Genomic DNA, 72,089 nt, shown 5'->3' with positions numbered 1-72,089 from the left:
ACATAGAGAGGTGGAGATATAGTTCCTCTCTCATAATAATTGCAAGTAGGAGCAGCAAGCACATGCATATTATATTTATCAAAATCATCATGTGCAATGGTAAAAGGCAACCCATCAATATAATCCTTAATAAGTGCAAACTTCTCTGATATAGTGTAGTCGGGAGAATTCAAAAAGATAATAGGACTATCATGCGTGGGTGCAATAGCAACAATTTCATGTTTAAAATAAGGAACTATAGCAAGTTCATCTCCATAAGCATAATTCATATTGGCATCTTGGCCACAAGCATAGCAAGCATCATCAAAAAGGGATATTTCAAAAGAATCAAAGGGATCATAATAGTCATCATAGCAATCATCCTTCGGTAAGCACGAAGGGGAATTAAACAATGTATGAGTTGAAGAGTTACTCTCATTAGAAGGTGGGCACGGGTGATCAATCCGCTCTTCCTCCTTTTGTTCTTCGCTCTCCTCCTCATCTTTTTCATCCAATGAGCTCACAGTTTCATCAACTTCTTCTTCCATAGATTCCTGCAAAATATTAGTCTCTTCTTGGACAGCGAAGACTTTCTCAATAAGTGCATTAATATCGGAATGGTATTCATAATTCTCATAGAAATATTTGAGGATAGCTAAATTTTCAGATCTATAAACAGCATCATCAAAATCTTCAAACTCTTTACACATAGATTCAATTTCATAAGCACCCATAAAAGCAACAAATTCTTCTATTTGTTTCACATCATAGTAATCATATATACCATTAGCATAAGAAGCTAAGGTTTTATTATCATTAAATTTGCATGAAAAGGGAAGGTGTGGAGCCTTCATCCTAGAGCAACAAGTATAATCATAACTCACGCATAGTTGCCAAGCATACCACTTCAATATATGAATTTGATCCCATAATAGTTTCCCTTTTTATGTCAAGCGATAATCCCTAAAGTATTCACGTTGATCCAATGTTACTCCCATTACATAATTGAATGGGGTTTTCTCAGGATTATTAAAGTAGTACATAATATCTTTCACATAACCAGCATCGAGGGTTTTAGGAGGTTCCCCATCTCCATGAGCAGCAAGTACACCTTATTTTTTTGGTATTTCGTGTTCCATATCCATAACTAAAGATAAAGAACAACTAAGAACAGCAAACAAAAATTACTTAGTGATAAAGCAAACAAACACACACGAGAATATTCACCCCACGCTATTGCTCCCCGGCAACGACGCCAGAAAAAGGTCTTGATAACCCACAAGTATAGGGGGTCGTAACAGTTTTCGATAAGTAAGAGTGTCGAATGCAATGAGGAGCTAAAGGTAGAACAAATATTCCCTAAAGTTCTATCGACCACCGATACAACTCTATGCATGCTTGATGTTTACTTTACCTAGAACAAGTATGAAACTAGAAGTACTTTGTAGGTGTTTTCGGATAGGTTTGCAAGAAAATAAAGAGTGAACGAGAATAAAAACTAGGGCTGTTAAAGTAAAGACACAATAAAGTAAATATAGCGAGTGTGGAAAAGTGGTGGTAGGAGTTGCGAAATTGTCCCTTAAGCAATTGACTACTTTACTAGACCGATAGCAAGTTTTCTGTGGGAGAGCCCACTGCTAGCATGTCATCCCTTACTTGGAATTCTATGCACTTATGATTGGAACTATTAGCAAGCATCCGCAACTACTAACGTTCATTAAGGTAAAACCCAACCATGGCATTAAGATATATTGGTCCCCCTTCAATCCCGTATGCATCAATTTCTATGCTAGGTTCAAGCTTCTGTCACTCTTGCCCTCCAATACATAGTCCTATCAACATACAACTAACCCTAAGGTGTGATCCACGCGCGCGCTCATATGATGGGCACCAAAGGACAGCAACATAACCATAAGCAAATTAAATCAATCATAGCAATTCATCAACCACCAATAGGACAACGAAAATCTACTCATACATCATAGGATGGCAACACATCATTGTATAATAATATGAAGCATAAAGCACCATGTTCAAGTAGAGGGTACAGCGGGTTGCGGGAGAGTGGACCGCTGTAGATAGAGGGGGGAAGGTGATGGAGATGTTGGTGAAGATGGTGGTGGTGTTGGTGAAGATTGCGGTGATGATGATGGCCCCCGGCGGCGTTCCGGCGCCACCGGAAGCGAGGGGGAGAGATCCCCCCTCCTTCTTCTTCTTCCTTGACCTTCTCCCTAGATGGGAGAAGGGTTTCCCCTCTGTTCCATGGTCTCCATGGCGTGGGAGGAGCGAGAGCCCCTCCGGGATTGGATCTATCTCTCTGTTTCTTTCTGGTTCTGCGTTCTGTTCTGCTGCCCTTTCACCGTTTTGGGTATATATGGAGATCCGTAACTCCGATTGGACTGAAACCTTCACCATGATTTTTTTCCAAAAATTAGCTTTCTTGCGGCCGAAGAAGGGCGTCAACCGCCTTATAGGTGGGTCACGAGGGTCAGGGGCACTGTCGGTGTCAAAACCGGTGGATCTCGGGTAGGAGGTCCCGAACTGTGCGTCTAGGCGGATGGTAACAGGAGACAAGGGACACGATGTTTTTACCCAAGTTCGGGACCTCTCGATGGAGGTAAAACCCTACTCCTGCTTGATTAATATTGATGATATGGGTAGCACAAGAGTGGATCTACCACGAGATCAGGAAGGCTAAACCCTAGAGGCTAGCCTATGGCATGATTGTTGTTGTTGTTGTGTCCTACGGACTAAACCCTCCGGTTTATATAGACACCAGAGGGGGCTAGGGTTACACAGAGTCGGTTACAATGGGAGGAGATCTACATATCCGTATTACCAAGCTTGCCTTCCATGCCAAGGAAAGTCCCATCCGGACACGGGACGAAGTCTTCAATCTTGTATCTTCATAGTCCAACAGTCCGGCCAAAGGTTATAGTCCGGCTTCCCGGACACCCCCTAATCTAGGACTCCCTCGGTAGCCCCTGAACCAGGCTTCAATGACGACGAGTCCAGCACGCAGATTGTCTTCGGCATTGCAAGGCGGGTTCCTCCTCTAAATACTTCATAGAAGATTTTGAGCATGAGGATCGTGTCCGGCTCTGCAAAATAAGTTCCACATACCATCGTAGAGAGAGAGAGAGTATTTTCACAAATCTAATCCGCTGACGTATTCTATAGCGTGACATCACACCACAGCCAAGCCTTCATTCAAATCGTTTTTACTGTCCCACCTCTGCGCGTTTTGCGAGGCGGTTTCCTTGGCACGTCTTGTCGAAGCAGAGATCGTGTCCCCTTATCACGGGATTCTCATCAATACGGGCGTGGGTAACCCAACCGTGCCATTGATTACGGTGCTTGGGGGATAAGCGAGTTTTACCAGGCTGGTGGGGACGCATAGTTTCATTCGCCCATATAAGGGGATAAGGATTCGCCTTTTCATCCACACCTTCTTCCTCCTTTACTCATCCATTTTCGCACACTCGAGCTCCAGTGCCCAAGTCCGCATTTCCCACCTCAACCTTCTCCAACCATGTCCGGAGCGGGAGGCAGGTGGATGGTCTCCTCCGTCACGGAGGGACACATCAAGAAGCTGAGGAGAGCCGGATACCTGCCCGACGACATCGCGCACCGGCTCCCAGATGAGGGGCATCTCATCCCCACCCCCAGGCCCCATGAGAGGGTAGTGTTCCTCACCCATTTCCTCTACGGACTGGGCTTCCCTCTCCACCCGTTCGTCCGAGGGCTCATGTTCTACTACGGCCTGGACTTCCACGATCTGGCCCCGAACTTCATCCTCAACATCTCGGCGTTTATCGTCGTGTGCGAGGCCTTCCTTCGCATCAAACCCCACTTCGGCTTATGGATGAAGACTTTCAATGTCAAGCCGAAGGTAGTGAGCGGCCGCCAGGCGGAGTGCGGAGGCGCCATGGTGGGCAAGATGCCCAACGTCACATGGCTCGAGGGCTCCTTCGTGGAGATCATAAAGGGGTGGCAATTGGGGTGGTTCTACATCACCAAGCCGCGTGACCCTAAATGGGCAGCGGCCCTCGAGTTCCGATCTGGCATCCCCACGCGGCTCACCTCCTGGCAAGAGAAGGGCCTGTCCTGGGGTAGTTCGGGAGAGCTGACCGGACTCCAAACATGTATTCAAAACATGGTGAGTAAGAAGCTCAAACCCGTCAACGTAGTCCAGGTCATGCTCGTCCGCCGGATCCTCCCATGTCAACGACGGGCTTTCAATTTCTGGGAGTTCGACCCGGCCCAGCACCAAACTCTGAACAGGCTCTTCGACACAATGCACGAGGATGCCTGGAAGGTGCTATTCAAGGGCATCGAGGTTCCTCCCCCCCCTTACCGAGGATCGCGGATTCAGCGCGAAGCGCCAAGCCAGCGCGGTAAGCTGTTTTACCTCTTACAGGATACTTGTTTTTCATAGTTTGACTCTATGCGGGATCTAAGCTCCCGTGCCTTTGACAGGACTGGCAGGAGATGTCCGGACAGATCGACTGTCCGGACAGATCGACTACATCATCCCCGTTCTTTGAACGCTTCCGCTCGCCATCTACAAGGTACGTAGATGCATCTAATCACTCGTTGCTAGATGAACTCCTAGATGGATCTTGGTGAAACCGTAGGAAAAATTTTTGTTTTCTGCAACGTTCCCCAACAGTGGCATCATGAGCTAGGTCTATGCGTAGTTCTCTTGCACGAGTAGAACACAAAGTAGTTGTGGGTGTTGATTTTGGTTCAATATGCTTGCCGTTACTAGTCTTATCTTGATTCGGCGGCATCGTGGGATGAAGCGGCCCGGACCGACCTTACACGTACTCTTACGTGAGACTGGTTCCACCGACTGACATGCACTAGTTGCATAAGGTGGCTAGCGGGTGCCTGTCTCTCCTACTTTAGTCGGATCGGATTCGATGAAAAGGGTCCTTATGAAGGGTAAATAGCAATTGGCATATCACGTTGTGGTCTTTGCGTAGGTAAGAAACGTTCTTGCTAGAAACCCATAGCAGCCACGTAAAACATGCAAACAACAATTAGAGGACGTCTAACTTGTTTTTGCAGGGTATGCTATGTGATGTGATATGGCCAAAAGGATGTGATGAATGATATATGTGATGTATGAGATTGATCATGTTCTTGTAATAGGAATCACGACTTACATGTCGATGAGTATGACGGTGACAGGATGATCATGGAGCCCCAAGATGGAGATCAAAGGAGCTATATGATATTGGCCATATCATGTCACTATTATTATTTGATTGCATGTGATGTTTATCATGTTTTGCATCTTGTTTACTTAGAACGACGGTAGTGAATAAGATGATCCCTTACAACAATTTCAAGAAGTGTTCTCCCCTAACTGTGCACCGTTGCTACAGTTCGTCGTTTCGAAGCATCACGTGTTAATCGGGTGTGATAGATCCTTACGTTCACATACAACGGGTGTAAGACAGTTTTACACAGCAAAAACACTTAGGGTTAACTTGACGAGCCTAGCATGTGAAGACATGGCCTCGGAACACAGAGACCGAAAGGTCGAACACGAGTCGTATGGAAGATACGATCAACATGAAGATGTTCACCGACGATGACTAGTCCGTCTCACGTGTTAATCGGACACGGCTTAGTCGACTTGGATCGTGTAACACTTAGATGACTAGAGGGATGTCTAATATGAGTGGGAGTTCATTAATAATTTGATTAGATGAACTTAATTATCATGAACTTAGTCTGAAATCTTTACAATATGTCCTGTAGATCAAATGGCCAATGTTGTATTCAATTTCAACGCGTTCCTAGAGAAAACCAAGCTGAAAGACGATGGCAGCAACTATACGGACTGGGTCCGGAACCTGAGGATCATCCTCATAGCTGCCAAGAAAGATTATGTCCTACAAGCACCGTTAGGTGATCCACCCGTCCCACAGAACCAAGACGCTATGAACGCTTGGCAGACACGTACTGATGACTACTCCCTCGTTCAGTGCGACATGCTTTACAGCTTAGAGCCGGGGCTCCAAAAGCGTTTTGAGAGACATGGAGCATATGAGATGTTCGAAGAGCTGAAAATGGTTTTTCAAGCTCATGCCCGGATCGAGAGATATGAAGTCTCCGATAAGTTCTTCAGCTGTAAGATGGAGGAAAATAGTTCTGTCAGTGAGCACATACTCACTATGTCTGGGTTACATAACCGCTTGACTCAGCTAGGAGTTAATCTCCCGGATGACGCGGTCATTGACAGAATCCTCCAGTCGCTTCCACCAAGCTACAAGAGCTTTGTGATGAACTTCAATATGCAGGGGATGGTAAAGACCATTCCTGAAGTATTTGCTATGCTGAAATCAGTAGAGGTAGAAGTCAAGAAGGAACATCAAGTGTTGATGATGAATAAAACCACTAAGTTCAAAAAGGGCAAGGGTAAAAAGAACTTCAAGAAGGACGGCAAGGAAGTTGCTGCGCCCGGCAAGCAAGCTGTTGGGAAGAAGTCAAAGAATGGACCCAATCCTGAGACAGAGTGCTTTTATTGCAAAGGGAAGGGTCACTGGAAGCGGAACTGCCCCAAATACTTAGCGGACAAGAAGGCCGGCAACACCAAAGGTATATTTGATATACATGTAATTGATGTGTACATTACCAGTACTCGTAGTAACTCCTGGGTATTTGATACCGGTGCCGTTACTCATATTTGTAACTCACCGCAGGAGCTGCGGAATAAACGGAAACTGGCGAAGGACGAGGTGACGATGCGCGTCGGGAATGGTTCCAAGGTCGATGTGATCGCCGTCGGCACGCTACCTCTATATTTACCTACGGGATTAGTTATAAACCTTAATAATTGTTATTTAGTGCCATGTTTGAGCATGAACATTGTATCAGGATCTCGTTTAATACGAGATGGCTACTCATTTAAATCCGAGAATAATGGTTGTTCTATTTATATGAGAGATATGTTTTATGGTCATGCTCCGATAGTCAATGGTTTATTCTTAATGAATCTCGAGCGTATTACTACACATGTTCATAGTGTGAGTACCAAAAGATGTAAGGTTGATAATGATAGTCCCACATACTTGTGGCACTGCCGCCTTGGTCACATAGGTGTCAAACGCATGAAGAAGCACCATGCAGATGGACTTTTAGAGTCTCTTGATTATGAATCATTTGACACGTGCGAACCATGCCTCATGGGAAAAATGACCAAGACTCCGTTCTCAGGAACAATGGAGCAAGCAACCAACTTATTGGAAATCATACATACTGATGTGTGCGGTCCAATGAGTGTTGAGGCTCGCGGTGGCTATCGTTATGTTCTCACCCTCACTAATGACTTGAGTAGATATGGGTATGTCTACTTAATGAAACACAAGTCTGAAACCTTTGAAAAGTTCAAGGAATTTCAGAGTGAGGTTGAAAATCAACGTGACAGGAAAATCAAGTTTCTATGATCAGATCGTGGAGGAGAATACTTGAGTCACGAATTTGGCACACACTTAAGAAAATGTGGAATAGTTTCACAACTCACGCTGCCTGGAACACCTCAGCGTAACGGTGTGTCCGAACGTCGTAATCGCACTCTATTAGATATGGTGCGATCTATGATGTCTCTTACCGATTTACCGCTATCTTTTTGGGGCTATGCTTTAGAGACTGCCGCATTCACTTTAAATAGGGCTCCGTCGAAATCCGTTGAGACGACACCGTATGAATTATGGTTTGGGAAGAAACCTAAGCTGTCGTTTCTAAAAGTTTGGGGATGCGATGCTTATGTCAAGAAACTTCAACCTGAAAAGCTCGAACCCAAGTCGGAAAAATGCGTCTTCATAGGATACCCTAAAGAAACTTATGGGTATACCTTCTACCTCAGATCCGAAGGCAAGATCTTTGTTGCCAGGAATGGATCCTTTCTAGAGAAAGAGTTTCTCTCGAAAGAAGTAGGTGGGAGGAAAGTGGAACTTGATGAAGTATTGCCTCTTGAACCGGTAAATGGCGCAACTCAAGAAAATGTTCCTGAGGTGCCTGCACCGACTAGAGAGGAAGTTGTTCATGATGATCAAGATACTTCTGATCAAGCTCCTACTGAAATTCGAAGGTCCACAAGAACACGTTCCGCACCAGAGTGGTACGGCAACCCTGTCTTGGAAATCATGTTGTTAGACAACGGTGAACCTTCGAACTATGAAGAAGCGATGGCGGGACCGAATTCCAACAAATGGCTAGAAGCCATGAAATCCGAGATAGGATCCATGTATGAAAACGGAGTATGGACTTTGACTGACTTGCACGTTGAACGGCGAGCCATAGAAAATAAATGGATCTTTAAGAAGAAGACAGACGCCGATGGTAATGTGACCATCTATAAAGCTCGGCTTGTCGCTAAGGGTTATCGACAAGTTCAAGGGGTTGACTACGATGAGACTTTCTCACCGGTAGCGAAGCTAAAGTCCGTCCGAATCATGTTAGCGATTGCCACATTCTATGATTATGAAATATGGCAAATGGACGTCAAAACGGCATTCCTTAATGGTTTCCTTAAGGAAGAATTGTATATGATGCAGCCGGAAGGTTTTGTCGATCCTAAGAATGCTAACAAGGTGTGCAAGCTCCAACGCTCGATTTATGGGCTGGTGCAAGCATCTCGGAGTTGGAACATTCGCTTTGATGAGATGATCAAAGCGTTTGGGTTTACGCAGACTTATGGAGAAGCCTGCGTTTACAAGAAAGTGAGTGGGAGCTCTGTAGCATTTCTCATACTATATGTAGATGACATACTTTTGATGGGAAATGATATAGAACTCTTGGACAGCATCAAGGCCTACTTGAATAAAAGTTTTTCAATGAAGGACCTTGGAGAAGCTGCTTATATATTAGGCATCAAGATCTACAGAGATAGATCAAGACGCCTCATAGGTCTTTCACAAAGCACATACCTTGATAAGATTTTGAAGAAGTTCAAAATGGATCAGTCCAAGAAAGGGTTCTTGCCTGTTTTGCAAGGTATGAAATTGAGCTCAGCTCAATGTCTGACCACGGCAGAAGAGATAGAAGAGATGAGTGTCATCCCCTATGCCTCAGCCATAGGTTCTATTGTGTATGTCATGCTGTGTACCAGACCTGATGTAAACCTTGCCGTAAGTTTGGTAGGAAGGTACCAAAGTAATCCCGGCAAGGAACATTGGACAGCGGTCAAGAATATCCTGAAGTACCTGAAAAGGACTAGGGAAATGTTTCTCGTTTATGGAGGTGACGAAGAGCTCGTCCTAAAGGGTTACGTCGACGCTAGCTTCGACACAGATCTGGATGACTCTAAGTCACAAACCGGATACGTGTATATGTTGAATGGTGGAGCAGTGAGCTGGTGCAGCTGCAAATAGAGCGTCGTGGCGGGATCTACATGTGAAGCGGAGTACATGGCAGCCTCGGAGGCAGCACATGAAGCAATATGGGTGAAGGAGTTCATCACCGACCTAGGAGTCATACCCAATGCGTCGGGGCCAATCAAACTCTTTTGTGACAACACTGGAGCTATTGCACTTGCCAAGGAGCCCAGGTTTCACAAGAAGACAAGGCACATCAAGCGTCGCTTCAACTCCATTCGCGAAAATGTTCAAGATGGAGACATAGAGATTTGTAAAGTACATACGGACCTGAATATAGCAGATCCGTTGACTAAACCTCTCCCTAGGGCAAAACATGATCAACACCAGAATTCCATGGGTGTTCGATTCATCACAATGTAACTAGATTATTGACTCTAGTGCAAGTGGGAGACTGTTGGAAATATGCCCTAGAGGCAATAATAAAAGTATTATTATTATATTTCTTTGATCATGATAATTGTCTTTATTCATGCTATAACTATATTATCCGGAAATCGTAATACACGTGTGAATACATAGACCATAATATGTCCCTAGTAAGCCTCTAGTTGACTAGCTCGTTGATCAACAGATAGTCATGGTTTCCTGGCTATGGACATTGGATGTCATTGATAACGGGATCACATCATTAGGAGAATGATGTGATGGACAAGACCTAATCCTAAGCATAGCACAAGATCGTGTAGTTCGTTTGCTAGAGCTTTTCCAATGTCAAGTATCTTTTCCTTTGACCATGAGATCGTGTAACTTCTGGATACCGTAAGAATGCTTTGGGTGTATCAAACGTCACAACGTAATTGGGTGACTATAAAGGTGCATTACAGGTATTTCCGAAAGTGTCTGTTGGGTTGACACGGATCGAGACTGGGATTTGTCACTCCATATAACGGAGAGGTATCACTGGGCCCACTCGGTAATGCATCATCATTATGAGCTCAAGGTGACCAAGTGGTTGATCACGGGATCATGCATTACGGTACGAGTAAAGTGACTTGCCGGTAACGAGACTGAACAAGGTATTGGGATACCGACGATCGAGTCTCGGGCAAGTAACATACCGATTGACAAAGGGAATTGTATACGGGGTTGTTTAATCCTCGACATCGTGGTTCATCCGATGAGATCATCGTGGAGCATGTGGGAGCCAACATGGGTATCCAGATCCCGCTGTTGGTTATTGACCGGAGAGTCGTCCCAGTCATGTCTGCATGTCTCCCGAACCCGTAGGGTCTACACACTTAAGGTTCGGTGACGCTAGGGTTATGAAGATATGTATGTGCAGTAACCCGAATGTTGTTCGGAGTCCCGGATGAGATCCCGGACGTCATGAGGAGTTCCGGAATGGTCCGGAGGTAAAGAATTATATATAGGAAGTGCTGTTTCGGCCATCGGGACAAGTTTCGGGGTTATCGGTATTGTACCGGGACCACCGGAGGGGTCCCGGGGGCCCACCGGGTGGGGCCACCTGTCCCGGGGGGCCACATGGGCTGTAGGGGGTGCGCCTTGGCCTATATGGGCCAAGGGCACCAGCCCCTATAGGCCCATGCGCCTAGGGTTTCCATGGGGGAGGAGTCCCACTAGTGGAAGGCACCCCTAAGTGCCTTGGGGGGGAGGGAAACCTCCCCTTGGCCGCCGCACCTAGGAGATTGGATCTCCTAGGCTGCGCACCACCCCCCCTTGGCCCTCCTATATATAGTTGAAGAGAGGAGGGATTTCATACCTCAGCCTTTGGTGCTTTCCCCTCTCCCCGTTACGTCTCTCCCTCGTAGTATAGGCGAAGCCCTGCTACTGTGACGCCCTGCATCCACCACCACGCCGTCGTGCTGCTGGATCTTCATCAACCTCTCCTCCCCCCTTGCTGGATCAAGAAAGGAGGAGACGTCATCCGTTCCGTACGTGTGTTGAACGCGGAGGCACCGTCCGTTCGGTGCTTGATCATCGGTTATTTGAATCACGTTGTGTTCGACTACATCATCCCCGTTCTTTGAACGCTTCCGCTCGCCATCTACAAGGTACGTAGATGCATCTAATCACTCGTTGCTAGATGAACTCCTAGATGGATCTTGGTGAAACCGTAGGAAAAATTTTTGTTTTCTGCAACGTTCCCCAACACCAGCAGGGGGGAAAAGAAAAGGAAGGCCGCCCCAACTGGGGAGGCCGGGGGGTCCAAGAAGGGAAGGACCCTTCCTCCGGACTACTCCACCAACGCCGCTGACAGCGAAGATGAGTGGCCGCCCAGGGCCAAGCCCCTGGCGAAGTCGTAAGTATTCGGACACCAGAGTGACTCATAGCGTTCCTTTATTGCACAGCTTCTCCTGACGCCGAATATAATCAAGCAGTCCGCCCCGAGCCCAGCTCGACGTGTCATCGAGCGGTTCCTTGGGTTCGTCGGATGTGAATAGCTTTTCACTTCCGACCGCTTCCACCCCTCGCCCTGCGGACAACGCCGAGGTGTTGTCCCAAAAGGTTCCAAGCCAAGGGGAGGTGGTCCTGGAGGCGCCGCAAGGCGACATCCCGGACTCTAGGCGCAAAGGGGGCAAGACTCCCAAGGGCTCCAAGTCCGGCCCTGGGCCGGACACCGCACCGGAACCTTCAGCAGTTCCGGAGTCCGGCAGGCGGCCCCCTGCTAAGAAGGGCAAGCCTACAGCGCCGGTGACCTCCATCCAACTGGAGGCACCGGATAACTTGCTGGAGGTGCTTAATGGCGCCTCCATCGACGAGGAGCACCGCACTATTATGAGTGTGGTGATCCGGAAAGTTCAGTCCGCCAAAAGCGGGCTGACTGAAGCCTGTGCCAGCCTTCTAACAGGCTTTTAGGTATGTAAGAAATATATGAAAATATTACCGCATAGACAGTAGCCCCTGATGCTCTGTTTGGTGTTCACAAAGAAAAGCCGAATAGAGGATCTAATAATATTCGCAGGAGTCTAACATAATTATGTCGATATGCGTATGCAGGCTTCGCTGCTGGCCTCTGCCGCACTGACTGCGGAGGTTGACGCGCTGAAGCAGAGCCTCGAGTGGTCCGAGCAAGAGCTCGGCCTGGCGAAGAAGCAGCTCGAGGAGAACCAAGGTACGTAATGCCTTGTCCGTGTGTGTATATATAAAAAAGATGAAGTTGCAAGAAATTACAGGATCGTTATTTGTGTGCTAGGGGCCACGACCGAGGTGGCGACCCTGAAGCAAGTGCTTTCCGAGGCCGAAAAGAAGGCGGCCACGGAGCGCACCGAGCGGGAGAAACATGAGGCACGGGTTGGCGAGGTGCAACAAGAGCTCCATGCTCTCGTGAAGAAGCATGAGACTTTGGAGCTGGACTCGAAGACTCGAGAGTCCGAGCTCGCCGCGGCCCTCGAAAGCGCCAAGTCTGCCAAGGCCGAAGCCCAAAAAGCCCTCCAGGAAATTGACGCGATGAAGAAGATAGCGGCGGGTAAGGCATTCTTTATGCAAAGCAAGCACGTGAAAGTGAATTACTTGTTACTTACCCGAGTCCGGAGCTCTCCAGGAGCATTCGCAGATTTGCCCCGTAGCATGTCAGATGCCGCCGCCTACTACCGGGCCGAGGAAGGGAGCTCGACGGAGAAGGTGTTCTGGTCTCAGTATGCTGAGACCGGACACCCGGTGCCCTTGAGCGACCAGCTGAAGCAACTGGTCGAGCTCCATAGGGTGGCCGAACAGGCCATGAAGGGTCTCATAGTCCAGCTGTGGCCTAGAGAGGCCATGCCTGGGAGCTACTTCGGGCTGGTGAGGCGGCTGGCAGATGCCTGTCCGTGGCTTGAAGTCATCAAGTGCTCTGTCTGCATCGAGGGCGCCCGTAGGGCGCTTACCCGTGCTAAAGTACACTGGGGCAAGATGGATGCTGAGAAGATGGTGAAGGACGGGCCACCGCAGGGCAAGGAGCATCGCCACCCCGAGATGTATTATGAGGGCGTCCTGAAGGGTGCCCGCCTTGTGGCGGATGAATGTTCCAAGGATGTAATATTTGAGTAAACTCGCTCGTGTTATCCTGTACGCTGAAAACTTGTTCATATGCGTTATGCAACGCTGGTTTGAATTTAAAATATTACCTTCTATGCGGCCGTTTATGAAATCTGAGAGATGGCGAGTCGTCGGCTTCTGCCCCCGTGCCACGAGTGCTGGGGTGTTCGGGATAAACCTGAGCACTCTTTTTCCCATTCTTGGGTCCTTCGAGGGAGGTGCTCAGCACAACGAATAAGGAAATCGGACTATAATGCGTTATCACTCTCACTTAGCCAGAGAATTCTATAATTTTAAATTTCGGCGAAGCCCCTAGTGTTCGGAAGACCGAGTTCGGGGCGCTATACACGCCTAGGCCGGACAAAGCCGACTCCTTGCTCTAAGCGGCATAAGTCTTTAGGGACTCGAAACCTCTCGAACAGCGACCAGCTCTCGCCCTATCATGATAGTCAGTTCTAGCTTTCTCTACTGAGGTGCTTAGCCCAGCTGAACCGAGGCACAATCGCAGTAGTTCTCCCAGTGCTACCTTAGCCGATATAGCGGAACGTAAGGTACCAAAACATGGGAGCCGGACAAACACAACTATTGACCAAAGACATGATTCGGAGTTGATGCATATAATGCTATAAGTTCGGAGGGCCGCACTTGTGGAAGTGTTCGGACTTCTCATGCCGTATTATGGGGTGCTTGAGCCCCTGGCGTATTGGTCGTACCAGAGTGTACGGGTGCTAAATGTCATGACTGAACATATATACATAAAAAGGAATGAATAGAGAATGTAGTAATAAGCTGAAGCTAAGCATTGTTTATTCGAAAAAAGGTGCATTAAAAGCAGAATGATACAAATAGTGCGATAAGAAGGAGATGGGACTATTTGACATGTCCCCTCTAGGGGCGAGTTGCAGAACGGTATGTAAGACGGGTATTTTGCTCGTTATAGAGACCACCTGGGAATTCCACCGTGCGACGTAGCTTTCTGCCTCCGTGGTTGTTGCATCGTGTGTTCGGCAATTGTACTGCCGAGCAGATCTTCCGGAGAGTGGAGTCCTGAAAGTGAGAAAAAATGACAAAATCGGCAGCCCCTAGTGCGATTGAGCCGCGTTTTTGGTGTGCCGTGGTCGTGCCCCTCCCCCTGTGCCCATGGTATTTTCAGAGCGTAATTATGTACGCGTAGCACGGATTTCACCGTTTTACGAGGGCTGGGGTTGGGGCCGCATTGCTACGCTTGCTCGGAACATGCCAGGCGGTCTTGTTGTAGGTTACTCTGGGCGCGCTTGACGGTGTCCGAACATTTTATCGCCGGACTGGAGAATTGCCTTGAAAGGCTGCTTTGTACTTCCGCAACGAGGGCCGCTGTGTGCTCCTCTGTTCGGAGAGAGCGTTCGGTGTTTCCATTGACTGTGATGACTCCCCGGGGTCCTGGCATCTTGAGCTTGAGGTATGCGTAGTGCGGCACCGCGTTGAACTTTGCAAATGCGGTTCGCCCGAGAAGTGCGTGATAGCCACTGCGGAACGGGACTATGTCGAAGATTAACTCCTCGCTTCGGAAATTATCCGGGGATCCGAAGACCACTTCAAGTGTGACTGAGCCTGTGCAGTTGGCCTCTACACCTGGTATGACGCCCTTAAAGGTCGTTTTGTGGGTTTAATCCTTGAGGGATCTATGCCCATTTTCCGCACTATGTCCTGATAAAGCAGGTTCAGGCTGCTACCGCCGTCCATAAGGACTCGAGTGAGGTGAAATCCATCAATGATTGGGTCTAGAACCAATGCGGCAAATCCGCCATGGCGGATACTAGTGGGGTGGTCCCTTCGGTCGAAAGTGATCGGGCAGGAGGACCATGGGTTGAACTTTGGGGCGACTGGCTCCAACGCGTATACGTCCCTTAATGCACGCTTCCGCTCCCTCTTGGGGATGTGGGTTGCGTATATCATGTTCACCGTTTGCACTTGTGGGGGGAAACCCTTCTGTCCTCTATTGTTCGGCGGTCGGGGCTCCTCCTCGTCGTCGCTATGTAGCCCCTTGTCTCTGTTTTCGGCATTTAACTTGCCGGCCTGCTTGAAAACCCAACAATCCCTGTTGGTGTGATTGGCTGGGTTTTCGGGGGTGCCATGTATCTGACACAAGCGATCGAGTATACGGTCCAAACTGGATGGGCCCGGAGTGCTTCTTTTGAATGGCTTTTTCCGCTGACCGGGCTTGGAGCCTCTGAATCCGGCATTAACTGCCGTATCCTCAGCATTGTCGCTGTTAATGCGGCGCTTGTGCTTGTTGCGACGCGACCTGCCATTGCTGTCCTTGGTATGCTAATTACCAGGGTTCTTTGACATGTTATTGCTGCGAGCCAGCCAGCTGTCTTCTCCCGCGCAAAAGCGGGTCATGGGTGTCGTGAGGGCTGCCATAGATTTCGGCTTTTCCTGTCCAAGGTGTCGGGCAAGCCACTCGTCGCGGATATTATGCTTGAAAGCCGCTAGGGCCTCTGCGTCCGGACAATCGACGGTTTGATTTTTCTTGGTTAGGAACCATGTCCAGAATTGTTTGGCCAATTCCTCTGGCTGCTGAATTATCTGGCTCAGGTCATCGGCGTCTGGTGGTCGCACATAGGTGCCCTGGAAGTTGTCGAGGAATGCGGCTTCCAGGTCTTCCCAACACCCAATGGATTCTGCTGGCAAGCTGTTAAGCCAATGCCGAGCTGGTCTTTTAAGCTTGAGTGGGAGGTATTTGATGGCGTGTAGATCATCGCCATGGGCCATGTGGATATGAAGGAGATAGTCCCCAATCCATACCGCATGATCTGTTGTGCCATCGTATGATTCAATATTTACGGGTTTGAAACCCTCTGGGATTTGATGATCCATTACCTCGTCTGTGAAGCATAGCGGGTGTGCGGCACCTCTGTACTGGGCTATATCGCGACGTATCTCAATTGAGTTTTGTCTGCTATGTTCGGCCCGGACGGATTTACTTTTGCTGTATCCGGTGTGACGGTTATCGTCTCGTGTTGTGGGGCGCCCACTCGATCCGTAGATCGATATTGTTTGCCTTGCTTTGTCCTCCAACATATCTCGCAGGTCTAGCGCATTTCCCCGTGCCTTGGTATTTTTTGAGCGACGCCGGGGTGCGGCTTGAGTTGTGGGCCGAGAGGCCTCTCTGTCGCGGCCACGAGGTGGCTGGTCAGCCGCGTCATGCGCTGGAGATGTAGGTTTAGATGCTTCCTCCTCTAATCGGGGTAGCAACCTGCGCTTTGGGTAGCTCTTGGAGGGGCGTTCGAGTTCGTATTCCTCGGCCGCAAGGACTTCAGTCCATCTGTCGGCTAGCAAGTCTTGATCAGCTCTAAGCTGCTGCTGTTTTTTCTTAAGGCTACTCGCCGTGGCCATAAGCCTGCGCTTGAGGCGCTCTTGCTCGACGGGATCCTCAGGAATGACAAATTCGTCGTCGCCGAGGCTTGCCTCGTCTTCAGAGGGAGGCATGTAATTATCATCCTCTTCCTCTCTCTGCCGCTCCCTCAGGGGGGCTGGCTTCTCCATCCTCCTGCGTTGAATCTTGCTGGAGGGAGTTGTCTTCGGCACTATTCGGGGTGTTATTATCTCCTGTGCCGGTTTCACCGTTTTTGTTTTGGCAGGACTTAGAGCGGCGCCACTAACGTCGGCGCTTAGGTTGCTTCTTGGAGGGGTCATCCCCCGCTGTTCCGTCGCCATTGCCTTCTTTGGGTGTATCCACCATATATATGTCATATGACGAGGTGGCTTTCCAGTGCCCTATAGGCGCTGGTTCCTGTTTGTCTCCTGCATCGTCGTCCATACCGTCGATGTCTTCGGAGTCGAAGTCGAGCATGTCGGTCAAATCATCGACAGTGGCTATGAAGTGGGTGGTGGGTGGGCTTGGAATTTCTTCATCGTCTGCACCCCAATCCTGCCGGTCATAATCCAGCCAAGACTCTCCTGACAAAGAGAGAGACCTTAGTGAATTCAGTATGTCGCCAAAGGGCGAGTGCTGAAAGATATCCGCGGCGGTGAACTCCATGATCGGCGCCCAATCGGATTCGATTGGCAGGGGCGCGGAGGGTTCGGAGTCCGGAGAAGAGTCTGGCGATGCAGAGTCACGGACCTCGCAAAGAGTAAGGCTGGTGTTTGGCTCGATCACCGTTGAGGCTGCGGCCTCCGCGGCGGGGTCTAACCACCCGCCCTCGGCTGGCGCAGTTGGCTCTGAATTAAAGGTCGGAGCGGATGTAGGTGCGGTCTCCAGGACACTGTTCAGCTGCAGAGCTAAATCTTGCCCATCGTGACAGTGTGACGCGCTCGGCTGTGGCTCAAATCCTTCGAAGATCAAGTCTCCGCGGACGTCGGCCGTGTAGTTCAAACTTCCAAATCTGACTAATGGCCAGGGGCATAGCTTTCAATCTGCTCCAGATGGCCAAGCGAATTAGCCCGCGGTGCAAAGCCGCCGAACACGAAGATCTGTTCGGGGAGAAAAGTCTCACCCTGGACTGCATCGCTATTGAAGATCGGAGGAGCCATCGGGCCTAAAGATGACGACACAGAGGAACTCTCAATGAAAGCACCAATGTCGGTGTCAAAACCGGCGGATCTCGGGTAGGGGGTCCCGAACTGTGCGTCTAGGCGGATGGTAATAGGAGACAAGGGACACGATGTTTTTACCCAGGTTCGGGCCCTCTCGATGGAGGTAAAACCTACTCCTGCTTGATTAATATTGATGATATGGGTAGTACAAGAGTGGATCTACCATGAGATCAGGAAGGCTAAACCCTAGAGGCTAGCCTATGGTATGATTTTTGTTGTTGTTGTTGTTGTGTCCTACGGACTAAACCCTCCTGTTTATATAGACATCGGGGGGGGCTAGGGTTACACAGAGTCGGTTACAATGGGAGGAGATCTACATATCCGTATTACCAAGCTTGCCTTCCACGCCAAGGAAAGTCCCATCCGGGCACGGGACGAAGTCTTCAATCTTGTATCTTCATAGTCCAACAGTCCGGCCAAAGGTTATAGTCCGGCTTCCCGGACACCCCCTAATCCAGGACTCCCTCAGGCGCGCCCTAGGGGGGCGCGCCCCCCTACCTCGTGCCCACCTCGGACACTGGTTCGCGTTGATTTTTCTTCCAGATTCTCCAAATATTCCAAAAAAAATCTCCGTCCGTTTTTATCCCGTTTGGACTCTGTTTGATATGGGTATTCTGCGAAACCAAAAACATGCAACAGATAGGAACTGACACTGGGCACTGGATCAATATGTTAGTCCCAAAAATAGTATAAAAAGTTGCCAAAAAGTATATGGAAGTTGAATAATATTGGCATGGAACAATCAAAAATTATAGATACGACGGAAATGTATCAGATGTACATAAGAACGGAAATGTATTCCTTGGATTGACTATGTGTGGTATACATACGAACGGAAATGTTTTTCTAGGATTCACCGTGTGCGATGTACATACGAACGGAAATGATTGGGTTTTGTTGCCTCGCCTGATCGCACACGAGCTCATTTTGCCCGAGCCTGTGTCCCAGGAGGGCCTATCCCCGACGGTTTCTAGGTCATGTGGGAAGGACCCCCCTATCGTCCACACTCACTTGGCGACAGTTCCAAATGCCGTCGCGAAAGGGGTTAAAAATTGTTTGTATAGCGCCGACGCATACCAGTGTGTGCTAGAAGACCGTGCTCACCTTTTCTTCACATGCCCAACGGCTGCCTCCATTTGGGGTGCCATAGGGCTGCTGCCCCGTCACTCTCCCATGTCTGACTTGTGGAACGCACCGGTTCAACATGGCCTACCTCAGTCAATCTGGCCTTTCATTTTGCTACTCATATTATGGAAATTTTGGGACGCTTGCAACAACAAAACCTTTAGGGATTTTTCCCCTTCTCCGTGTAATGTAATTAGGGGTATTATCTCTGATCTCACTCTTTGGTCTCGTTGCCTTAAAAAGGCGAATAAAAAATCCATGCCGGATTGTGGCGGGATTTTTTTCACCTCTCCTCTTGTATAAAAGATTATATTTTGAAATATATTTAGGTGGGGAGTCTCCCCCCCCCTGGTGACAGTTTAAAAAAGAATAGTTTCTATGTCCATGGGCAGAAAAAACACATCTAGAACCTCCCTCTTCCATGTCTTAGTTGCTGGACATAGGAGATCTAACACATAAGTAGGAGGATTTGGTGCCTGAGCACACACCGGTCTGAGATTGAAGTTCTGTGGCAACCAATTATCCTCCCAAATGGTTGTGTTTTGCCATCCCCGATACGTCTAATCAGGCCCTGTTTTAACATATCCCTTCCTTCGCATAGAGAGCGCCAAATCTGTGATGGATACCATCCCACCTCAGCAGAAAAAATGTCACACGACGGAAAATATACTGACTTAAGCACTTTGGCACTAAGCGTGCCAGGTTCAGAAATAATGTGCCATACTTGCCTCACCAAGAGAGAGAGATTAAAGATCACAATGTCCCTGAATCTGAGTCCCCCTTTATACTTTGGCATGGTCATGGAGTCCCACGCCACCCAGGCAGTCTTTCTTTCCCCGTTCTTACTTCCCCACCAGAACCGCCTAATCAGAGAGGTTATATGCTCACACAATCCCCTTGGTAGTTTAAACAAAGCCATGGAATATCTCGGGATTTCCTGCACCACTGATTTGATAAGCACTTCCTTCCTCGCTCTCGACAAAGTTTTCTCCATCCATCCCAACAGCCGCTTCCAGACCCTATCCTTTAGATATGAGAAAGCTCCATTCTTATGTCGCCCCACATCAGAAGGCAACCCCAAATACTTGTCTTTCAATGTCTCGTTTTGTACCCTCAACTCATTCTTCATGGCTTGACGGGTGGCCTCGGATACACCCTTCCCAATTTTTTTGCAGATTTATCAGTGTTGACACTTTGTCCAGAAGCTTGACAATATTTTACAAGGACCCCATTCACCTTTGTTGCCTCACACACATCTGCTTTACAAAACAAAATGTAGTCATCAGGGAAGAGTAGGTGATTCACCTTTGGGGCTGCAGGTGCCACTTGAATTCCCTCCACAACTTCATCTGTACGTGTATTTTTTAGCAAGCAAGATAGCCCCTCAGCAGCTAGTAAGAACAGATAGGGGATAAAGGAACCCCCTATCAAATGCCCCACGAAGGTGCAAACTCTCTAGTTCGGCCTCCGTTGACCAACACCGAAAAAGAGACCGATCGTACACCCCTCATAACAGCAGCCACAAAACTTTGGGCAAACCCCAACCTGTTTATGATAGCTTCCAAATAATTCCACTCCAAGCGATCATACACTTTCTTCATATCAAGTTTCAAGGCACAAAAGGCACTCTTCTTGCTCTTCTTTGTTTTCATAAAATGCAAACTCTCATACGCTGTAATTACATTCTCTGTGATGAGACGGTCGGGCACAAAGGCCGACTGTTCTTCGGAGATAACTTTAGGGAGAATTTGTTTGAGCCTATTAGCAAGTACTTTGGAGGCAATTTTAATCACCACATTTCATAAATTAATAGGATGATACTGAGATAGAGGAGCTGGGTTTTGTACCTTAGGGATGAGTATGATGAACGTCCGATTGAGTCCACAGGGGAATCCTCACCATTCAGTATCTGAATAACAATCTTTGTGATCTTCTCACCACATAAATGCCACTTCTTTTGAAAGAAATCTGCTGGAAAACCATCCGGACCAGGGGACTTGGTGGGGAACATCTCAAAAAGTGTTGTTTTGACTTTGTCATTTGTGTATGTTTTGTTAGCATCTCATTCATCACCGGTGAAACCTTTTGGGGTACATGTGATAAAACCTCTTCAATCCCTATCGTGCCCTCTGATTCATAAAGATATTCATAGAACTCCGATACCATCTCCTCAATCTGATGTGGATTCTCGCAAATTGATCCACCATCATGTGTTAATTTAACGATTATATTCTTCCTTCTCCTGTTGGTAGCTTTTTGGTGAGAAAAATAGTATTTTGATCACCCTCGGCTAACCATTGAACTCTCGCCTTTGTCTCCACATGATTTCTTCTCGGTAACCCAACTCAACAATTTGCTTCTCAACTTTGACCTCCTCATGGGAAGTCCCTTCACGAGTTGGGTCTCTTCTTAATTGTTGCAGTCGGGCTCTTAGCTCTCCTAGCTTTGTGCGAACCGCTCCAAAAGAGGTAGTCCCCCATACAATAAGACCAGTAGAAACCGATGACAATTTCTCATGTAGTTCTTATGCCGCCCCAACTGACTGACCCTGCCATGCTGCCTCAAGGACCTTCTGGAAATTGTCGTGACGTTCCCACATCCGCTCATAGCGAAAAGGTTTATCCAGTGCAATCTGTTGATTACTCGCTTCCATCTCGCTTAACAACAAAATTGGTGAGTGATTGGACTTGACAGCTATCAAGTGACGTACCGATGCATAGGGGAACATGGCGCTCCACTCAGCTGTTGCCAGTGCCCGATCCAGTTTCACCTGACAAAAATCACCATTGAGTATTTTCTTTTCATAGGTCCAATCCAAGCCTCTGTAGCCCAGGTCAGCTAGCTGACACACATCCACCGCTTCTCTGAACAAGTTAATCTACACAGTCACAGTCATTTGGGCCAAATTGCTCCTCCCTTCTAAGTACCTCGTTGAAATCGCCGATGCATACCCAGGGGAGAGAACAATCTGTTCTAAGAAAACGCATCATATTCCAAGTTTTATACCTCAAATATCTTGTTGCCTCTCCATCCCAACATGTGATCCTCCATGCATCCTTCCCATGTTCCTTCACCTCCATATCTATATGGCATTTTGAGAAATTTCTCAAGCTGAGTTGTAAAGGATTTTTCCAGAAGATACATAAACCCCCGCTCCTTCCACTACTATCTACCCTAAATGCTCCATCATAACCCAAAGATCCAGCCACCCTTTCCACTCGGTACTTTGCAATTTGAGTTTCCACCACACAAATTATCGACAGCGCCCAAACCCGTGTGAGGTCACGAAATTCGTGAACTGTCGCGGGGTCGCCCAATCCACGACAGTTCCAACATAGAGTAGCCATTAGGCTCAGCAGTCCTCCATCTCGGAGGCCGCCGATTTTGCCAAAATTTCAGGATTCTTGGGTGACACATCCTTCTTCGATCTCTTCATGTCCCTGGTTGAGAGATATGTTGGGGAACGCAGTAATTTCAAATTTTTCCTACGATCACGCAAGATCTATCTAGGTGATGCATAGCAACGAGAGGGGAGAGTGTCGTCCATGTACCCTCGTAGACCGTAAGCGGAAGCGTTATGACAACGCGGTTGATGTAGTCGTACATCTTCACAATTCGACCGATCCTAGCACCGAAAGTACGGCACCTCCGTGATCTGCACACGTTCAGCTTCGTGACGTCCCACGAACTCTAGATCCAGCTGAGGTCGAGGGAGAGTTTCGCCAGCACGATGGCATGATGACGGTGATGACGATGTTGCTGGCGCAGGGCTTCGCCTAAGCACTACGATGATATGATCAATGTGTGTAACAGTGGAGGGGGGCACCGCACACGGCTAAAACGATGTCAACTTGTGTGTTCTAGGGTGCCCCCTGCCCCCGTATATAAAGGAGGGAGGGGGACGCCGGCCAACCCCTTGGCGCACACCCAAGAGGGGAATCCTACTAGGACTCCAAGTCCTAGTAGGAATCCACCAAGAGGGAGAGAGGGGGAAGGAAGGAGAGGGAGAGGGGTAAGGAAAGGGGGGCGCCGCCGCCCCCCTCCTAGTCCAATTCGGACCCAAGGGGGAGGGGGCGCGCGGCCTGCCCTGGCCGCCTCTCTCTCTTTCCACTAAGGCCCATCGAGGCCCATTAGTTCCCCCAGGGGGTTCCGGTAACCCCTCTGGCACTCTGGTTTTACCCGAAACCACCCGGAACACTTCCGGTGTCCGAATATAGTCATCCAATATATCGATCTTTATGTCTCGACCATTTCGAGACTCCTCGTCATGTCCGTGATCATATCCAAGACTCCGAACAACCTTGTTACATCAAAACACATAAACTCATAATACCGGTCATCACCGAACGTTAAGCGTGCGGACCCTACAGGTTCGAGAACTATGTAGACATGACCGAGACATGTCTCCGGCCAATAACCAATAGCAGAACCGGGATACTCATATTGGCTCCCACATATTCTATGAAGATCCTTATCGGTCAAACCGCATAACAACATATGTTGTTCCCTTTGCCATCGGTATGTTACTTGCCCGAGATTCGATCGTCGGTATCATCATACCTAGTTCAATCTCGTTACCGACAAGTCTCTTTACTCGTTCTGTAATACTTCATACCGCAACTAACTCATTAGTCACATTTCTTGCAAGGCTTATAGTGATGAGTATTACCGAGAGGTCCTAGAGATACCTCTCTGAAACACGGAATGACAAATCCTAATCTCGATATATGCCCCAACAAACACCTTCGGAAACACCTGTAGAGCATCTTTATAATCACCCATTTACGTTGTGAAGTTTGATTGCACACAAAGTGTTCCTCTGGATATTCGGGAGTTGCACAATCTCATAGTCTGAGGAACATGTATAAGTTATGAAGAAAGTAGTAGCAACAAAACTGTAACAATCACAATGCTAAGCTAAAGAATGGGTCTTGTCCACCACATCATTCTCCTAATAATGTGATCTCACTCATCAAATGACAACACATGTCTATGGCTGGGAAACATAACCATCTTTGATGCATGAGCTAGTCAAGTAGAGGCATACTAGGGACACTTTGTTTTGTCTATGTATTCACACATGTATCATGTTTCCGGTTAATACAATTCTAGCATGAATAATAAACATTTATCATGATTTAAGGAAATAAATAATTACTTTATTATTGCCTCTAGGGCATATTTCCTTTAGTCTCCCACTTGCACTAGAGTCGATAATCTAGTTTACATAGTAATGATTCTAACACCCATGGAGGCTTGGTGTTGATCATGTTTTGCTCGTGGAAGAGGCTTAGTCAATGGGTCTGCAACATTCAGATCCGTATGTATCATGCAAATCTCTATGTCTCCCACCGAGACTTGATCGCGGATGGAATTGAAGTATCTCTTGATGTGTTTTGTTCTCTTGTGAAATCTGGATTCCTTTGCCAAGGCAATTGCACCAGTATTGTCACAAAAAATCTTCATTGGACCCGATGCACTAGGTATGACACCTAGATCGGATATGAACTCCTTCATCCAAACTCCTTCATTTGCTACTTCCTAAGTAGCTATGTATTCCGCTTCACACGTAGATCCCGCCACGACGCTCTGCTTGCAACTGCACCAACTGACAGCTCCACCATTCAATAAAAACACGTATCCAGTTTGTGACTTAGAGTCATCCGGATCAGTGTCAAAGCTTGCATCGACGTAACCGTTTACGACGAGCTCTTTGTCACCTCCATAAATGAGAAACATATCCTTAGTCCTTTTCAGGTATTTCAGGATGTTCTTGACCACTGTCCAGTGATCCACTCCTGGATTACTTTGGTACCTCCCTGCCAGACTTATAGCAAGGCATACATCAGGTCTGGTACACAGCATTGCATACATGATAGAACCTATGGCTGAAGCATAGGGAATGACTTCCATTTTCTCTCTATCTTTGCAGTGGTCGGGCTTTGAGTCTGACTCAACTTCACACCTTGTAACACGCTGCATTCCTGAATGGATTTCTAGAAGAAGAGTTGTATATGATGCAACCAGAAGGTTTTGTCGATCCAAAGGGTGCTAACAAAGTGTGCAAGCTCTAGTGATCCATTTATGGACTGGTGCAAGCCTCTCGGAGTTGGAATAAACGTTTTGATAGTGTGATCAAAGCATATGGTTTTATACAGACTTTTGGAGAATCTTGTATTTACAAGAAAGTGAGTGGGAGCTCTATAGCATTTCTGACTTTATATGTGGATGGCATATTGTTGATTGGAAATGATACAGAATTTCCGGATAGCATAAATACAAGCTACAAAATAGATCTCCCACTCACTTTCTTGTAATCCACATATAAAATCAGAAATGCTACAGAGCTCCCACTCACTTTCTTGTAAATACAAGCTTCTCCAAAAGTCTGTATAAAACCATATGCTTTGATCACACTATCAAAACGTTTATTCCAACTCCGAGAGGCTTGCACCAGTCCATAAATGGATAGTTGTAGCTTGCACACTTTGTTAGCACCCTTTGGATCGACAAAACCTTCCGGTTGCATCATATACAACTCTTCTTCTAGAAATCCATTCAGGAATGCAGTTTTGACATCCATTTACCAAATTTCGTAATCATAAAATGCAGCAATTGCTAACATGATTCGGACAGATTTAAGCATCGCTACGGGTGAGAAAGTCTCATCGTAGTCAACTCCTTGAACTTGTCGAAAACCTTTCGCAACAAGTCGAGCTTTGTAGACAGTAACATTACCGTCAGCGTCGATCTTCTTCTTGAAGATCCATTTATTTTCTATGGCTTGCCAATCATCGGGCAAATCCACCAAAGTCCACACTTTGTTCTCATACATGGATCCCATCTCAGATTTCATGGCCTTGAGCCATTTCGCGGAATCTGGGCTCATCATCGCTTCCTCATAGTTCGTAGGTTCACCATGGTCTAGTAACATGACTTCCAGAATAGGATTACCGTACCACTCTGGTGCGGACCATACTCTGGAAGACCTACGAAGTTCTGTAGTAACTTGATCTGAAGTTTCATGATCATCATCATTAGCTTCCTCACTAATTAGTGTAGGCACCACTGGAACTATTTTCTATGATGAACTACTTTCCAATTCGGGAGAAGGTATAATTACCTCATCAAGTTCCACTTTCCTCCTACTCACTTCTTTCGAGAGAAACTCCTTCTCTAGAAAAGATCCATTCTTAGCTACGAATATTTTGCCTTCGGATCTGTGATAGAAGGTGTACCCAACAGTATCCTTTGGGTATCCTATGAAGACGCACTTCTCCGATTTGGGTTCGAGCTTATCAGGTTGAAGCTTTTTCACATAAGCATCGCAGCCCCAAACTTTAAGAAACGAAAACTTTGGTTTCTTGCCAAACCACAGTTCATAAGGCGTCATCTCAACGGATTTTGATGGTGCCCTATTTAAAGTGAATGCAGTCGTCTCTAAAGTATAACCCCAAAATGATAGCGGTAAATCAGTAAGAAACATCATAGACCACACTATATCTAGTAAAGTACGGTTACGATGTTCGGACACACCACTATGCTGTGGTGTTCCAGGTGGCGTAAGTTGCGAAACTATTCCGCATTGTTTCAAATGAAGACCAAACTCGTAACTCAAATATTCACCTCCACGATCAGATCATAGAAACTTTATTTTCTTGTTATGATGATTTTCCACTTCACTCTGAAATTCCTTGAACTTTTCAAATGTTTCATACTTATGCTTCATTAAGTAGATATAACCATATCTGCTCAAATCATCTGTGAAGGTAAGAAAATAACGATACCCATCATGAGCCTCAACACTCATCGGACCGCATACATCAGTATGTGTTATTTCCAACAAGTCTGTTGCTCTTTCCATTGTTCCGGAGAACGGAGTCTTAGTCATCTTGCCCATGAGGCACAGTTCGCAAGCACCAAGTGATTCCAAAAGTCCATCAGCATGGAGTTTCTTCATGCGCTTTACACCGATATGACCTAAACGGCAGTGCCACAAATAAGGTGCACTATCATTATCAACTTTGCATCTTTTGGCTTCAATATTATGAACATGTGTATCATCACGATCGAGATTCAATAAATATAGACCACTCATCAAGGGTGCATGACCATAAAAGATATTACTCATATAAATAGAACAACCATTATTCTCAGATTTAAATGAATAACCGTCTCGCATCAAACAAGATCCAGATATAATGTTCATGCTTAACGCTGGCACCAAATAACAATTATTTAGGTCTAAAAGTAATCCCGAAGGTAGATGTAGAGGTAGTGTGCCGACGGCGATCACATCGACTTTGGAACCATTTCCCACGCGCATCGTCACCTCGTCCTTAGCCAATCTTCGTTTAATCCGTAGTCCCTGTTTTGAGTTGCAAATATGAGCAACAGAACCAGTATCAAACACCCAGGTGCTACTACGAGTATTAGCAAGGTACACATCAATAACATGTATATCAAATATACCTTTCACTTTGCCATCCTTCTTATCCGCCAAATACTTGGGGCAGTTTTGCTTCCAGTGACCAGTTCCTTTGCAGTAGAAGCACTCAGTCTCAGGCTTAGGTTCCAGACATGGGTTTCTTCCCTTGAGCAGCAACTTGTTTTCCGTTCTTCTTGAAGTTCCCCTTCTTCTTCTTCCCTTTACCCTTTTTCTTGAAACTAGTGGTCTCATTAACCATCAACACTTGATGCTCCTTCTTGATTTGTACCTCCGCAACTTTCAGCATCGCGAAGAGCTTGGGAATTGTCTTATCCATCCCTTGCATATTATAGTTCATCATGAAGCTTTTGTAGCTTGGTGGAAGTGATTGAAGAACTCTGTCAATGACACTATCATCAGGAAGATTAACTCCCAATTGAGTCAGGTGGTTGTGGTACCCAGACATTCTGAGTATATGTTCACTGACAGAACTAATCTCCTCCATCTTGCAGCTATAGAACTTATTGGAGACTTCATATCTCTCAATCCGGGCATTTGCTTGAAATATTAACTTCAACTCCTGGAACATCTCATATGCTCCATGACGTTCAAAACATCGTTGAAGTCCCAATTCTAAGCTGTAAAGCATGGCACACTGAACTATCGAGTAGTCATCAGCTTTGCTCTGCCAGACATTCTTAACATCTTCAGTAGCGTCTGCAGCAGGCCTCACCCAGCGGTGCTTCCAGGATGTAATTCTTCTGTGCAGCAATGAGGATAATCCTCAAGTTACGGACCCAATCCGTGTAGTTGCTGCCATCATCTTTCAACTTAGCTTTCTCTAGGAACGCATTAGAATTCAAAGGTACGGTAGCACGAGCCATTGATCTACAATAACATAGACATGCAAAATACTATCAGGTACTAAGTTCATGATAAATTAAAGTTCAATTAATCATATTACTTAAGAACTCCCACTTAGATAGACATCCCTCTAGTCATCTAAATGATCACGTGATCCAAATCAACTAAACCATGTCCGATCATCACGTGAGATGGAGTAGTTTTCAATGGTGAACATCACTATGTTGATCATATCTACTATATGATTCACGCTCGATCTTTCGATCTTAGTGTTCCGAGGCCATATCTGCATATGCTAGGCTCGTCAAGTTTAACCCGAGTAATCCGCATGTGCAAAACCGGCTTGCACCCGTTGTATGTGAACGTAGAGCTTATCACACCCGATCATCACGTGGTGTCTCGGCACAACGAACTATAGCAATGGTGCATACTCAAGGGAGAACACTTATACCTTGAAATTTAGTAAGGGATCATCTTATAATGCTACCGTCGTTCTAAGAAAAATAAGAAGCATAATAAGATAAACATCACATGCAATCAAAATATGTGACATGATATGGCCATCATCATCTTGTGCTCATGATCTCCATCACCGAAGCATCATCGTGATCTCCATCGTCACCGGCGCGACACCTTGATCTCCATCGTAGCATCGTTGTCGTCTCGCCAACTATTGCTTCTACAACTATCGCTACCGCTTAGTGATAAAGTGAAATAATTACATGGCGATTGCATTGCATACAATAAAGTGACAACCATATGGCTCCTGCCAGTTGCCGATAACTTTACAAAACATGATCATCTCATACAACCACTTATATCTCATCACGTCTTAACCATATCACATCACAACAAGCCCTGCAAAAACAAGTTAGACGTCCTCTACTTTGTTGTTGCAAGTTTTACGTGGCTGCTACAGGCTTCTAGCAAGAACCGTTCTTACCTACGCATCAAAACCACAATGATTTTTCGTCAAGTGTGTTGTTTAAACCTTCAACAAGGACCGGGCGTAGCCACACTCGATTCAACTAAAGCTAGAGAAACAGACACCCACCAGCCACCTGTGTGCGAAGCACGTCGGTAGAACCAGTCTCGCGTAAGAGTACGCGTAATGTCGGTCTGGGCTGCTTCATCAAACAATACCGCCGAATCAAAGTATGACATGTTGGTAATTAAGCAGTATGACTATTATCGCCCACAACTCTTTCTGTTCTACTCGTGCATGTAACATCTACGCATAGACCTGGCTCTGATACCACTGTTGGGGAACGCAGTAATTTCAAAATTTTCCTACGATCACGCAAGATCTATCTAGGTGATGCATAGAAATGAGAGGGGGGAGTGCCATCCACGTACCCTTGTAGACCGTAAGCGGAAGCGTTATGACAACACGATTGATGTAGTCGTACGTCTTCACGATTCGACCGATCCTAGCACTAAAAGTACGACACCTCCCCGATCTGCACACGTTCAGCTCGGTGACGTCCCATGAACTCTAGATCCAACTGAGGTCGACGGAGAGTTTTGCCAGCACGACAGTGTGATGACGATGTTGCCGGCGCCGGGCTTCGCCTAAGCACTACGATGATATGACCGAGGTGTGTAACAGTGGAGGGGGGCACCGCACACGGCTAAAACGATGTCAACTTGTGTGTTCTAGGGTGCCCCCTGCCCCCGTATATAAAGGAGGGAGGGGGCGGCCGGCCAGCCCCTTGGCGCGCCCCCAAGAGGGGAATCCTACTAGGACTCCAAGTCCTAGTAGGAATCCACCAAGAGGGAGAGAGGGGGAAGGAAGGAGAGGGAGGGGGAAGGAAAGGGGGGCGCCGCCCCCCCCCTCCTAGTCCAATTCGGACCCAAGGGGGAGGAGGTGCGCGGCCTGCCCTGGCCGCCCCTTTCTCTTTCCACTAAGGCCCGTCGAGGCCCATTAGTTCCCCCTGGGGGTTCCGGTAACCCCTCCGGCACTCCAGTTTTACCCGAAACCACCCGGAACACTTCCGGTGTCTGAATATAGTCATCCAATATATCAATCTTTATGTCTCGACCATTTCGAGACTCCTCGTCATGTCCATGATCATATCCGGGACTCTGAACAACCTTCGGTACATAAAAATACATAAACTCATAATATCGATTGTCACCGAACGTTAAGCGTGCGGACCCTACGGGTTCGAGAACTATGTAGACATGACCGAGACATGTCTCCGGCCAATAACCAATAGTAGAACCTGGATGCTCATATTGGCTCCCACAATTCTACGAAGATCCTTATCGGTCAAACCGCATAACAACATACGTTGTTCCCTTTTTCATTGGTATGTTACTTGCCCGACATTTGATCGTCGGTATCATCATTCCTAGTTGAATCTCATTACTGACAAGTCTCTTTACTCGTTTTGTAATACTTCATCCCGCAACTAACTCATTAGTCACATTGCTTGCAAGGCTTATAGTGAAGAGTATTACCGAGAGGGCCCAGAGATACCTCTCGGAAACACGGAGTGACAAATCCTAATCTCGATATATGCCAACCCAACAAGCACCTTTGGAAACACCTGTAGAGTATCTTTATAATCACCCATTTACGTTGTGACGTTTGATTGCACACAAAGTGTTCCTTCGGATATTCGGGAGTTGCACAATCTCATAGTCTGAGGAACATGTATAAGTTATGAAGAAAGCAGTAGCAATAAAACTGTAACGATCACAATGCTAAGCTAACGAATGGGTCTTCTCCATCACATCATTCTCCTAATGATGTGATCCCGCTCATCAAATGACAACACATGTCTATGGCTAGGAAACATAACCATCTTTGATGAATGAGCTAGTCAAGTAGAGGCATACTAGGGACACTTTGTTTTGTCTATGTATTCACACATGTATCATGTTTCTGGTTAATACATGATTTAAGGAAATAAATAATAACTTTATTATTGCCTCTAGGGCATATTTCCTTCAACATAAGCTGGTGTTGGTGGAGGAATAACCACTAGGGCTTGAGAGCTTACTGAATCTATTTCACTTTCCTTTAAAACTTCCAGGTTTTCCCTTGCAGTTGACATGTCCTTATTCTCCTTATCCCCACCCTCCATCACTGCCTTTAGAGGATTCGGAGTCGTGCCATCAACATCCACATTATTTAGATCAGCGTCCTGTGATGATCTCTTACGTTGGGTAGGATTTCCTTGACCCCATGTACCATGTTCTCGACCCCAAAAACGGCCTCCGCTTTGAGCTCTACCTCCTCCTTGCTGCTGTACATTTGGAAAAACTTTTTCTGCGCGAGCATCCAGCTTCCAAATTGTTTGTCTTTTGGTTCCCACACGCCATCACCACACTCCTCATGATTGTGCCCTATGATCCCACACACCTGGCAGAGGTAGGGGATCTTATCATATTTCACTGGCAATAAACGCATTCCTTCCCCCACAACATTCAGTGGTGTAAACCTCATAAGAGCCTTCCCAACTAACACACGAACTCGAACTCGAACATAATCACCATCAAAATATAGCTTTGGTGGTAACTGGGTCTCTTTGACTCGACAAATCCTCCTGGCTAATTGATCAACTACTCCCTGTTGACGGTACAGATAAGGAATTTTGTGAATCTGAGCCCAAACGTACAAACAATCAAAAAACACTAATGTCGGATCAACCTTGCCATCATAGTCCTCCACCAGCAGCCCTAGGCCCCGGAACAGCCATGGACCACCATGGACAACCTTCTTCCAGTCACCCAGGCAAAACATCTGAAACACAAACAAGTTTTCACCTGCCTCTCTGAATTTGGGAACATGCGCCAGGCTCCAAACCGACTTCAGAGTCTGAAACATAGCAGAGGAGCTAATGGGGCGAGAGTTATTCAGGCATCCAATCGCTAGCCATCTGGCCCCAGCCTAAAATTGTTGCCCCTCCTCCTTCCCGATGACCACATCATCCAATTCATCCTTATTCAGCTCCAAGAACTGCATCATCTCCTCCAAATTTTCACCCGCTCCACTGCTCGCTGAGGATGACCCTACCTTTGTTGCCTCCGCCATCGCTGGGAAATAGTCTCCCGCCTCCACGAGCTACCTAGGGCCCGTCCCTCACCCCGAACAACCGGTATCTATTTGCAAATCCCAAAAGTCACACCGTCGATTTGGATCGCCGTCGGAGTAGGTGAACCCTAAGCAAGAGGGTCAAACTTTTCGACCTCTTACTAAGTATTGGGTATGTCTGTGCACTGATCGGGCGGTACGCTCTGTGCGGCCGTGAGCACGGGTGGGCTGAAGCCGAGGAGGGCCAGCGTGGTCACGACATGGGCTGGACCATATGGGTCAGCGCTGGTAGGCCAAGGCAAACCTAAGCGCTTGTGTACAAGTACTATGTGAGATTTGTTTGAGAAAAAAAAGCTACCAGGACCACGTGTGTTTGCATGAGAGCAGTTTGGTTGGGTGAAGTTGGATCCTTTTCTTGCTAAGGTACATAGAGAAACAACAGCAAATAGTGGGAGGAAAGAAGATTGTGCAGTTGCATGGAAGTTTTTTCTGGTCGATTTGCTGAGATGTCTTGGAACAAGTGGACAGGTTGCGGAGGCACGTGGACAAGCGTGTCATGAGGATCCTGCATACATATGGCGTCAAGAAATGTATTGTCTACAAGCACTGAAATTATCGGTAACAGATAGTTTGATAGCAAGGTAATTTGTAACGGGTAACAAGTAACAACTGTAGAAACGGTGCAGCAAGGTAGCCCAATCCTTTTTGTAGCAAACTACAGGCCTGAAAGTTAGCTTATATAAAGCAAAGTGCTCCCGAGGACACATGGGAATTTATAATCAAGTTACTTTCATTATGTTCATATGATTCACATTCACTACTTTGATAATTTGATATGTGGGTGGACCAGTGCTTGGGTGTTGTTCTTACTTGAACTAATAACCCACTTATGATTATGCCCTCTCACAAGCATCCCTAACTACAAAATAAGAATTAAGATAATCTAACCATAGCATGAAACACATGGATCCAAATCAGCTTCTTACGAAATAACGCATAAACTAGGGTTTAAGATTCTATCACTCTAGCAACCCATCATCTATTTGCTACTTCTCAATGCCTTCTCTGGGCCCAAAAATTGGTGAATTGTCATGTAGTCGACATTCACATAACACCACTAGAGAAGAGGCAACATACATATCATCAAAATATCGAACGAATACCAAATTCACATGATTACTTATAACAAGACTTCTCCCATGTCCTCGAGAACAATGGTAACTACTCACAAAGCATGTTCATGTTCATGATCAGAGGGGTATTAAATATCATTAAGGATCTGAACATATAATCTTTCACCAAATAAACCAACTAGCATCAACTACAAGATGTAATCAACACTACTAGCAACCTACAGATACCAATCTGAGGTTTTGAAACAAAGATTGAATACAAGAGATGAACTAGGGCTTGAGATGAGATGGTGCTGGTGAAGATGTTGATGAAGATTGGTCCTTCCCTGATGAGAGGATCGTTGGTGATGACGATGGCTTCGATTTCCCCCTCCCAGAGGGAAGTTCCCCTGGCGGAATCGCTCCGTCAGAGAGCAAAAGTGCTCCTGCCCAGGTTCCGCCCCGAGACAACGATGCTTCATCCTGAAAGTGTCCTCCCACATTTGTTCTAGGGAAAATGTCCTTATATACCGAAGATGGGCAACAGAGGTTGGCCAGGGGCCCCACAAGCCACCAGGGCACGCCCTGGTACCTCATGGGCACCTGGTGGGTCTCCTGTGGTATTTCTTTCTCCCAGTATTTTTCATATATTCCAAATAATTCTCCATGAAATTTTGGCTCATTTGGAGTTGTGCAGAATAGGTATCTGTGATGTAGCTTTTTCAGGTCCGAAATTCCAGCTACCAGCAATCTCCCTCTTCATGTACATCTTGCAAATTAAGAGAGAAAAGGCATTAGAATGGCACCACAAAGTATTATATTGATCAAAAACATTATAAATAACAGTAGGAAAACATGATGCAAAATGGATGTATCAACTCCCCCAAGCTTAGACCTCGCTTGTCCTCAAGCGAAAGCCGATATCGATAATCATGTCCACATGTTTAGAGAGAGGTGTCGATAAAAACAAAATACGGACATAGAAGCATCATGATCAATATCATAGCAGCAATATATTATTATCATAGAACTTATCATGAGAAAGTAACAATTCATCACAACAATGAAGTATAAATCATAAAATTCCTTGAAAACTAACAAACTATGTTCTCAGTCAACAAAGCAATTGCAATTCATCATCTTTTAAGGAAGGATCTCATGTAAGAGATTTTATTTAGCAAGTCCACATATCAACTATCCTTTAATCTTCTATGATTGCTAACACACACACACACATATATATATATATAGAGAGAGAGAGAGGGCAAAAGTTTCAGTCAGACACATAGAAAGATAGAGGCTTATAATTTTACCTCCCAACCCATTTACCTCAAGGGTAATGTCAACAATAATAATTCATGATCACTTACATTCAACTGGATATATATGTCTAGATCTTTCCCCGCCACATGATGCTTGCAAAAGAGAATAAATAAAAAGGAATAGTGGAGTATACTATTGACTCTTGCATAAAAAGTAAATACATAAAAGTAAAAGATAGACCCTTCGCAGAGGTTGTCGTGTGCTTTTTTTATGTGCAGGCTCTTAATGCAAAGGAACGTAACTTTACACTGCCCCTTGTGATAGCAACCTTTATTATGCAGTTCGTCCCTTTTATTTCTTCACCATCACAAGTTTGTGCAAAGCTTATTTTCCCTTAGAATAAAATACTCCCTCCGTCCCAAAATAAGTGTCTTGAGCTTAGTACAAATTTGTACTAGAGCTAGTACAAAGTTGAGACACTTATTTTGGGACGGAGGGAGTATCATACATATTTAGAGAGCGATTTTTATTGCCTTATGAACTAATGACAACTTACTTCAAGGATCTTATTCAATCCATAGGTGGATATAATGGACTCTTATGACATGAAACTGGGTTTAAGGGTTTTTGGATGCACAATTAGTATCTCTACTTGGTGCAGATTTTTGGCTAGCAAAGATGGGGAGCAAGCACCACATGTTGGAGGATCTATAACAATATAATATAAGCAAGCATAACTCATTACGTTGTCTTCATTATCCAACATCAACAATTTGGCATATAATACTTAGTGGGGGCTCAAAATCATAAAAGATGTCCAAGTAGTATATTTATATGTGAACTTTATCTTCCCTTATTAATTCTTTCATGAATTGCATCATTGACCAATGATATGTTTGTTAGCTTTCAATAAATTTTACAAATTATACTTTTCTTTATGTAAAGTCATTATTCTCCATAAGATTAGCATATGATATTTTCTATTATTTTCGTTACTAAGATTGAAACATTAAAGTAAAGAAGAAAAAGTCAAACTACTATTTATTATATAACTCTCAACTCGATTACATTAATGGTACCTCCACGTCGGGCATCACCTCCACGTCGATTGTCTTCTGCCTCTCTCCATCGACGGTCGCCCCGCGACGCGAGGGCAAGCGAGGACCTGGACCTTTGGCTCCTCACCGTCGATGGAAACACTGGGATGTGCTGTAGGGGGGATTGTGGATGAGGACTCCGTCAAGTCCACCTTGACCAGCATGTCCACGTCCGTTGGATCTGCCGGAAACCTGCTTTTCTGCGGCCGATACATGATCCAACGGTTGCGTTGCCGTACATCTCTGGACATCGACTCGAGCATGCACCACACGAGGACGCATACCACCGTCATCGGTGAACACCGGCAGAGGCCTTTGACGTGGTTGACTAGCGCGGGCACGCTCTTGAACCGCTCGGTGAGGTCCCAGCCGATAGCCTTCTTGGTTGGGTCATTGCTGGCCCAGTCGTCTATGACCCTGTCCCAACTGCACATTGGCGGGGGCGTCAGCGGTGCCGACGGCGTCGACACTGAGTGGTGGGTGGTGAGAGGATAGGGGCGAGAGGATGGGAGAGAGCGGCGGTGGTGGTTTTCTGTGTGAGCGAAGTGACGGACACTCAACGCTGGGAGGAGGAAGATGAGGGTTTCTGGATTCAATGTGAAACCAAATGGCCAGGGCTACGCTGCGAATAACCAACGGTTGCCTGAAAATAACGAACGAACCCATTGACCGACTGGCTAAGGGGTGAGCGAGCCAGCCATCCAGCGCGTCGCCCGGCCCGTGTTGCCCGCTTCCGACCGAGCCGAGTAGGCTACGACCGAACGACCATTAGCGGTGTGCCATCCCCTACTGTTGGCCCTTGCACGATTGGCCACGTCAAAAAGAGATCATTTTTGGGTTCAGTGTTTTTTGCCAATGTCAAAATTTCGGTGCGGTGCAAAGTGTCACATTTTGTAAAGCGAGGCTTTACAAGAGCTATGGCGCTAAAGTCGTGGTTCTGTGCATTTTACTCATTATGTCGGTTACCTCGTCGGGGCCTACCTCGTGGCAGCCCGATTTCACGGTGGTGGTGGCGCTAGGGGGGAGGGGGCTCTTTTGTGCATGAGTGAGGAAGGGGGCGAACGGGTGAGGAGGAAGATGGGTAGCTTGCATGATTTGGGGGGGCAAACTTTTATCCACTTATGGGTGGCCGTGGTGGGTAATTTTTTCTCAATTCCACAAGAATTTGAGTTTTTGGAGTCCCTCACCCTCGAGGAGCTTCACGAAAAACACAAAGTTGACCCCAAATTTGAGTTTTTTTTTTGCAGAGCAAGGCATAGTGAATCCACTCCATTTGACTTGTAATTTTGAGAGTGGAACAACCCCGAAACCGGCGCTAATTATTGGTTGACTTGCAAAAGTTTCACAATTTTGGTGAGAGAAGAGATCGAGGAAATGCCACGAAAGCGTTACCTTAGGTACTTCTGTAACTGTCCATCCACAATCGTATGATTCTCTGTTGTTCATGTGCTAAAATCTGGTACCCCTGGGATGTAGCAGTAAATTTTGTGCGAAGTTGGTAAGTTTACTCGAAGGCAAAGAGTGAGTGTTGCTGGGGTTGGCATTCAAAAAAAAAAGTGAGCGTTGCTGGGTGTGAAAGCTAACTGGGCCTTTAGTCTTGTCCTGGTCGCCTTCAAGGCCCCAGTGCTCACGCCGCCCATCTCCATCTCGAGGTAGACGCGGACGGCCCGCTATCGACAGGAGAACATTTGGCAAGCGGAGAGCACCGAGCTACCTCTCATCTCACCACCACCACCAAGCGGAGGAGCCACCTGAGGACGGGCGGCGAGCGAGAGGGCGGCAGCCGGAGATAGGCAGCGAAGCGGGGTCCGGGCGAAGAGATGGCGTTCACCATGCGCGCGGTGAAGGTTCCGCCGAACTCGGCGTCGATGGCGGAGGCGCGGCACCGCGTGTTCGACTTCTTCAGGGACGCCTGCCGCGCCATCCCCTCCATCATGGAGATCTACAACCTCGACGACGTCGTGACCCCCGCCCAGCTCCGCGCCAGCATATCCCAGCAGATCCGGAAGAACCAGGGCGTCTCCGACCCCAAGGTGCCCCCCCCCCCCCCCCCCCCCCCCCCCCTCGATCTGCCCCTCGCGAATGGATAGTTGTAGAACGAAGAACGAACGCGTTGCTGTCCTCTTCGATCCAGTCGCTGTCCGATCCTTCCGAGGGGGGTGCTCTCTGCGGGAATCTGATGTATGTTTCTTTGGGGGGCTGGGAATCGCCGATGCGTAATCGGTACGCCTTGTTGGATGGGTAGGTAGCAGTTGACCTTGCTGGTAATTTTCGCAGGATTACGGGCTGACAACTCCTTGTTTCTAGCGGCACTTAGACTGCAGTGTCAGTGTGGCAACCCTGTCCTTCCAGGACTAGCATCGAGGCTTTGTAGGTAGTATTTTGTCCACCTATGGGTCGGCCGTTTTGCATGAAGGTGCTCACTGCCCTGGATTTCTGGATTAGCCAGAGGCTACGACGTCCGTAAAATGCTTATGTGTTATATGGCCACTCAATGTTTTTGGAGTTGTTTCTATGCTGTTAAGAACCTGATTCCTAGCTGCTTCTTTGTATTATATATATGGCCACTCAATGTTTTTGGAGTTGATTACCAATTGCAGAATTAGGAGTATCCTTATGTATTCAGTTAACTGTATTCTGTTGCGTCTTCCGCGCAAAATTAGATGCCGACTTCATTATATGCTTTACTTCACTGTTGGCTATGCAAGTAGCTCGGCATGGTTATAAAATGGGGATCTAGATCTGATGGGGGTGGGCATGGGGGTGGGGAGCAGTTAACTATAAATTAGACCAGTATCTTCCTAAATTGATCGACATTATTGACCACCAATAGATAACGGGAACCACACAATTTGTTCATCCTTCACAAAAAGTGTGAACTGCATCCAAGTTCTAGATGAGTAACATACTAACATGGCTACAGTGTAAACCACGAAGTATTATTTCCCCAAAATTTCCAGCCTCTGGTATCTACGAGCTGCCTTGTGATGTGCGGATGCTCTGATATAGAACATACCTCTAGTTATACTTATAATTTATAACAGAAGAAATCAAATGCGACAATTAAAATGAAATCATAGTGGCTTCCAAATTTAGCAGGAGTTAATCATGTAACAATAGCATTACCGTTTCCTAAAAGAAATAATAATTTGGATTTATACGAGTATAGGACATGATGGAATAAGGTTTACTGACTTTATCATACACAATTTTAAGACAAACAAACATAGCATTCACAAATACACAATGTTGGTTGCAAGTTAAGCTCGAGTCTCAAGGTAGATTCATATTTTGTAGTAAGTCCAAAGTTAGTTTGGTAAATTTCACTCGAACTTAGTCAAAGCGGAAAATAACTGCATCTCTAGTTATTAGTTAGTCTCAATAAAAAAACAAAGTTGATTCTACAATACATATATATGCAGTTTGTTGTAATCTTCAACATCCATCTGTCTTCTGTAAGTCTGTAAAACTTAATCCTCCCATGTAATCATATCACTGTAACTTGGAGAATCCAAAGAATTGGCTTAAAGTGTCATTCTTGAGCATATCTTCTTCAGCTAGAGTTTCAATCCTAATTATTTCACTCCTGACTGGGAGGTCTACCCGGGCTTGTGGCTACTGTGGCCCTATGGACAGAAAACCAAGTTGTCTGCGAGCCAAGTGTTACAGTTTCTAGATGATAGTGTAATAATTAATTAAAGTTTTTATATTGATTTCACTAGAAGCTATCAATCCTAGTCCATTTGGATGTACAATACTGCGATCTTCATCAAAAGGAGATTGTTCAATGCCAACTTGCTATCAACTGTGTGCAGTTGTGAGTTATGGAAAATGTTTGTGCATAATTTTCTGATATTTAGCTGGAGTTGTAACTAGACTTTGTTTGCGCTTTGCTGGGCTTGACCAGTTTGATTAAGAGTGCTCAAGTCTGGTTCCCAGCACTCATATTCGGTCCATAGCAATTCTTGTTTTGCTATCCTTTAGGCCTATTTTACTTTGTTACCTTTTTGCCGCTCCTTTGGACAAGTAGCATGTGCTGACTTTTGGTGGAATTTACGTTCAATATGATTTGGTTCCTCGCCTCAACCTTGCACTCAACATTCTAAATTAATTTCAGGTTAGTGAAGAGGCATTTAGATTTAGGTTTATTTCTTTATTTTATTTTAAATTCCAGCAGACTGGGGGATTGAGTAGCATGGATCAGTAAAATATTTATTTAATATGTTCAACTACAGTTATCAAAACAAAGATTCTGCCATCCTGGTGATAAGTGTTAATATCTGTGTTCCTACATCGAGTTTGTGGCCAAAAGTTAGCAGAAACTGCAGTTCACACTTTCTTACTGAACACCTTAATCTTGCCCTTTGGTAGAGTACGTCAGATGATATTAACATGTTTCGATATTTCTATATCGTTACTACTTTTGTGGTCTGCATTATACAATCTAGCACCAGCCTCTGAAACATCTAGCAGTCATTCTTATATCACTGTAATGGCACCACAATGCCAGGAAAGCATTTCTATCTCCCTCAATCTGACTGTACATCTCTGCTGATTTGTTCTGACTTGCGTGCGAACAAACAGGTCATTGATATGCTTCTCTTCAATGGGATGGAGGAGCTGAACAACATCACCGAGCATGCGAAGCAGCGCCACCACATCATCGGGCAATACGTGGTTGGCCACAAGGGGCTGGTGCAGGACCTGGAAAAGGACCAAGGGAGCTCCGAGTTCCTGAAGAAATTCTACACCAGCAACTACTAGAATCCGAGGCCACCACAAAAATTTCCAGCCTTCCTGTAGAAGTGCCCTTGACATGTACTCTGAATAAGACGCTGAGAAACACATCCGGCCCAATTTATTTTGTTACTCGATGTTTTGCTTTGTTCGAACTTGATTCGATTACTCGGTCATCTCTACTCAAAGAGATGGTGTCTGCCAGTGAAACGGTTGTAACTCGTAGACTCTGCTTCCCAAGCTCATGTTGAAGGATTGATGTCTTGCAGAGGCAAGATCGATGTGGATGTGGTGTTCGCCTTGGTGCTTCGTACGTGGAGCAAGTCCACAAATCTTATGTGGCACCTCTGTGGCAAAGACAAGTCACAGTAAGTCGAAGAGATTCCACGTGGTCATAGTAGGAGATAACGTTGCCTCATGAACATCTAATAATAATCCAAATGCTTATGTATATATCAACTGGAACTTACACGATTTTTTGACAGCAACTTACATGGTTTTCGCTGTGCGGGTGCTTGAGATGTGATTGGTACCCCCTCTATTCATGTAGACTTGTCTTGTCAAACAGTTTTAAGCTTGACCCACTTCAAAGAAAAAATAAAGAGTTTTGCTTTGGTACACCGTGCTAATAAATTTACATGAATCTTAAAGTTACTTAAAAAGGGTATTCATCGATCAAACAAGAGATCAGAACAATCTAATCTTTTAATTGAAGGGGTAACTTATAATTTCCACTGAAATCAGTAAACTTTTCTGGTGGGTGGGGGTATACAATAGAAAATTATGCCGGGATGCTTGAGATCTTGATTCTGATAGAAGTATCATTCTAACATACTCCATTTTGTTCCACTTTGTTTCCGTTCCAATTGCCCCTTATTAAATCTATTTAAAAGCTGATTCTGGTGCGCTTGCTCGCCAAACCACACAAATCCCATGCACATCATTTTCTTACACATATGCAAGAACATCACAATCTACTTTGCAGTATGAAAAAAATGCAAATGCATTGCAACATTTCAAGCACATCGGTGCAACTTTTTTAATGCATGAGCAAATCCCCGTTGAGCGTGACAAATCATTGAGAAACATCATTCACAACATATACAACATACAAGGCAACATGAATGCAACAAATGCAACAACACAAAACAATTTTGTAGTATGAATGCAACAAATGCCTACGATCATCGCAACATGTCGCCCATGTCCAACACAACATACACAGGCTTGTTGCTAGCCAAAACACCATACATGACATCAAAAAACTATAAACAAGCTAACCTTATACAATCACAAAAAATAGATGTTGATGCCGTCGCCTTGGCCTCGTTGAGGACGAATCCATCTCGTCGAAGCACCACTATCGCCGGAACTAGTGAGCCCAGCTCATTTCCCCAACGACTCAGCATCACCATCTTTCCCTAGCTATGGCATGGTGGAGGGCTTGATTTTGAGGTCCAACTCGAGATTCAGCGTGAGGTTGTCCATGATAGTTGTTACCTTCATCTGTACAGGCGAGGAACAATGGGCATTGGTAGGGGCAAAGGATGGCAGGGAAGAAGCATTGTGAAGAGCTATTTGTGGTAGTGACAAAGGAGGCACTGTGACGAGCTAGTGCTGCAACAGAGGCAGGAGATAGTGGGTTCCCATGGAAGCAAAGTGAAAGATCGTGGATGTCGCCTACAGGGGGAGGGGTGAATAGGCGTTTTAAAATAATTACAGTTTAGGCTTGAACAAATGCAGAATAAACCTAGCGGTTAATTTGTCAAGCACAAAACCTAAAACGACTAGGCTCACCTATGTGCACCAACAACTTGTGCTAAGCAAGATAAACAACTATGTGATAGCAAGATATATGACAAGGAACATATGGCTATCACAAAGTAAAGTGCATAAGTAAAGGGCTCGGGTAAGAGATAACCGAGGCACGCGAAAACGACGATGTATCTCGAAGTTCACACCCTTGCGGATGCTAATCTCTGTTTGGAGCGGTGTGGAGGCACAATGCTCCCCAAGAAGCCACTAGGGCCACCGTAATCTCCCCACGCCCTCGCACAATGCAAGATGTCGTGATTTCACTAAGGGACCCTTGAGGGCGGTCACCGAACCCGTACAAATGGCAACCCTTGGGGGTGGTCACCGAATCCGTACACTTTGGCAATCCTTGGGGGTAGTCATCGGAACCCGTCAAATTGCTCGGAGTGATCTCCACAACCTAATTGGAGACCCCGGCGCTTGTCCGGAGCTTTACACCACAATGATTGAGCTCCGAACACCACCAACCATCTAGGGCGCCCAAGCACCCAAGAGGAACAAGCTCAAGGGTACCAAGCACCCAAGAGTAATAAGCTTCTCAACTTGTAACTTTCACGTATCACCGTGGAGAACTCAAATTGATGCACCAAATGCAATGGCAAGGGCACACGGAGTACCCAAGTCCTTCTCTCCCAAATCCCACCAAAGCAACTAATGCTATGGAGGAAAATGAGAGGAAGAACAAGAAGGAGAACACCAAGAACTCCAAGGGGTTCCCCTCACATAGAGGAGAAAAGTGATTGGTGGAAATGTGGATCTAGATCTCCTCTCTCTCTTTCCCCCCCAAAACTAGCAAGAATACATGGACGGATTGAGAGATAGCAAGCTCGAAGAAGGTCAACAATGGGGGAAGAACACGAGCTCAATGGATAAGGTTCATTGGGGAAGAAGACCACATTTTATAGGTGGGGAAAAATCCAACCGTTATGCTCACAGCCCGCACAGAGCGGTACTACCGCTCATGGGAGCGGTACTACCGCTAGGGCAGTGGAAGCCCTTCAAAAAACAACAGCGAGGAGGCAAAAGGTTGGTAGAACCGCCGGAGCGGTACTACCGCTCGTCCTCATGGTACTACCGCTAGGGGTAGCGGTACTACTCCTTGCGAGCGGTACTAAAAAAAATACATCCGTGCCTACCACCGCTGGACTTAAGACAAGTTTTTGGTCCGGAGCGGAAGTAGCCACAGAAGTAGCCGCGGTAGTACCGCTCCCAAGAGAGGTAGTAAAAAATTATATCCCCTCCAAGCGGTAGTACCTCTCCCGTGAGCGGTAGTACCGCTGCAACCTTTTTAAGGACACCAAAACTGACACAACTTCTGCAAACGGACTCCGAATTCAACGAAACCAAGTTTGTTGAAAAGCTAGTGACAAGGGCTAACACAATCTTGATAGAAATAACAATAAGAAGGAAATTAGAAAAGGCCCATAAGAAAAAGGTGAGAATCCTTCCTCGAATAAGACCGGTAAAACCTCCAACGCCAAAAACGCAATAGAAGAAGCATGTGAACTCCGTTTTTTATGAACTCGAGCTTGTCAAGAAGATGATCATAAGCTCCAAATCTCACAAGGAGAAAACCGAACAAGAGCCAAGAAAGATTATGCAAGCATGCAATGGTTTGAGCTCTACGAACGATATGATCAAGCTACTCACTTGAGAGCCCCCCATTAATAGAACGATAATCAATCCTATAACCCGGTCTCCAAACTACCATCCCTTAGAGCTATAGTGGTTATATATTGTAACTAACCCTAAAAAAATAAACCAACGAAATGTTTCACTGCCACACCCTAGGTCGTGGCCCGAGCAGCCGGGGCTTGGTTACACCCCTAGAAGGAGAAAATGATGCGATGAGTGTTGTTGCTATGTAAGATAAGTCAAGAGATTGAGATACTTGATCGGCAGACATATTAGGTAATTTACCACCAATATTATGTACTCTCCTTCCCAAAAATGTAAGGCACGCTTGACTTCGCATAGTCTTTGATGCATGAATGACTCTTAATATGTACCAAAATGCATGGATTGGACATGTATAAATAGTATCATCGTATTTGTCTTGCAAAACAATTTTGTTTCATTTTAATTTATATTAATTTTGTCGAAATACAATAACTGAAATTCATAGTCAAAATTATGTGATGAAGACCAAAAAAGGTAGAGCGTGACTTGTATTTTAGGAAGGAGGGAGTATTGTTTTGTCTTACATGTATAATATAAGTAATCAACATAATCTAGTATAATGTGAGACGACAACTTATTTTTTTCAAAAGAGGGTAAAAATGCCCGGCTTCTGCATTGAACGATGCACACATCCCTCAATTATTTATTGCAAAGTTTACAAGTATCCATAAGTCTAAAAAGTATACGGAAAGCTAGAAAGGGCATATAGATTCCAACCAATTGCAAATAAGAAAATATGAGGCTTTGTGAGTCACACATCCTATCATTAGGTTGCTACACAACTCTGTTGAACAAACCACAAGCGGCCAACTACCATAGATTGCACCCAGAGACCATGGACTCCCGATCCTCCTCGACGTAGATAGGGCCACATAGGGATCCAGAAAGTGTCTCTATTGGATGACCTGCCATAGATGGAAAACTTCCATCTTATTAAAACATAGACATTGCGATAATTCCATATTGCCCAAAGTAAAACACAGGCTCCCACCCATATTTGCACTTTAACATAGAGTGCACCCATTCAACCAGTTACTGAGAAATTTCGTAATACTAGTTGGTGGCGCAAGTTGAATGCAAGATGAATAGAACATCAGAAGATCTTAACAAGCAGGCAATCTAGCCATCTAGGAAAAGACGTCAAACCGATTCCTCATTTCCACATAAATCACATTTGTGCAACCATGCCATCGTCACCTTTTATGTTGCCTTTGGTCATGATCACTCTCCTTCCAGATAGCACATAAATATCTTTACTTTCGAAGGCACTTTAAGTAACGAAACCGTGATTAAAAGGAATGCCAATATAAATGAGATCGCAATACATTGACTTAACCGGAAAAGGGCCAGAATTGTCAAGTTTCCACTTGAAGGAATATAATCCAGTCGTTAGATCGACTATCACCAACCTATTAACCAAATGCAGCCAATCCGCCCACTTCACTCCCACGAGTGCCCGGCGAAAATAAATACTTAAAGGAACATGTCCCAACATAAAGGCAACAAAAACATCACTCTGCTGGATGATATTGTAAATATAGGGATATCGTAAAGCTAGAGAAGCATCTCCCAACTATGTGTTCTCCCAAAATCTAATAGTATGTCCACCTCCTATGTCGAAAGCACCACGACGAGAAAAAACATTTTTGTCTTTCATCAAGCCTTTCTAGAAAGGCGAGTCCGTTGGTTCAGCAGAGTCTGAGATAAAGTCTTGGAGTGCATGTATCTGCTTCTAAGTAACTCCTATGAGACTCCACCTCAGTTAGCAACTTGTATGGCCATTCTCTCAGAAAACACTTTGTTCGTTGGTGCTTAGCTTCTATCAAATTTTCTCTTTTTATTCTGTACCTTTCTTAGTTGCATCTAGTGGGGTATTGTATTTTGATCTTCATTTTCTTTTCCTTTCGTACATTATTACACATAATTTCTTTGGACATTATGACATGAGTAGATATTTTGTTTCCAATTGTTTTTTTCAAGCATCATATGTTTTGACATTATAGTGCACTCGGGCGTGGGCTCATCAAACAAAAACAGAACTACACTTATAAAGTTCCGAAGGCAATTACACATAGATATGTTTTAGTACATTGTGTACTTGCAGCTGTTCTTGGTAAGCAATTTCTTCTATGTGGATAAAGTTGTTTTTTCGACATGCCAATGCAAAAAAAATCTGCAAAACTCTTTCTAGGAGGATTTTTCTTCTTCTACGTGGATAAAGTTGTTTTTTCGACATGCCAATGCAAAAAAAAAGTACATTAAATCTGCAAAACTCTTTCTAGGAGTGTTTTCCTTTCATTTTTCATGTTTCTTGCTTGTATTTTTTTATGACTGAACCACATCAGAGAGTGTTCCTACAATTTCATAATGAGGGACACAACGAAACTCCCTCCATGCGAGCTCCTTTAGTTTGGTGGCGGCAAGATGAGGGGGGAGGGGGCTCCGTGCCCGATCAGGTAGGGTTTCCCCTTAAGGCATCTCCAACGGCAACCCATAAAAATCCTCCCGCATCCGTCCGCGGACAGGAGGGATCAGTCCGTGGACACGTATGTGGAAAAGACGCCATCCAAAGCTAGCCGCATACGTTTCAAGCTCTTTTTCAGCAAACCAGATGAAATTCATGCAAACACGATCGGATTTCATACAAACATGACAAATTTCATACAAGCGCGGCGAATTTAGTTACATTTAGAACAAAAAAAGACCCGCCCCTAAACCTATCCTACGGTGGCGGCGCCTGGCGTCCAAGTCCCTGTCGTCCTCCTTCCGCCGTGTCCACGAGCACCGATGATAAGACCGATGAAGTGAAGGTGTGGTCTCTGACGAGGAAGAGTAGAACACGGGAGACAGACGGGCCCACATGGGACACCAGGCCCCGCCGCCTCCCATGGCCTACTCATCCTCGGAGGAGTCGGTGCCTTGCCCATTCCCGATGGACGTGAGGTCCACGAGGGAAATGCGGGCGCCGGCGCTGTAGCCCACCGGGTCGGCTGATGGTTCGTCGGCGGCGCGTAGGAGGCGCATCTGGCGTTGTTCTCCTCCGCGATCGCCTGCAGCTGCGCCTCCACGGCTGTCGCTTCCTGGCAAGCGGTGGCTTGAGTGTGGATGGCATCGTAGATGGCACGCTACTCCGCGACAAAATTTGGGTTCGCCGTGGCGGTGGCCTCCACGGCCTCCTCACTCGCGCGCTCGCCAGTCGATGCTGCTCCAGAAAGAACAGGTTGTACCGTTGTTCCTCTTGCGCCTGCTGGAATGCCGACAAAGGCACCTCCGCCATGGCAGCGTTGAAGTGCGTCTGCGCCTGCTCCATGGTGAAGCCGGCATGCACAAGAGGCCCATCCCCAACATGGTGTCGTCCTCGTCGTCGGAGACCTCGGGCAAGCTATGCCAGACGGCGGCAAGGGCGGCCACCGCGTGCTTGATCACTGGCGACAGACTGTCCCATAGTGCTTCCCGCTTGCGGTCATGGCAGATACAGTGTAACGGAGGATGTGGAGGGGCTTGTGTTGTGCTGTGGAGTTAGCCGGGTGTGGCCGCCTTTATATAGCAGATTCTGGTGAGGCGAAGCATACGAGTACGTCAATGCGCGGTGCCGGAATGGGTTTCTCAGTCGGCGAGCCTACTTAATGGTGGCATATGGACAGACATAATCATTGAACGGGCGTGGTAGATATCTGTCCCGTCCCGTCCAGTTACATGTCTCCGGCATTGAACAGGCACGGACACCGTAGACGCGTCGCGAGCGGCGCCCCAGGCCGGCGCCGCTTCAATGACGGAGGCAGTGAGGGGTCGCGTCCACCCAGAGCCGTCTTCAATGTTGAGTGGCGCGCTCTACAGCGGCATGAATGCGGGCAGCTGGCGCCGGACAGAAACTCGCGCGGGGAAGGGAGAAGGGGTTTTGGCGGGCCAGGGCGGTCAGAAGCGGGCATGGGATCGGTCCGGACTCCCGCAAACCTCCGGCACCGTTTGTCTCTAGTTTGCGGGAGAAACCGCGTCCGGACCGCCCTGCTGACCGATACAAGACCGCGTTGGATGGGTTCCGCAATCCAGACAAAGTGATCCGAACGGTTGTGGGAGGTTTGCGGGTACGTCTTGAAGATGCCCTTAGGCTCTGTTTGTTTGGGCTTTTTCTTCTACTTTTGCAGCTTTTTCACTTTGGTAAAAAAAGCCACAAAAACTCCTAAATAGGTGCTTTTGGAGATTTTATGGCTTTTGAAGCTAAATATTGTTATATTGATTCATCAAAAGCCATAAAAGTTTCAAAAGCATCTAGTTAAGAGTTTTTATGGTTTTTTGGCCAAATTAAAAAAGTTATAAAAGTAGAAGCAAAAGCCCAAACAAATATGGCCGTAGGAAGACCTGGGTGATGCGGAGGTCGAGCGCTCTGATCGACGTGCATTTTCTCTTTGGATATTGTATTTTGATCTTCACTTTCTTTTGTTGCATACATGCATCAAGCTCGGGAACGATCGGCCGTGATTGCTCTCCCACAAAAGAGATACGATGGCCAGCAGAAAAGACAAGTATAAACAGAGGACGAAGCAGGGTAAGATTGTTGGCTGGCCGGATGGTGCTTGCTTAACTCGATCAACAATGCAGAATGAAATAGTAGTTCGAATTATATATATGCTCTCGCGAACGCAATCAAGAACCGGTGGTGTGGAGATTAATTTACGAACCAAAATATCAACTCGTGCTATTAATCTCCCTATAATCCGTTTGTTTCTTTGTCGTATGGTTAGAAGTGTAGAGGTTCCGTTGCCCAGTTGCACCTTGTTTTCTTTATTATAAACTCAATTAAACTACTGCTCTTAATATGTTTCTCTAGTATACGGAGGAGAGTATTGGTTAACCACTGAACCCAATAACTATTAAATTTTTAATAGTATTAAAAAATAAACATATTCGTAGAGGTCTCGTAGCTCAATGGTTAGAGCATCGGTCTTATATGCCGCAGGTTGAGAGGGTTCAACCCCCTCCGAGACCAATCTTTTTTAAAATATTTTTATGCACGTAAGCTTCTAATACATATTTTAGTATTTAAGAATTAAATAGACATAATTGTCAAGGTCTTGTAGCTCAATTGGTTAGAGCGTCGGTCTTATCAACCACAGGTTGAGGGTTCAACCCCCTCCGAGACCAAAAATGTTCTTTTTTCTATTATATGCACGTAAGAAACATTCGCGGTAAAATTTTTGTTACAGGGTTATTATTTTTTCGTCTCAATTTTTTTTGGCAACATTGATGTTGTTGCAGAACGACTCTGCACTACAGATGATGTTGCATATTTGTTTTCGTCTTAACTTTTTTATAACATGGGTGTTGTTGCGGAACAACTTCTACAACACAAATGATGTTGCGGAATATTTTCTCCGTCTTAAATTTTTTGAAACATGTGTGTTGTTGCGAAAGAATTTCTGCAACACAAATAGTGTTGCAAAAAAATTGTTAAGGTGGCAGAGGCATGCGTCACGCGCGGACTGAGTCATGTGGATGTGGTGCCACGAGTAAGGTGTTTTGCACTAAGATGTGCGTTGTGCACGGTCCCATGAAACTTGGATCTATCGGCTGCATGAGTGGCGGAACGCTACGCGTGATCGGCCGGCTGATGCTAATCATTTCCCTATATTCATATGCTCGTAAGCTTCACTGAAGCCAAAACCAGAAGCTGGTAATTCTCAGACTTTTCATTCTCTCAGACTGCTGCTGCTGCTGCATGGCAGCGTCTCAAATGGTGTACTACCGATGAGGTAGCGACTTAAAGTTGAAATCATCTCATCAAATCCAAATTGTAGGGCCCATAGTGCTTATGCTCATGAAACAAAGACTGCACATGTTGCAAAAATATCGTGCCATTTTGCTTCATGCCTACAAACACCGCACTTATGGCCAATCACTCATCGCCCAACAATGCATCCTCCCTCACCGAGTACCCACCATCATGCTTGCTTCATGTTAAACAACAAGAATGTAAAAAAAATTCTCAATGCATTTGGCCAAACACTTGTTGGGCTTGGTGTCTGCCATGGACGACACCGACAGTGGGACAGGATCCGAACAACGTGGAAGTGTAAAGTTCTTGGGTGGAGCACTCCGGCAAGGCCTAACCGGCAGCCGAAGTGGTATAGCGATGGCGGTGATCTTGGTGGGTGCGAATACAGAGCAAAGGGGAGGGAGCGAGTGGGGTAAAACGGACCTCCCCGCCCGCGCGCATCACCGGATCGAGCCCTATCTCATCTACCCGGAGTCTCAACTCCGGCTCCAATCTCATCTACCCGGAATCTCATCCTATATACCTAAGAGGATCATTCCCATTAACTTATTTATCTCTACATACAAGCATGACACCTCATCATACAATTATGAATGGGATAAAGCCCACCTCAACATACAATCATGTATGGGAAAAGACCCACCACAACATTCTACCATGCATGTGAAAATATTTTTCAGTCAATTATTCCACTTATATTCAAGAAATATTGTGAGACTATAACACAAGACATGTTTATCTGAAGCGTATCTATCAGAAGATGACTGTTCAGGTAGAAACAAATTCCCGATAGTACACACACAGAAAGCTTAAACATTTACACCATACTCTCACCTGAGCATAGCCATTGATCCAGTCAAATCTAGCCAGTAATATCACTGCACGGCAAAATCAACTAATTAGTCAACAACAAAAATGTTCCGCAAGAGAATGCCACATGTCACCTCTTCTCTAAAACCACAACTCCCGAAACTTTTCTATGGTAACAAATAATGCACATGTTTCGAGTTACTAGGATTAACCATATTTTTATTATATATTTTTCAGCACAATCAACTGAAAGAGGATATTAAATGTTGACTAGTTTCCTTAGTTCAGCATCTACACTTCATTTGGCCACTCCAGGCTCCCCATCAACCTTACCACACATTTCTCCAGCATTCGCTCCTTTCGATGGGATTCCTCCTCTTTTTTGAAAAGTTAGCACCTTTCCTTACGTGCTCACATTTCAGCAAAATGGTTACGTTTACGTTTCAAGAAACAATGTCAAACTATGAGAGGATATTACCTTACATAGTCTTGAGTCTTGACACTATGTAACCCTCTTTAAATTTCAGTTTGAAACACACAAGGGTTTTGCATATGCAACAAGCCCAGAATTACTTGCAAGAATGACTATCTTGAAAAAGTAATCTTAATGAGAGATTCACTCCACGTCTACTGTCTAAAAGAGGAACATGTCAGCAAACACAGGTTTTTTCAGTGCTTTTTTTTTATCTCACTAGGTGTTGGCTGACGCTGCACCACAGGAGGTGAATGCTGCCAAAACGCACCAATAGGCAGCTCCAAAGTAAGAGTTGCAGCCACTGGTGTTGGTAGCTGGCATAGCAGGTGTGTGCGCCATAGGCAAATGAGTTAGGGGCAGAAAATTGTTGTTAATACCCATGGTAGCTGGCTCCACTGCAATTGTTGAAGCATGGCTGGGGTGCCTGAAATCTTAACAACTTATAGTAGTAAGATGATGAAAAAACAGACACCTAGGCAACACGTCAAAAGTAGCACATCACAGCAGAAATAGATAATTTCATCTTTGTTGCTTATTATATTCCAATGAACTCAAATAATGAATTTACTATAATAATGCAGTTGCTTTTAGACTTACTGATTACATATTTTTAAACTTGGTGCCCATAGTTTGTTTCCCTCTTTTACTTTCAAAACAAATAATTAAAAAATGCACGGAACATGTCAAGTTGGGTCCATCGGCATGACAGCACATGTGAGAGAATTACTCCCTCCGGTCATTTCTAGTCTGCAAATAAGTTCAGCTGAAAGCCAAAGTATCTCTAATTTGACCAAACTTATAGAAAAAAGTATCAACATTCATAGAATGAAATCAATATCATTAGATTCATTATGGAATGTAGTTTCATATAATAATATATTTGGTATTGTATATGTTGATATTTTTTAATATAAATTTCGTCAATCTTTGCAAAGTTTGACTTGATACAAATCTAATACACGGAGTAAAAAGGACCGGAGGGAGTACTACTTAGAATATGTATCTTGCGAGTAATTTTTAACAAGTGAAGATGGTCTGTTCCAGAGCTACATGTCAATAGAGGAGATATCAGAATATCATAAGCTTCACCAATGTCTTTACCTCATGAGGTCCAAACTCACTGCTAGAAGTCAACTGCTGTTTTGATGGTGGTGGCTGCGCCACAGAGGTTGGTAGTTGTGACGACCCAGCTGTACAGGGGGCAAAGATGCATACCCAAGGACACATGGTCCGTCTGGCTTGTTGAAATATTTCCTCGGTGACTGGAATGGTACATTCTAGTTAATCTTGCTGTATGATGATGAGAAAATAGATAAATGTGAAACAGGGTATATGGAATACAGCATACCAGATTGTTTTGATGGGGCCACACTGAATGTCCAGGGGGGTAGCAAGGCGCATCCCACTTGTTGAAGCACTGCTGTTGTGGCTGGAAATGGTGCATTCTAATTAACCTTGCTGAACGATGATGGGAAAATTGATTGGAAACAGGGCATATGGGATTGCCAACTATCGATGCATGGCAAAGCGAACAACAGCACAAGGATGAAATTCGCAAAAGCAAGTTCACACGGATCTCGGCCAAATATACCTTCTGCTCTCTCTTCTGTTTCCACCCCCGCTCTAGCTCCTGCTCTATCTCCTGCTCTAGCTCCAGCACCTTATCGTCAAGCTGCTGCTCGCATCACGAACGAAGAGAGAGAGAGAGACTAGATGAGCCACCGATAATAAACAGAACGTAAATTGGACTGCCCTCATGGAAACCTCCACAGATTGTTTTCAATAGGATGGACCTGGGAAATATGATCATTCTGCATAAAAGTCCCAGCAGCATTTCGTGCACGCTTGTTTTTCCGAGCCCATTCCAATGACCTGAGGAACAGAAAGTCAATTGGAAAAAATAACCCAATATGGTAATATCAGGTAAAACTAATAGGTGAATAGATATCAAATTATAGAACGAATTGATCTAAATCGGATCATAGGTGCCCAGGCATTAGCAGAAGAAAGGTTAGAGAATAAGAAACTTGCCTTTGGATTTTGCTCCTTGGTTCGCAGGAATTGAGCTCACCTGCACGGAACTATGCACAGAAGAGATGGCAAGTTACTTGGAGTTGGCGGAAATTCTTTCATTGAAATAAAAAGTGATACAAAATACTTACTGAGGTGTTGCTTGGATAATTTGAAGAGCTGCTAGCATCCCCTGTGATCTTGCGACACGCTGAGACTTCTATGCCTACAGAAACCGCTAAATTCATAAGCAACGCCATACTCACAATCCCGGGGTTTTAGGGAACTGGCAAATACGCAGAAGACGCACAAAGCAATATGCAGGTATCAGGCAGCCATCAAGTGGGTCCAAATAGCACCCAGGTTAATTCGCCAACGCAGTCACAAGAAGAACATACTCCCTCCGGTCTTTATTACTCCTTATATAAGATTTGTCTGAAGTCAAACTTCGTAAAGTTTGACCATATTTATATGAAAAAATAGCAACATCTACAATACTAAAGTTATACAATATGAAAATTGAATTCATGATGCATCTAATGATATTGATTTCGTATTTCTTTCAAAAAAAGATATTGATTTCGTATTGTGAATGTTGATATTTTTTTTCTATGAAGTTGGTCAAATTTTACGAAGTTTGACTTCAAACAAATCTTATATGCGGAGTAAAAAAGACCAGAGACAGTAATAACTAAGTGGACAAGGATTGTAAGCATTGCATAGGCATGCCAAACAATAAGAGCGAGCAGGTAACAGTTACCTGGAGTCATATCGAGATGGCGGGACAATGTACAGACACGGAAAGGATGTTCAGGGTCATGACGGAAGCTATAATAAAAATCATCCGGAAGACAATACTTGCCAATTGCTTTCACTGCCTTGTTTCCTAAGTCAACAGCGACCGCCCATCCATCCTTATTACTGGGTTCCACCATTGATTTGAGATAAAGAATATCGTCACCATCCGGGCTCAGGATGGGGAAAGCTGAGTAGAGGTCCCTGAATGTCAACTTTTCGCCCTTTAACCCGGGCAACAAAGATGAATGTGCTGATCCGTCGACAACCAAGATGTCAGCGACATTGGCAGCACATGTCTGGCGCCAACAGTTGGACGAAACTGTCCGAGTCCATGTCACAGCCCTCCAGGCACCCCCAATGGACAGCTGCTTGCAATGCCAATCCACGGCCTTGCGCTCGAGCGACATGATCAAGTCTGAATCGTAGATAACATCACCCTTGTCGCTCTGGCTTTCAGGAGCAAGATTCTCCATCTCAATAAACTTGAGCACGCCATCAACCCATGCGAGATCACGAAACCACCAGAGATTTGGGTGAGATTCGTCCTCTGCTTTTTTGCTTCTCTTTGCGGTGGGAGGGGGAATGTGACCTTTTAGTTTGTATCTGTTCCCAGGCAACGGCTCCGGCAACGGGATGAAAGTGAAACGCACATGATCTTGACGCAGGTCGCACATCAGCAGGCCGTGTGACAAATCAACCCACCCTAGTAAGCCTTCTTCTCCAAGCGTGATCACCTTGTCGGGTATAATCCTGTCGACCCCAGGACATGGATTGGGCAGTGTCCTGGTGCTCCATGACGTTCTCTCGGACGAGTAGATCCGAAGGTGATAGTCATCCGACAACGGGTCGAGGCAGAGAGCGGCCACGAGATAGTGGCCGCCGAGCTGCTGCAGGACGCCGAACTCCCTGACCCCGCGCAGATCATGGAGGTCGCCATCATGATACTCGTAGGGAGAAGGAATCCACTCGAGCGACGGCGACTCGCCGGCCTTGTACAGGAAATATTCGGATGTGTATCGGCGGTCGAAGACGGCGCGGAAGAGGACGAAACGGCCCTCCGCGCCGACGCCGACCACGCGTGGCAAATCTTTGAAATTGCAGTACGGCCCGGCTTGCAGATGAGGGGGTCGGCAGCAGTAGATGGAGAAGATGGACAGCTGCGGCGGGTCGGCCATCCAGAAGGAGACCGCCATGGTGAAGCCATCCATGGATACGGCTGTGGCCGTGGTCTCGTTCCTGCTGTCGGTGAGGCGCGGTTTCCGGGCGAGGAGAATTGAGTCCAGCCGACGCCGGCGGGGTGCGTCGGCGGCGTCGCCCATCACGACGGGGTTCCGATTTTGGTGGGGATCTGGTGGCGTCGCCGGACGGGAAGGATTTGGAGATTAGGGTTATCTCTGTCTTCTCACGACCCCGAGACCTCTGTTTTTCAGTTCAAAGCAACACAAAGAAAAAAGAAAGATCATAAAAAAGAAGAAACCGAAAAACAACAACAACAACAACAACAACAACAACAATAATAATAATAATAATAATAATAATAATAATAATAATAATAATAATAAAACCAGTGAAGAAACCATTCAGAAACCTTCTAGAATTATTATTTTTTAGATTTAGAATCCTTCTGGATGGTTCTCAATACCAGATCCATGTCCTGTTTTTTTTTCAAAATGGAGGCAAAGATTTGCCTCACCGATTAATTAAGAAGAAAAGAATTGCCCAGTTGATTTTTAGAAAACCGGGCGAAAATCCATACAAACAACTCAAAGTCGTACTACTCACACAACATAAAACATCGTGACCGCACATGTGTCCTTCCCAATGCACCACAACCGAAACCCTCGACACTTGTACAACACAGTGGAGCTTCACACAAGAACACCGACCACGATAAAAATGGAGCACCCTCCATCATGAAATCGCGGGCGTCTTCCGGATGACACCACCCTTCTTGCTTTTGTTTCTCTTTGCTTTCTTCCTATTGGGTTTCTTCTAGAGGAGGCAGCCACTTGTGTTGCCGGGTCCAGGCTGACCAGCCACCCATTTGTCAAGAAAATCATGGAACTCATTGTACTTCTTGATGTAGTTATCATCAACCAAGGGGCTCCTACTAGGGGCAGACACCAACAGACCGGCCGCATCGACATCGTCGACCCGAGGAACCCACGACACAACACCCTCCACCACAGGAACCATCGACACAATGGACTTCGGCGCCTCCAGTTGCTCACAAGACCAAGGATAAACATGCCCCTCACACAAGGTCGTCGACGAGCCCACCTCCAACCGCTCCAAGGACATAGGCGAAGCAGGGATCGAACATATATCCCGAAGCTCGAGCATGAGGTAAGCACGACGATGGACTCACCCACAACGGCAGGCACAACGGACGAAGCGGACATCAACGATGAAGTTTCCCGAACACGAGGGAAGAAACAACCATATGGCTTTGCCCCTTCGTCCTCAGTGGAGCCAACAGGAGAGAGTGGTGTCTGCGTGGCCAGAAACTTAGCCGACACAAAGGAGAGCCTGCTCAAAGCAGCCTCCGCCCGCTCCAGGAAGCTCTCAATTCGTGTCTCCAACCTTGAAGCAACTCGGTCTGATCAGCCAGAGCGGTTTGAAGCACCAATGGATGGGGATGCCAGGCTAGCGGAAGCAAAAAAAACCACAGACGTCCAAGATCCATGGCGAAGCACAATTGAAGGGAGTGTGGATTTTAATTGGGCCTCTCCTCGAGAAGGAGGTTGACAATGTTGGGTGCCAATGCGAGAGACAAGCGGGATGACACGACATGCCAGCGAGCTGAGAGGACACCATGGGTTGCAACAATCACAAGCACAATGATCGTTCTCCAAGCAACGAGAGCATCAGAAGGGATCTCTGCAAACCGCCACACAAATAGGCCAAACCAGCTACTCGTTCGCCTATGCGTTTCGGCACCTAATTGACGCAAAGCGCGTTAAATAGGATTCTCCAAAAAAAGAACAACACAAAAAATCATGTTTTTAGGGGTAAATCAACGCTTTATTCATCGAAAAAAATAGTTTATGGGATAACATTCGGGCCATGGATTTGAATAAGCCACAAATGACGATCATGACCTGAAGAAAGAGAAAAACCTCCCTAACTCATGAGCATACTCATTAACTAAACGACCTTAAAAAATTACATGCAAAGCTAGCTACTCTGGATTTGATTTCTTCAATGATCTCATCATGCTGGCCTTGGTTGCCATTCACCAGATCACTCACCACCTCTCTAGCATCTGAGGCTAGAGGTGTCTTCCCTAACCACGTGTCTTCTCAAAATCTCATTGTTGTGCCGTTATCAACAACAAATTTCACTCTACGGAAAAAGGTGTCCTTTACCCTCATTAGCCCCTTTCAGAAGGGCTTACGGTAACCTGGGCTAACATCTTAGATTATAAGTATTTGTTGTGTAGAATTTGTGTCCACATACGTTCAATCTCCACTGACAACCTTAATAACTATTTGCTCAGCAAGCATTTATAGGCATTTTTGTGAAAGAAAGCCTCAAGGCATCGTAGTGCAGCCATTTGATAGAGAACATCTACTTCTTGTTCTTAAAGCAAAGTACCACAAGAGTTCATTTACATTATTAAAGAAAACATCAAACTAATTGTAACACCCTCGATGCGACTATAGCTCCCATGTGTCGAGGCATGACTTAGAGATATAATCGCATTGAAGGCTATGTCGCAAGTTAGGCAATCTTCACAACATCCCATGTAATATAATAATGAAAGGGGAGATAACATAGTTGGCTTACACTCGCCACGTCAATCAAGTACATAAATAACATTACATCATCCAAACACTCATGGCCCGACTACGGCGCCAAAATAAAAGAGAACCCAACATGCGACACGGTCCCGTTCACCCCCCAACTAGGCACCACTACTGATCATCGGGAAAGGAAACATAGTAACGATGAGAGTCTTCGTCGAACTCCCACTTGAGCTCATACGCGTCTCCTGGAGCGGAATCATCAGGCCCTGCATCTGGTGTAATAGTAATCTGTGAGCCACAGGGACTCAGCAATCTCGCACCCTCGCGATCAAGACTATTTAAGCTTGTAGGTAAGGCAAGGTAAATATGTGGAGCTGCAGCAAGCGACTAGCAAATATGGTGGCTAACTTATTCGCAAAAGAGAGCGAGAAGAGGAGGCAAAGCGCGAGCGAGAAACTAGAGAGCAACCTGCGCAAACATTACTCCAACACCGTGTCCACTTTCCGGACTCCGCCGAGAAGAGGCCATCACGGTAACACACTCAGTTGATTCATTTTAATTAAGTTAAGGTTCAAGTTATCTACAACCGGACATTAACAAATTCCCATCTGCCCATAACCGCGGGCACGGCTTTCGAAAGTTCAATCCCTGCAGGGGAGTCCCAACTTAGCCCATGACAAGCTCTCACGGTCAACGAAGGAATAGACCTCCTCCCAAGACGTTCCGATCAGACTCGGTATCTCGGTTACTCAAGACACTTCGACAGGTTAAAACAAGACCAGCAACACCGCCCGAATGTGCCGACAAATCCCGATAAGAGCTGCACATAGCTCGTTCTCAGGGCACACTCAGATAGGTCAAGCTACGAGTAAAACCAACCCTCAAGTTTCCCCGAGGTGGCCCCGCAGGCTGCCCGGTTCGGACCAACACTCAAAGGGAGCACTGGCTCGGGGGGGGGGGGGTTAAAATAAGATGACCCTTGGGCTCCGGAAACCCAAAGGAAAAAAAGGCTAGGTGGCAAATGGTAAAACCAAGGTTGGGCATTGCTGGAAAAGCTTTAATCAAGGCGAACTATCAAGGGGTTCCCATTATAACCCAACCGCGTAAGGAACGCAAAATCCGGGAACATAACACCGACATGACGGAAACTAGGGCGGCAAGAGTGGAACAAAACACTAGGCGAGAGGCCGAGCCTTCCACCCTTTACCAAGTATATAGATGCATTAAGATAACACGATAATATAATGATATCCCAACAAGTAAAATAAATGTTCCAACAAGGAACGGCCTTCAATCTTCACCTGCAACTAGCAACGCTATAAGAGGGGCTGAGCAAAGCGGTAATATAGCCAATCAACGGTTTGCTAGGACATGGTGGATTAGAGGTTTGACATGGCAATTTGGGAGGCTTGAAAGCAAGTGGTAGGCATCGTAGCAATGGCATAGCAAAAGAGTGAGCAAACTAGCATAGCAAAGATAGTAGTGATTTCGAGGGTATGATCATCTTGCCTGCACAGTTCTCAGAGTTGACTGGATCCTCGAAAGCAAACTCAACGGGCTCCTCGTTAGAGAACTCATCTCCCAGCTCTACCCAAACAAGACAAGCAAGCAAACAAGGATACAATCAACCACGTGCAAGACCAAGCAATATGATGCAATGATGATATGCTATGCGGAATGCGATACAGGATGCAAAATGCAAGATATGACAAGAAAAGCATGAACCTGGACTCAACTTGGAAATCCAAGTGTGCCACTGGAAAGATGAGACGAAATCTCTTGAAAACGATATAAAGAACGCCGGAATCGGAGTTACGGTTTGGAAATGGCAAGCGATTCAAAAATGACACCGGTCTGCGATTTACAGCAAGTAGCCAACTAAATGCAATGAGATGAACATGCTACAGCAACCAAACATGACAACAAAATACATGGCAGGGATGCATACAAGATGCTTAACAAAAGTCTAGCACTGAGCTACGGCCAAAACATCCATTAACCGGTTCAAACAAGCATGGCAAAAATGCATATGACAAACAAATCTCAGACTTGGTGAAATTAACACTTGTCTGGAATTTCAGATCAGGTAGCCCTCTTCGGAGCAACACAACTACATGCTATAGGATCTGAACATGGCAAGGTAAAACATGGCATGGAGCTACTCAAAAATCTTAACAAAAGTCCCTTAGTGACCTTGAGCCAAAAGGGATCAGAAAATACAATTGCAAGCATGTGAACATGGCAAAAACATAATCAGTTTTCAGACTTAGTGAAAACTGGCACATGCTGAAATATAACTCAAGTAGGCATGTTTACGAGCTCGATGCACTCACTACAGAGCAAGTCATGGCAAGACAAGAACACACCCATTCAAGAAGGCACAAAATGAAAGCTAGACATGGCAAGAACAATAGCATAGCATGCACGGATCAACTACAACATCATCGGCAAAATTGCAAACAAGTTGACAATCTGCCCAGATTCACAAAGTAGCAAAAGTAGAGCTCGATTGACTCAAGCTAGGGTGCTCCATAATTGCAAACAAAGACATGGATGGATAGAGCACTACAATATTAACAAAACACCCTTACTGATCATCCTCAAAAGAGGCACGGATCACTAGGAAACAACATGAACATATGGCATCATGAGATGAACAGCTCCCGGACTTAGTGAAATTACTAAGTCCCTGAAAACAGAATTAGCAAGTGCACCACTTTGCAAGCTTGCACAAGTCACCACACACATCACAAAAATACATGGGTTGCACCTCTGGAAAGATGACAAAACCCTTAACAAAACACATGTAGAGCATCAGGGTATATCATGCACACAATAATCATGGCAAAAATGACAAAAACCTAAATGGAGTAGCAGATCTGACAATTAACTCAAGTAGCCCTCTTCTAACAGCATTTCGGGCATTAAGATGAACTCAAATGAAAATTATGCAATGGAATGAAATGATGTACTCTCTAAGATGAACATTTTGATATGCTATATGCATGAATCGGATCTACGGATGCAAAGTTAGAGGGCTGTGAACATGAGCACTTGAACTGAAAATATCAGGGACTTGGAGAAAAATTCAACCTCCGAGATCTAGGGTTACTGTTCACGCACGCGAACCGAGAACTCTGGCGAGGCGGCGGCGGCTCCGGCGAGCTCGAAGAAGCGGCGGGGAGGCGCGGGAGAGGTGGATCCGGCCACTCCCGGCCGGATCTGGCGGCGGAGGTGGCGGCGGCGGCCGGCGGGGCCTCGGGCGGCGCGGGCGAGCGGGCGCCAGCGAGGGGCGCGGGCCCGGGGCAGCGATGGCCGACGGCGGGGCGTCGGAGGCGAGGGAGGTGGCGGCGCGGGCGGATTGGAGGCGGCGCGGGCGGATCGGGCCGTGGGGGCCGGCTCCGGGCTCCCCGGCCCGCGGCGGCGGCGAGGTGGCGGGTGCCACGTGGCGGCTCCGGAGTGGCTGCGGGCGGCGGAGCGGACGCGTCCGGTCCGTCCGGACGTGTCCGGCGGCGGCGGAGGAGAAATCTAGGGTTTCGGGGAGGAAGGAGATCCGAATTTCGGGGGGGGGGGGTGTTTAAATAGGCATAGAGGGAGCTAGGAGAGTCCAAATGAGGTGCGGTTTTCGGCCACGCGATCGTGATCGAACGCTCTAGATGATGGAGAAGACTTAGGTGGGTTTTGGGCCAAATTGGAGGGGTGTTGGGCTGCAACACACACGAGGCCTTTTCGGTCCCTCGGTTAACCGTTGGAGTATCAAACGAAGTCCAAATGATACGAAACTTGACAGGCGGTCTACCGGTAGTAAACCAAGGCCGCTTTGCAAGTCTCGGTCCAATCCGGAAATGTTTAATCCCCACACATGAAAGAAAGCTAGAAATGACCACCAGAGGAGAACGAAGCGCCGGAAAGCAAAACGGACAACGGGGAAAATGCTCGAATGCATGAGACGAACACGTATGCAGATGCAATGCACATGATGACATGATAAGAGATGCATGACAACGATAACAACACATGGAGACAAAGACCCGAACCCAAGAAAATAAATTAACTTAACACCGGAAACGGCAAGAGTTGGAGTACAAATTGGGAAAGTTACATCCGGGGTGTTACACTAATGTTTAATATATAGTAAGCAGATACTACATCCAAGATTGTGCAGCAGCTATAAAAAGTTGTCAATAGCAAATATTCCTATCCATTAAACATTGACCAGCTGCCGGGATGCCTCTTTCTACTGAGTAAATTCTTGCATATATCACATGCAATTTGTTTACCAAGCTTCTCTCGTGCCTCCATCTTTACAGATATTTGGAGAGTTCACTGGTGCAGTTACGCATAAAAGTGAAGTCCTTTCCAGTAACAATCTTAGCAACTCCTTGCACCTTCTTCTTCCTCATGTCAACAGCAATCACCACTTCCATCAGACCCTTGGGGCAGCCCTTAGACAGCACGTAGACAACATCATCATCCATGCTCAGGGTGGGGAAGCCAACGATGAGTTGTTGCAATAATGTTGCCTCGGTGGGGTTGTCGCTGATGTCGTGCGGTGGCCTAGGCAGCAGCTCAGAATGCATTGGGTCGACAGCTATGTCAGCAAGATGAAAGGTGCATTCAGAGTTCCATCCCGCCGATGGAAGAATCGACGTCGACATGCTCCATGTGGTGGCCTTCCAGCCTGCACAAGACGCTCCGCACTGGTGCTGCTCTTCGTGACGCTTTTGGCGAAACCACTCCACGTAGGACTCGGGAGGGTGGTCAGGGGCAGCCCGTGGGCAAACCTCGATCTCGACGTACTTGATGGAGCCTTTGAGCAGGCTGACTGTGATGTCCCGGATGAGGTACGGGCGGAATTGGCGGTAGAGCCTCCAGTTACCCCTCGCACTACCAGAATAACTGCTTACGCCGACGGCCTCATCTATGCCGACGGCCCCCGTCGGCATAGATGGACCTATGCCGATGGCCAAGAACAGGCCGTAGGCGTAGAAAAGCCGTCGGCATACATCCATCTATGTCGACGGGGCCGTCAGCATAGACGAGGCCGTCAGGACCGGTCGAGATACGCCTACGGGGCCCGTCGGCATAGGCAAGGCCGTCGGCATAGCCCTGTCCCACCTACCCGGTCAGCGCTGACCGTTTGACGGCGTTGAAACTATGCCGACGGGAGGTAACGGCAGCCGTCGGCATATCTATGGCAGAGGTATGCCTACGGCATAGCCGTCGGCATAGACCTGGCCCATGCCCTCTGCCACATCATCAATCCGTGTGCGCAGCTATGCCGACGGCCTTGCCATCGGCATATGTTTATTTAGTTTTAGTTTTATTTTTCTCTATACTATCTATGGCAAAGGTATGCCTACGGCATAGCCGTCGGCATAGGCCTGGCCCATGCCCCTCTGCCACGTCATCGATCCATGTGCCATGCCACGTCATCGATCTGTGGGACTGCACCTCCGTGTGTGCACACATATGTCGACGGCCTTGCCGTCCGCATACATTTTTTATTTTTACTTTGTTTTGTTATTTTTACTTTATTTTAGTTTTTGTTTTTGCATAAGATAATTATGCCTTATCTAAAAAAAACATACCCCGCTGGTATATCGATCGCCCCCCGTTACGAACGTCGCTATCGCCGTGTCATCGAGGGGGGAAACGGTCGACACAGATGGAATTCTGGTTAGTGGGGGGATTCAGGGTGTAGCTATGTCACCAAAACATCGCACGGGTCTCGATGCATATGTGAAAGTGTTCAGGCATGCTTAGACGCCCGTCTTGGGGCTCCGCGGTGTGGCCCCCCTGCACGCAAGGCAGTGCCGCCGTCACTTGGAGGGGACCAAACCCCGGAGACGCGCGCCGCCTCCTCGGACATTCCACCACACCGTACAGCATGTATGAGGTCCTGGTGCGACGCTCCAGTGGCATTGCTAGGCTCCGCGGTGTGGCCCCCCTGCACGCAAGGCAGTGCCGCCGTCACTTGGAGGGGACCAAACCCCGGAGATGCGCGCCACCTTCTTGGACATTCCACCACACCGTACAGCATGTATGAGGTCCTGGTGCGACACTCCAGTGGCATTGCTAGCCCCCCCAGGCCCCTTGTCCCGCCTAACCCTGTATCGTTTGACCATGGGATCTAGCCCTTTGACTTTGCACGGACGGGCTTTGAGCAGTGGACCTATCCACCCGGTTGTGTTAGGTCAGCCCATAGAAACACTTTGGAGCAACATCCGGGCCAGACCCACAGCAAGATCGCCTCCGTGTAGACCCGACGCGTCCGTTTCCCCCTCCAGGTGCCGGCGGCGGCGCCGTCCGTGAGGGGGGCACAACCCGGAGACGCGTGCCGCCTCTTCGGACATGCCACCACACCACCCCACATGTATGAGGTCCCGGTGCGATGCTCCGGTGGCATTGCTACCCCCGAGGGCCCCCGTCCCGCCTAACCTTGTAGCGTTTGACCACGGGATCTAACCCTTTGACTTTGCACGGACGGGCTTTGACCAGTGGACCTCTCCACCCGGTTGTGTTAGGTCAGCCCATAGGAACACTTTGGAGCAACATCCGGGCCAGACCCACAGCAAGATCCCCTCCGTGTAGACCTGACGCGTCCGTTTCCCCCTCCAAGTGCCGGCGACGGCGCCGTCCGTGAGGGGGGCACACCCCGGAGACGCGTGCCGCCTCTTCGGACATGCCACCACACCACCCCGCATGTATGAGGGCCCGGTGCGACGGTAGGGTGGCATTGCTACACCCCAGGGCCCCCGTCCCGCCTAACCCTATAGCGTTTGACCACGGGATCTAGCCCTTTGACTTTGCACAGACGGGCTTTGAGCAATGGACCTATCCACCTGGTTGTGTTAGGTCAGCCCATAGGAACACTTTGGAGCAACAACCGGGCCAGACCCACAGCAAGATCCCCTCCGTGTAGACCCGACGCGTCCGTTTCCCCCCTCCAGGTGCCGGCGGCAGCGCCGTCCGTGAGGGGGGCACACCCCGGAGACGCTTGTCGGGCGTTTGCATCCGCCACAACACTTCCAGACTTGTGAGAGGCCGCCTACGCAAGATTTGGCGGCATGCTAGCCCCCGGAGGCCGCCGGCCACAGTCGTAGACACGCGAAGAGCAATCCGCGTAGAGGGAATTGTTCAGATACTTCTCCATCACGAAAAATTATGAAAAATTACCATCAGTCCTATAGCACATGTGCCCACGTCGTGTAAAAAACTCATGATTTTATCGCGCTTCGAGTATTTAATAATATTCATGCCGCATCGTTACTGCAGAACGTCTACTACCATGTCATCGCCGTCCGTGAGGGGGGCACAACCCGGAGACGCGTGCCACCTCTTCGGACATGCCACCACACCACCCCGCATGTATGAGGGCCCGGTGAGACGCTCGGGTGGCATTGCTACCCCCCAGGGCCCCCGTCCCGCCTAACCCTTTAGCGTTTGACCACGGGATCTAGCCCTTTGACTTTGCACGGACGGGCTTTGAGCAGTGGACCTATCCACCCGGTTGTGTTAGGTTAGCCCATAGGAACACTTTGGAGCAACATCCGTGCGAGATCCACCGCAAGATCCCCTCCGTGTAGACCCGACGCGTCCGTTACCCCCTCCAGGTGTCGGCGGCGGCGCCGTCCGTGAGGGGGGCACACCCCGGAGACGCGTGCCGGGCGTTTGCACCCGCCACAACACTTCCAGACTTGTGAGAGGCCGCCTACGCAAGATTTGGCGGCATGCTATCCCCCAGAGGCCGCCGACCACAGTCGTAGACACACGAAGAGCAATCCACGTAGAGGGAATTGTTCAGATACTTCTCCATCACGAACAATTATGAAAAATTACCATCAGTCCTACAACACATGTTCCCACGTCGTGTAAAAAACTCATGATTTTATCGCGCTCCGAGTATTTAATAATATTCACGCCGTATCGTTACCGCAGAACGTCTACTACCGTGTCATCGCCGTCCGTGAGGGGGGCACAACCCGGAGACGCGTGCCGCCTCTTAGGACATGCCACCACACCACCCCGCATGTATGAGGGCCCGGTGCGAAGCTCGGGTGGCATTGCTACCCCCCAGGGCCCCCGTCCCGCCTAACCCTTTAGCGTTTGACCACGGGATCTAGCCCTTTGACTTTGCACGGACGGGCTTTGAGTAGTGGACCTATCCACCCGGTTGTGTTAGTTCAGCCCATAGGAACACTTTGAAGCAACATCCGGGCCAGACCCACAGCAAGATCCCCTCCGTGTAGACCCGACGCATCCGTTTCCCCCCTCCAGATGTCGGCGGCGGCGCCGTCCGTGAGGGGGGCACACCCTGGAGACGCGTGTCGCCTCTTCGGACATGCCACCATACCACCCCGCATGTATGAGGGCCCGGTGCGACTCTCGGGTGGCATTGCTACCCCCAGGACCCCTGTCCCGCCTAACCCTATAGCGTTTGACCACGGGATCTAGCCCTTTGACTTTGCACGGATGGGCTTTGAGCAGTGGACCTATCCACCCGGTTGTGTTAGGTCAGCCCATAGGAACACTTTGGAGCAACATCCGGGCCAGACCCACAGCAAGATCCCCTCCGTGTAGACCCGGCGCGTCCGTTTCCCCCCTCCAGGTGCCGGCGGCAGCGCCGTCCGTGAGGCGGGGCACACCCCGGAGACGCGTGCCGGGCATTTGCACCCGCCACAACACTTCCAGACTTGTCCGGCGGTCCACCGGTCAGACCCATTCCGGTGGAAGTCAAAGAGCTAGATCCGGCGGTCGTCTGTGTTAGGGTTAGATGGGACGGGGTACTGGAGCGGGGGAGGGGGGGTAGCAATGCCGCTAGGTGTTGCGGTGGGCCCTCCTACACTTGTGGAAGCATGGTGGCACGCTCAGGCACCCGACATGCGGCTCCGGGGTGTTCCACCCTCACGGGCGTCGTCGCCGCCATGTCTCGGAGGGGGGAAACGGCCACGAGTGGATGTAGAGTGGTTTTATCCGTCGGAATCGAGTAACATTAGAGTGGATCGTGAAAACCGATGTGTATTTGAAGGAGATATTCCGTCGTCCAATGAGAATTATCCCACCATGCCCCTGTGCGAGATGTGCCAAACGTCACCGTAGAAATCAGACGAACATGAGTGAGCACCTTCGCACGCACAGATATATGCCAAACTTTGACATGCCGCCGATAAACATAGCCAAGCAGGACCGTGGTAGAGAGGAGGTGATGCGACAACACATCGATGGATATGAGGACGACGGGGTCAGGGACATGCTAGATGATGTCATTGTTGCAGAAACGGCAAATGCGACACCTTCAGAGAATGAACTGGAGGAGCCGGAGGCAACCTCAAAGGCCTTCTTGGAGGTCTTGGCCTCGTCGAAGAAACCTCTTTTATGCGGGTGCGAAAATATCTCAGCTGGATGCCATCTCGCAACTGATTGTAGTCAAGGTTGAGTACCGCTGTAGCCAGAAATGCTTCGAAGCATTCCCGGGAGTATGGGCTAACAGCCTCCCTGAGGGTCATGAACTGCCAAAAAGCATGTACGATACAAAGAAAATCATGAAGGCACTCTCTATGGATTATGAGAAAATAGATGTTTGCCTGAAGAATTGCCTTTTGTTTAGGCACGAGTATGCGGATGACAAGTACTGTAGGAAGTGCGGTTCGTCTCGGTACATTGAGGTGGTCAGTGAGGATGGTGAGAAAAAGCAGCTAACCATCCCCGTTAAGGTTCTTCGGTATCTTGATTTTATAAAAAGACTGCAACACCTTTTCATCACGAAGGAGTCTGCCAAAATGATGAAGTGGCACAAGGAAGGTATAAGGTACAATCCAAAAAAATCATACATCCATCGGAAGGGGAAGCATGGAAGTCGTTCGATGAAGAATACCCCGAGGAAGCAGCCGAGGCTGGGAATGTCAGAATAGCCATATCAGGTGATGGGTTGAATCCATATGGTATGTCGTCCAATCCATACAGCTGCTGGCCCATGTTTGTAATTCCGCTCAAACTTCCTCCCGGTGCCCTAATGCAACGGAAGACCATGTTCTTGTCGCTCATCATTCCAGGGCCTGAATACCCGGGGAAGCAATTGGGTGTGTTTATGCAGCTGCTGGTGGATGCTTTGCACCATTCTTGGTACTTTCCGAGGTTGACATACGACCGGGATCTGCAGAGAAATTTCTTGATGAAAGTTTGGTTGCACTATTGCATGCATGACTTTCCCAGCTATGCTCTATTCTGCGGATGGTGTACAAGTGGGAAGATGCCATGCCCAGTGTGCATGCAGGCTCTGCGAATGATTTGGCTGAGTACGGGTGGCAAGTATGTAGCCTTTGATCTGCATCGACAGTTCCTCCCTCCAGACCATCCAGACAGGGAAGACAAGAAGAACTTCACGAAAGGCCGGGTTGTTCATGAAGTAACCGAGATTCCAACATTTTTGGGGGCAGATGTTCTTGCTCAGCTAAAAGCTCTCAAGCCTAAAGTCAAAGGCAAAGCCAACGGCTTCGAGGGATATGGTGAGATGCACAACTGGACTCACATTACCCCCTTCTTGTAGCTTCCCTATTTCAAGGACCTCAAACTTCCTTACAATATTGATGTGATGCACACCGAAAAGAATGTGGCAGAGTCCCTTTTCCACACGATCCTCAACATTCCTGATAAGACGAAGGATAACGTTAAAGCTAGAGCCGATCAACGGAGAATTTGTGATAGACCACGCTTGAACATGAAGCCTCCCACAGGCGGTCGAAAAAACTGGTTCAAGCTAGATGCTGACTTTGTCCTTAAACCGCCAGAAAAAAGGAAGTACTTATCTGGCTGAAACAAATTTTGAAGTTCACCGATGGTTATGCATCGAATATAAGTAAGGGAGTCAATCTTTCAACGGGCAAAGTGACCGGCCTGAAGAGTCATGACTACCATGTATGGATTGAGCAGATAATGCCAGTGATGGTTCGATGCTATGTCCCCGAGCATGTCTGGCGAGTGCTTTCCGAGCTAAGCCATTTCTTCCGCCAGCTCTGTGCTAAAGAAGTAAGTAAAGAGGTGATTGAAAAATTGCATAAGAAGGCACCAGAGTTGATAGTCAAGCTAGAGAAGATCTTTCCGTCAGGCTTCTTTACTCCGATGACACATCTCATTCTGCACCTCGCGAACGAGGTATTGTTGGGGGTGAAGGAAATATGCCCTAGAGGCAATAATAAAGTTATTATTTATTTCCTTATATCATGATAAATGTTTATTATTCATGCTAGAATTGTATTAACCGGAAACATAATACATGTGTGAATACATAGACAAACAGAGTGTCACTAGTATGCCTCTACTTGACTAGCTCGTTAATCAAAGATGGTTATGTTTCCTAACCTTGAACAAGGAGTTGTTATTTGATTAACGGGATCACATCATTAAGTGAATGATCTGATTGACATGACCCATTCCATTAGCTTAGCACCCGATCGTTTAGTATGTTGCTATTACTTTCTTCATGACTTATACATGTTCCCATGACTATGAGATTATGCAACTCCCGTTTACCAGAGGAACACTTTGTGTGCTACCAAACGTCACAACGTAACTGGGTGATTATAAAGGAGCTCTATAGGTGTCTCCGAAGGTACATGTTGGGTTGGCGTACTTCGAGATTAGGATTTGTCACTCCGATTGTCGGAGAGGTATCTCTGGGCCCTCTCGGTAATGCACATCACTTAAGCCTTGCAAGCATTGTAACTAATGAGTTAGTTGCGGGATGATGTATTACAGAATGAGTAAAGAGACTTGCCGATAACGAGATTGAACTAGGTATTGAGATACCGACGATCGAATCTCGGGCAAGTAACATACCGGTGACAAAGGGAACAACGTATGTTGTTATGCGGTCTGACCGATAAAGATCTTCGTAGAATATGTAGGAGCCAATATGAGCATCCAGGTTCCGCTATTGGTTATTGGCCGGAGACATGTCTCGGTCATGTCTACATTGTTCTCGAACCCGTAGGGTCCGCACGCTTAAGGTTACGATGACAGTTACATTATGAGTTTATGCATTTTGATGTACCGAAGGTTGTTCGGAGTCCCGGATGTGATCACGGACATGACGAGGAGTCTCGAAATGGTCGAGACATAAAGATTGATATATTGGAAGCCTATGTTTGGATATCTAAAGTGTTCCAGGTGAAATCGGGATTTTACCGGAGTACCGGGAGGTTACGGAACCCCCCGGGAGCTATATGGGCCATAGTGGGCCTTAGTGGAAAAGAGAAGGGGCAGCCCAAGATGGGCCGCGCGCCCCTCCCCTCCCTTGGTCCGAATAGGACAAGGAGAGGGGGCCGCCCCCCCTCTCTCTTTTCCCCCCTCCACGAATCCTATTCCAACTAGGATTGGGGGGGGGGGGGAATCCTACTCCTAGAGGGAGTAGGACTCCTCCTGGCGCGCCTCTCCTAGGTCGGCCGCACCCCCCCTTTGATCCTTTATATACTGAGGCAGGGGACCCCAGAGACACAATTTGATCCACGTGATCATATTCTTAGCCGTGTGCGGTGCCCCCTTCCACCATAGTCCTCGATAATATTGTAGCGGTGCTTAGGCGAAGCCCTGCGACGGTAGTACATCAAGATCGTCACCACGCCGTCGTGCTGACGGAACTCTTCCCTGACACTTTGCTGGATCGGAGTCCGGGGATCGTCATCGAGCTGAACGTGTGCTAGAACTCGGACGTGCCGTAGTTTCGGTGCTTGATCGGTCGGGCCGTGAAGACGTACGACTACATCAACCAAACGCTTCCGTTGTGATCTACAAGGCTACGTAGATCACACTCTCCCCTCGTTGCTATGCATCACCATGATCTTGCGTGTGCGTAGGAATTTTTTTGAAATTACTACGTTCCCCAACAGTGGCATCCGAGCCTAGGTTTTATATGTTGATGTTATATGCACGAGTAGAACACAAGTGAGTTGTGGGCGATATAAGTCATACTGCTTACCAGCATGTCATACTTTGGTTCGGCGGTATTGTTGGACGAAGCGGCCCGGACCGACATTACACGTACGCTTATGCGAGACCGGTTCTCCCGACGTGCTTTGCACATAGGTGGCTTGCGGGTGACAGTTTCTCCAACTTTAGTTGAACCAAGTGTGGCTACGCCCGGTCCTTGCGAAGGTTAAAACAGCACCAACTTGACAAACTATCGTTGTGGTTTTGATGCGTAGGTAAGATTGGTTCTTGCTTAAGCCCGTAGCAGCCACGTAAAACTTGCAACAACAAACTAGAGGACGTCTAACTTGTTTCTGCAGGGCATGTTGTGATGTGATATGGTCAAGACATGATGCTAAATTTTATTGTATGAGATGATCATGTTTTGTAACCGAGTTATCGGCAACTGGCAGGAGCCATATGGTTGTCGCTTTATTGTATGCAATGCAATCGCGCTGTAATGCTTTACTTTATCACTAAGCGGTAGCGATAGTCGTGGAAGCACAAGCTTGGTGAGACGACAATGATGCTACGATGGAGATCAAGGTGTCGCGCCGGTGACGATGGTGATCATGACGGTGCTTCGTGTTGGGGAACGTAGCAATAATTCAAAATTTTCTACGTATCACCAAGATCAATCTATGGAGTCATCTAGCAACGAGGGAGGAGTGGATCTACATACCCTTGTAGATCACGCGCGGAAGCGTTCAAGAGAACGGGGTTGATGGAGTCGTACTCGTCGTGATCCAAATCACCGATGATCCTAGCGCCGAACGGACGGCACCTCCGCGTTCAACACACGTACGGAGCAGCGACGTCTCCTCCTTCTTGATCCAGCAAGGGGGAAGGAGAGGTTGATGGAGATCCAGCAGCACGACGGCGTGGTGGTGGAAGTAGCGGGATTCCAACAGGGCTTCGCCAAGCGCTGCGGGAGGGAGAAGGTGGGGAGGGAGAGGGAGGCTGCACCAAAGGCAAAGGTGTAAGAGGCCCTCCTACCCTCACTATATATAGGGAGCCCAAGGGGGGGGGGCGCCAGCCCTAGGAGATCCAATCTCCTAGGGGGCGGCGGCCAGGGGAGGTTTCCCTCCCCCCAAGGCACCTAGGAGGTGCCTTCCCTCCTTGGGACTCTTCCTTAGGGTTCCCCCTTCACCCTAGGCGCATGGGCCATAAGGGAAGTGGCGCCCCAGCCCACTTTGGGCTGGATCCCTTCCCACTTCAGCCCATGGGACCCTCCGGGATAGGTGGCCCCACCCGGTGGGCCCCCGGGACCCTTCCGGTGGTCCCGGTACAATACCGATGGTGACCCCGAAACTTGTCCCGATGGCCGAAATAGCACTTCCTATATATAAATTCTTTACCTCCGGACCATTCCGGAACTCCTCGTGACGTCCGGATCTCATCCGGGACTCCGAACAATC

At 47.1% G+C, this 72,089-nt stretch overlaps 2 protein-coding genes and 2 non-coding genes across 10 annotated transcripts; 3 read left to right on the top strand and 1 right to left on the bottom strand.

The window, feature by feature from the left end:
• The first annotated feature begins 37,531 nt into the window (after positions 1–37,531).
• Positions 37,532–40,732, top strand: LOC125536040 (NADH dehydrogenase [ubiquinone] 1 alpha subcomplex subunit 6-like). Its single transcript, XM_048699127.1, has 2 exons — positions 37,532–37,891; positions 40,443–40,732. Exons 1-2 carry the CDS (start codon positions 37,679–37,681, stop codon positions 40,620–40,622), a joined length of 393 nt encoding a protein of 130 aa, XP_048555084.1. The 5' UTR covers positions 37,532–37,678; the 3' UTR covers positions 40,623–40,732.
• An 8,270-nt stretch (positions 40,733–49,002) lies between these two features.
• TRNAI-UAU lies at positions 49,003–49,077 on the top strand. Its single transcript has one exon. It is a non-coding gene; the product is annotated as a tRNA-Ile (tRNA).
• An 81-nt stretch (positions 49,078–49,158) lies between these two features.
• On the top strand, positions 49,159–49,232 carry TRNAI-UAU. Its single transcript has one exon. It is a non-coding gene; the product is annotated as a tRNA-Ile (tRNA).
• Positions 49,233–50,059: 827 nt separating this feature from the next.
• Positions 50,060–55,392, bottom strand: LOC125536039. 7 transcript variants are annotated; one of them, XM_048699121.1, is made up of 8 exons: positions 53,919–55,392; positions 53,311–53,384; positions 53,180–53,229; positions 52,942–53,020; positions 52,740–52,823; positions 52,497–52,577; positions 52,250–52,410; positions 50,060–51,579 (listed from the first exon to the last, which is right to left on the bottom strand). In XM_048699121.1, the coding sequence occupies exons 1-7, from the start codon at positions 55,273–55,275 to the stop codon at positions 52,279–52,281; spliced, it is 1,857 nt and encodes a 618-aa protein (XP_048555078.1). In that variant the 5' UTR covers positions 55,276–55,392; the 3' UTR covers positions 50,060–51,579; positions 52,250–52,278. The 7 variants fall into 7 exon arrangements, with proteins under 7 accessions (XP_048555078.1, XP_048555080.1, XP_048555079.1 ...); XM_048699123.1 differs by having other exon boundaries at positions 50,060–51,572; XM_048699122.1 differs by having other exon boundaries at positions 50,060–50,741.
• Positions 55,393–72,089: the final 16,697 nt, after the last annotated feature.

Source organism: Triticum urartu, chromosome 2 (assembly GCF_003073215.2).
Source record: "Triticum urartu cultivar G1812 chromosome 2, Tu2.1, whole genome shotgun sequence".
In the NCBI taxonomy this organism is placed as follows: Eukaryota; Viridiplantae; Streptophyta; class Magnoliopsida; order Poales; family Poaceae; genus Triticum; species Triticum urartu.
This window is presented reverse-complemented; position numbering and strand designations above follow the sequence as displayed.

Excerpts from the sequence above, each read along its gene's own strand:
- LOC125536040 (XM_048699127.1), top strand. The coding sequence starts at position 37,679 with ATGGCGTTCACCATGCGCGCGGTGAAGGTTCCGCCGAACTCGGCGTCG. Across the intron at positions 37,892-40,442 it reads AGGGCGTCTCCGACCCCAAG|GTCATTGATATGCTTCTCTT; the intron begins GTGCCCCCCCCC and ends GCGAACAAACAG.
- LOC125536039 (XM_048699119.1), bottom strand. The coding sequence starts at position 55,275 with ATGGGCGACGCCGCCGACGCACCCCGCCGGCGTCGGCTGGACTCAATT. Across the intron at positions 53,385-53,918 it reads CCATCTCGATATGACTCCAG|GCATAGAAGTCTCAGCGTGT; the intron begins GTAACTGTTACC and ends CGGTTTCTGTAG. Across the intron at positions 52,824-52,941 it reads AGAATGATCATATTTCCCAG|CAGCTTGACGATAAGGTGCT; the intron begins GTCCATCCTATT and ends TGATGCGAGCAG.